The sequence below is a fragment of the Bufo gargarizans genome, chromosome 4 (assembly GCF_014858855.1).
Source record: "Bufo gargarizans isolate SCDJY-AF-19 chromosome 4, ASM1485885v1, whole genome shotgun sequence".
NCBI classification, from domain to species: domain Eukaryota; kingdom Metazoa; phylum Chordata; class Amphibia; order Anura; family Bufonidae; genus Bufo; species Bufo gargarizans.
This window is the reverse complement of record NC_058083.1, coordinates 355275570-355347658: the sequence shown is the minus strand read 5'-3', so window position 1 is coordinate 355347658 and position 72089 is coordinate 355275570.

The window sequence follows — 72089 nt, the reverse complement described above, 5'->3', positions numbered from 1 at the left end:
GAGGGGCAGGACCCTCGTATTTTCATACAAGACTGGTTGAGGGAACAACTGGGTCAGAATATTTCGGAATATAAAAGCTTTGTGGAGAGTGCCTACAGAGTGCCGGCAAAGATACCTCCTCCAGGTACAAAATCGAGAGTAATGATGTTGAATCTGCTCTCGGTTAGGGACAGGGATGAGATATTGTGCAGTGCAAGAAGGAAAGGGAGGTTGGACTATGAGGGTATAACAGTTATGATATTTCCTGACTACGCAAAAGAAACGAATGAAAGAAGCAGGTTTATGGATGTGAAAAAAATATTGCGTTCAAAGAGCATTAAATGCTCAATGATGTTTCCGGCCAAGTTGAGAATCGAATGGGAAGGCAAATCGTGTTTTTTTGAAACAGCAGAGGTGGCGGGAGAATAGGTTAAGGAAAAGATAAAGGATTTAGCGGGTGATGGGGATGTACGGGGGACTGTAAGGGGGAATGCTAGTTTAGAGAACCAGGACTTAGGTTTCCTGGATCAATAGGGAGGGATGGGTGTGGTTTATCAGTTGGCCCTTTTTTTTTTTTTTTTTCCCGTGCCCCATTGTCTCTCTCCTCTGCCCCTGCTGTGCTATCATCTTGTTTTACCAGCTCCAATATTTCCTATAATAAAGAGGGTCCTCCATACCCAGGTCATGGACAGGATTATGAATAAAAAACATGAGAATCATCTCATGGAATATTAGGGGGCTGAGTAGGAGTTCCAAGAGAGTAGCGGTCTTTGATGCAATACATAGAACTCTCCCCGCAATAGTTTGCTTGCAGGAAACACACCTGACGAGGGAGACTAGGGGGGGGATAGGTAGACCATGGATGCAACATGCCTTCCACTCAGTGTATTCAGCATACGCAAGAGGAGTAAGCATATTAATACATCGGGCTATAGATATAAAAATAGTGGAATCTATTGTAGATAAGGAGGGCCGTTATGTCCTGTTGGACTGTATACTGGAAGGTAGAGCGTGGCTAATAGCAAGTGTGTATATACCACCACCTTTTAAAATCGACATCCTATTAAAAATTTATGATATTGCACTTAAGGCCGGGGACAAATCACTGTTGGTGGTTGGGGATTTTAATAATGTTATGGACTCACAGGAGTCTATCATGGATAGATTTCGTTTTCACAAATGAGAAAGGCTCACTGGAAATTGAAGGGGTGAAATATGGAGTACGGGGTGTTTCGGATCATAATACAATTAATATAAATATTAAAACACAAAAAAAAGGGGAATTAATATAGGATGGATAAATATAATGGATACACAGGATAAGATTCTACGAGAGATAAGGGAATTCTTTGAAATGAATGATGGATCAACGACAGTCAATATGGTGTGGGAGGCTGCCAAGGCCTTTATTAGAGAGTTTATTGTAAAGTATACAGGGTTATATAAGAAAGGGATAAGGGAGAAAATAACACAATTAGAAAGTGAGGCAGAAAAAGAATGAAAAAAATCCTACAGATCAAAATTATAATTTATGGATAGAGAAGGCCTCGGCACTAAAGGATGAATTGTTTCTATTGGCAGAACAAAAAAAAGAAAACTATGTTAGGGATAACTATATTCATGCACATATCCAGGGAAAAAAACTAGCGGCCTTGGTAGCAACCCAAACAAAATAGAATAAGTATATCCATTGTATAATGGATGAAATGGGACAAAAAAATACTGAGCAAACTGCCAAAATAGAGCTTCTCCAAAAATACTTTGTTGATATATACAGAAGTTAGTTAAATAAAAATTCAAAGCAAATACAACAGTTTTTGGATCAAATTACTATCTCGAGGTTAACAACGGATCAATGTAAGTCTCTGGAAGCTCCCTTGGCCCTCTCGGAGGCGTATGAGATGCTAAAGGGGATGGTAAAGGACAAGGCTCCCGGCATAGATGGCATTCCGTTCGAGGTGTATGCTCAATACAAAGAAATATTAATTGCGAAACTGCTTATAGTCTTGGAGTCAGCAAAGCAGTTGTGAAAATTGACAGATTCTATGCGGGAAGCCTTGATCACACTTATCCTAAAGCCAGGGAAAGACCCGGCCCTGTTGGATTCGTATCGCCCCATTTCATTGGTCACTACAGATAACAAAATATTAGCTAAGATTTTGGCAAATAGACTTAGGAAGGTGATCCCGGGGCTTGTGCATGAGGACCAGGCGGGATTCATGTCGGGCAAGACTACCATAGAGATTATGAGATATTTTGTGAACACTCAGTTTAAACCCATAAATTGCGGAGAACGGATGATTGTAACCATAGATGCTACAAAGGCTTTTGACACTATAGAATGGCCCTTCCTATTTAATGCAATGAAAAAAATGTGATTTGGGGATAGATTTGTCACATGGGTAAAACTATTGTATACGGAAATCTCTGCAAGGGTGATTGTAAATGGAGAATATTCAGACAGCGTAGCGATTGGCAGGGGGGTTAGACAGGGATGTCCCCTGTCTTCCTTGCTTTTTTCTATAGCTATTAAACCGCTTGCAGATATGATTAGACAGGATCCGGGAATTGTGGGGTTTAGATATCGTACCCATGAAGAAAAAATTGCCCTGTATGCGGATGACATCATGCTATTTGTGGGTTCACATGGTTCACTAAACAGGATATTTCAGGTATTCGAACAATTTGGTGGTCATGCAGGACTCAGTATAAACTGGTCTAAATCGGCATGCATTCCGATTGACCCTCTGAACAATTTTAGACCGGGCCAGTTGGAAATCAAGATGATGCACAAACCCGTTAAATGCTTGGGAATTCAGATTACTTTGGACCCCAAGGACTATGTTGGACTGAATGTGATCCCGAAAATCCAGGAAAAAAAGAAGAAAATAGGGGTATGGAAAAAACTGCACATGTCGATGGCAGGACGCATCTCATTGGTTAAGATGTGTGTACTACCCTCCCTAACCTACATTTTGTGGAATACACCTGTGATAATTCCCCAAAAATATTTTAAAACTATAGCTAGCTTATTGTCTGATCTAATATGGCGAGGAAAAAGTATAAATATGTATGGGGTCCACATGGTGACATTATACTATATGGGGTCCACATGGTGGCATTGTACGGTATGGGGCCCACATGGTGGCATTGTACGGTATGGGGCCCACAGTATACAGTGAGTCGATGGCGGATAATGCAAAGTTGACATTATACTATAACATTATAAAGAAAAATTTATACTGCATGCTGTCACGCTGGTACACTAACATGTACTCACCACTTCTTCAATCCGACGGCGCCTTGTTGGCTGACGAGAGCGATCGCGGGATCTTGCCCCTTTGTGATATTCAGACATCTGTAGATAAATATTTCAAATATTTGTATTAATGTGAAATAACATAATTGACATATATAATCCCAATTTTTTTTACTTACTTTTTTAAAAATATTTTCAAGATCTTTTAATTTCTTTGGAAATTATTTGGAGTTGCTAAAAAAAAAATATATATATATATATATATATATATATATATATAATCAATTAAATACATACTAAATTTTTTTGATAGTTAAAATCTGTGATGTCTGCCCACCGCCATTGCCTGCATTGCCATCTACATCCACCTATACAATCTGCAACCATTCTGTGCGAGATTTGACACACCAAACATGTGCAATAATCTGTAACCTATACCCTAGGCCAGTGATAGGCAAACTGCAGCTGTCCAGCTGTTGCAGAACTACAACTCCCAGCATGCAAAAACTGCCTACAGCACGGCATGGTGGGAGTTGTAGTTTTGTGACAGCGGGAGAGCCACAGTTTGCCTATCAGTGCCCTAGGCAAAGTACTTTGGTCACACCCACATTTTCCATCAAACATAAATCCAAGATATCTCTAGCCGACCCCACACTCCATAAACTTGCAATAATCATAAACCATTCCAATAATTGAAAATCAATCACACTCATTCGCTCGTCTACAGCTGTAGTTTGTAGGCCCACTATCACTGAGATATTTGCTCCACAAGACACGTTCATTTATAGTGCCCCTATAGAATGACCAAACCAACGTGCGTCAACTTCTGACACAATTTGCCTCTTCAATACTGCTGAACTATCTGACCAAACAGCATCCACCTCGCCATGTGAAATTCTGACACCTATACATGACCACTGCTAAATTTACTAAACCACACGCACACAAAAAACCAAGCACATCATCTGCAACACTGTTCTTGAAAATGACCACTGACATCTTTCAGACCCATGCTCAATGAACAAAACCATCCGACATGCCATTGCAGCCACACCACTTCGCTGACATCTGCTAAAAAATGCCCATGGAAGTGCCTTTATATGCCCCCATGATAGAAAGATTCTAAGAAAATTGAAAGAAAAAAAGAAAGAAAAATAGAGAAACAGAGACAGAAGTTTCATGTACATACCTGCTCCTGAACTTGGGGATCCAAAATGGCCGCTGGGTGTGCAGGGGGAGGAGAAAGGCAGAAGGAGGAGAAATGCAGGGGTGGAGAAATGCAGGGGGAGGTTAAAATCATTCTGAGCATGCTCAACTAGTAAAATTTAAAGTGAACGGATGCGCTTCAGACAGAGCCATCACAGACCACCACAGACTGATCCGTCTCCATTGACTTCTATTGTTAGTTCAGACGGATCCGTTTGCCTCCGCACGGCCAGGCGGACACGAAAATGCTGCAAGCTGCGTTTGGGTGTCCGCCTGCTGAGCGGAGCGGAGGCTAAACGGTGCCAGACTGATGCATTCTGAGCGGATACGCATCCACTCAGAATGCATTGGGGATGAACGGATCCGTTCGGGGCCGCTTCTGAAAGCCTTCAAACGGATCTTTCAAGCGGAGCCCCGAACACTAGTCAGTTTTGGCCCTATAACTGCCCAAATAAGTGATGTGTGCAGTGATTCTAAGAGCAATGCCTGTCATGTGTGTGTCATACTGACTCACAGTATTGTTTCACTATCACAGCAGACTCCCTATTTGTGTTACTGCAAGGCATAATGTTCTACACCACTATACAATCTCTCTGCAGCCAGGAAATAGCTGGTTTTTAACACGATTAGCCAAGAATAAATTCAGATCGAATTGATTATTTTCTGAAAATTCTGCGTTTTTGAGAAATTTGCTTATCTCTAGTTTTATTAATAGCCATATATACAAAGTTTAAACAATTTACTTGATATTTAGCTCTCTGATTTTAGAAATGACAATTTATCTAACATCACATTTGCAGATTTTAAAAGAAGATCCTGCAGCTCTGCGTGTTTTGGGTTTGATTCTAGCAATTGGCAATTACATGAATGGAGGAAACAGGACACGAGGACAAGCTGATGGATTTGCATTAGACATTTTACCGAAACTAAAAGATGTAAAAAGCAATGTGAGTATATTTTTCAAGTGCAGTGCTACCTGAAAACAGTGTTGTCCATTTTAACTCATATCAAAATCAAACTGAACAGTGGTATTTTCTGATGATACATTTCTGCCTAAGTTTATATTTACCTCTTTGTGTCGTAAGCTGTTGGTAGTAAGCGACGACAGTATTGGTCAAACTCAAAAGTGACAGGTACCATGCCCCCTTTTCAGTCAGTGACACCAGTTCCCAGTGACCTGAGGGCAGGTCCTAAAATAGCTAGGATACTTTATGCACAGCTGTACAGAGCCACAGACGATCAGATGACTTTCTGTGATTTTCACAGAATCAACCATTCTTTTACAGATAACAGTAATATAACCAAGTTTTAACATGTTTAGAAATAAAATTATATATGATATCAAGCTTCTAGTAAACTTAAAATCAATACATAAAGCATCAGCGTCCTTACGCATAGATATTATATATTATTAAATAAAGCCTTCCTTAACGCGTACATAAATATTTATAATAAAATATCTTTTGTTTATATAAAAATATATAAAACAAATTTTAATAAAATAACAGCTATTTTATTTATTTTCCACTTATCTAGTCATCATAGTGTTATTTATCTATCTACTTATCTATCTAGCTATCTATCCATCTATCTACCATTTTATCTATCTATCTATTTATATTTATATCTACATATCTATTTATATCTACATATAGATCTATTTATCTCTATCTATCCTCATTTTATCTATGTATCTATTTATATTTATATCTACATATCTATTTATATCTACATATAGATCTATTTATCTCTATCTATCCTCATTTTATCTATGTATCATTCCATTTTATACAATTTTTATCTATCTTTCTACATTTTATCTATCTAACCATTTCTATATAACTATCTATTTATCCATTATGACAGACATGTCAGGGCATGTTCTAATATCTAGCATCTATCCATTTTTCTATGTATCTACCATTTTATCTATCAAAAGATAGATCTCCCAAACTATTCGTCAGTGAACAGTTCCCGGCAAACATCACTTGTTCGCGTTCGCCAGGGCAGGGCGAACATATGCGATGTTCGGTCCGCCCCCTATTGGTCATCATTGAGCAAACTTTGGCCTGTACATCAGTCATCAGACACATTCCAGCCAATCAGCAGCATACCCTCCCTCCCAGACCCTCCCTAGCAAAAAGCAAGGACAGCATCCATCTTGGATTCCTTCGGAAGCTTCAGTGTTAATGAAAGGAGGGACAGTTCTGCTGATGATGATTTAATATGGAAATCGATAGCTAGGCCAGTGTATACAGTGTCCACTCCAGTCCTGAAAGACTCTTCTGATCTGCTGTAAGGACAGCGTCCTGACAGCACCCCAAAAAGCCCTTTTTAGGGCTAGTACATCAGTCTGCTTTTTTTTCCTCTGTAATCAAATTGCAGTTGCCTGCCAGCATGTGTGTCAGGCCCACAGCGTATACTGTGCCCACTTGCCCAGTGCCACCACTCATATCTGGTGTTACAGTAGCTTGCATTTAATTTTTTTTTGGAGGGGACTGTAATATAATTGCAGTTAGTTGCCTGCAACCGTGTGTGTCAGGCCTACAGCATCAGCGTGTACTGTGCCAACTACTGCCAGTGCACAGTGACACCACTCATATCTGGTGTCAAAGTAGATTACATAAAAACAAAACAAAAAAACATCTTGAATGTAATATAATTGCAGTTAATTGGCTGCAAGCGTGTGTGTCAGGCCTACAGCGTCAGCGTGTACTGTGCCAACTACTGCCAGCGAACAGTGACACCACTCATATCTGGTGTCACAGTAGCTTGCACGCATAGTACAACTAATCTAAAAAAAATGACATGGCAGAGGCAGGCCACCCCGCAGGGGCCGTCGTGGTCATGGTGCTGTGATTTCCTTTGGCCCTAGAATAATGCCCAGTGTTCAGAGGTCACGTACCCTGAACTCAAAAAGTTCTGAGGACATAGTTGACTGGCGAACACAGGACACCCAATCTTCTACAGCTTCCGCTCGGAACCTTGATGCACCATCCTACTCCAGCTCAGCTTCGGGCACCTCTCAAGCTACCACTCGCCCGCCTGCTGCTGCCACCAACAATAGCACCACAGCTGCTTCACTTGATCTGTCAGAGGAGTTATTTACACATCAGTTGGAAGAAATGAGTGATGCGCAACCATTATTGCCAGAGGATGTAGATAACAGGGATGTCTCAGTCAGGCAGCATTACACACATGGACGTACAGTGTGATGATGATGATGTTGTACCCACTGCTGCTTCCTTTGCTGAGTTGTCATATACAAGTGAAGAAGTTGATTATGACGATGTGTCTGTGGATGTCACGTGGGTGCCTGCTCGAAGAGAAGAACAACAGGGGGAAAGTTCAGATGGGGAGACAGAGAGGAGGAGGAGGAGGAGACGAGTTGGAAGCAGGGGGAGCTCGCCGCAAAGAGCTAGTGACAGTCAGACAGCATGTATCGGCACCCGGGGTCAGCCAGACAGCACGCCAATCAACGCATGCTGTTGCCACCACCAGAATGCCATCATTGCAAAACTCAGCAGTGTGGCATTTTTTGAGTGTGTCTACCTCTGATAACAGCGATGCCATTTGCAACCTGTGCCAAAAGAAACGGAGTCGTGGAAAGTCCAACATCCACCTAGGTACAACTGCTTTGCAAACGTCTATGGGATCAACACATGATGAAGAGTACAAGCAGCACACAAACTCAAAGCCACCATCCTCCTCCTTGCCCAGCATCTTCACCCACGTCAACCACTGCTGTCCTCCTTGCCCCTCTCAACCACCCGCCACTCCGCCTCTCGCCTTGAGCAGTTCCTGCTCATCTGCCCACAGTCAGGTGTCTGTCAAGGACATGTTTGAGCATAAGAAGCCAATGTCACAGAGTCACCCCCTTGCCCGGCGTCTAACAGATGGCTTGTCAGAACTCTTAGCCCGCCAGCTTTTACCATACAAGCTGGTGGAGTCTGAGTGAGGCCTTCAAAACTTTTTTAGCTATTGGGACACCACAGTGGAAGGTACCCGGCCAAATTTTTTTTTTCAAAAAAGGCAATCCCAAACCTCTACTCTGTGATTGAACAGGAAGTCATGGCATCTCTGGCATACAGTGTTAAGGCAAGGGTCCATCTGACCACTGATATCTGGTCTGCAAAGCACGGTCAGGGCAGGTATATCACGTACACTGCACATTGGGTCAACCTGCTGACGGCTGCCAAGCATGGAATGCGTGGCTCTGCAGCGGAGTTGGTGACACCACCACGACTTGCAGGCAGGCCTACTGCCACCTCCTCTACTCCATCCTCTTCGATAACCTACTCAGCTGAGTCCTCTTCTGCTGCGGCATCTGGCTGCACATCAACTGAATCCCCCCAGCTCCCCAGGGGCTATTCCACATCCCGGATACGACAGTGTCACGCTGTCTTGGGGTTGACTTGCCTGAAAGCAGAGCGCCACACCGGACCAGCACTCCTGTCCGCCCTGAACGCACAGGTGGATCAGTGGCTGACCCCACACCAACTGGAGATCGGCAAAGTGGTGTGTGACAATGGAAGCAATTTGTTGGCGGCATTGAATTTGGCTAAGTTGTCACATGTGCCGTGCATGGCACATGTGTTGAAACTCATTGTGCAATGCTTTGTGTCTAAGTACCCAGGCTTACAGGACATCCTCAAGCAGGCTAGGAAGGTGTGTGGCCATTTCAGGAGTTCCTACATGGCCATGGCGCACTTTTCAGACATTCAGCGCCAAAACAACATGCCAGTGAGGCGCTTGATTTGCGACAGCCCGACACGTTGGAATTCAACACTCCTAATGTTCGACCGCCTGCTCCAACAATAAAAAGAGTATTTGTATGACCGGGGTGCTAGGACAGCCTCTGCGTAGCTGGGTATTTTTTTGCCACATTACTGGACGCTCATGCGCAATGCCTGTAGGCTCATGCGTCCTTTTGAGGAGGTGACAGACCTAGTCAGTCGCACAGAAGGCACCATCAGCATCATCATCCCATTTGTTTTCTTCCTGGAGCATGCCCTGCGAAGAGTGCTGGATTAGGCCATAGATGAGCGTAAAGAGGAACAGTTGTGGTCACCATCATCACCAGAAACAGCCTTATCAGCATCGCTTGCTGGACCTGCAGCAACGCAGGAAGAGGACTCTGAGGAAAAGGTGTCAGAGGAGGAATGTGGCTTTGAGGAGGAGGAAGACCAACCACAGCAGGCCTCCCAGGGTGGTCGCGTTGTCACCTATCTGGTACCCGTGGTGTTGTGCGTGGCTGGGAGGAAGAACAGACCTTCAGTGAGATCAGTGAGGACGAGAAATGGGACATGAGTAGTTCGGCATCCAACCTTGTGAAAATGGGGTCTTTCATGCTGTCGTGCCTGTTGAGGGACCCTCGTATAAAAATGCTGAAAGAGAACGACCTGTACTGGGTGGCCACGCTACTAGACCCCCGGTATAAGCAGAAAGTGGCTGAAATGTTACTGAATTACCGGAAGTCGGAAAGGATGCCTCAGTTCCAAAACAAGTAAAAAAAAAGTATGCTTTACACAGCTTATAAGGGTTATGTCACAGCACAACGGGAATCTGAAAGTAATCCTCCTCCTACCACGACCACGCCGGCAAGGACAGGACGCTTTACAGACGTGTTGTTGATGGAGGACATGCAGAGACAACACATCTGTAAAGCGTCCTGTCCTTGTCGGTGTGGTCGTAGTAGTAGGAGGATTACTTTCACCTCTTCCCCTGTCCTACGCATCGCCACAGCCCTTTGGGGTCCACCCTCAGAGAACGACTCGACCGACAGGTAGCAGACTACCTCGCCTTAACTGCAGATATCGACACTCTAAGGAGCGATGAACTTTGCGATAGAACTTCTGGCCTGCCCCGCTTCAAGTGTCTTGTCAGAAAGGACCTTCAGTGCAGCAGGAGGTATTGTCACTGAGAAGAGAATTTGCCTAGGTCAAAAAAGTCTAGCTTACCTAACCTTTATTAAGATGAATGAGGCATGGATCCCAAAGGGACTGACAGTGGGCGATACATTCGACTAAAAAAGGCCTGATGAGATGAGATGCCTTGGGCTAAAAATGGTCCACGCGCTGCTGTATTTTATCTCTGCATGCCGGATGACTTGCGTGACTTCTCCGCCACCAATTAGGGTTCAAGCCGCAATGTTTTAGGGCACTTTCTGCCTGGAAAACATCAATTTTTCCGGCCACTGCTATAGTAGCGGCTGCAACAATACAAAATTTTGGCCTTTGGTGCTGCACTGTGGCTGCAAAAACAAAACAAAAAAAGGCACATACATGTGTCAATTCCCCTTCGTGATTGCGACCTTGTTGTGGTGAAGGGGCTTGTGTATCACAATGAAGCGATCACCTCTGAGTGTGCTGGCAATAGCAATGTTGGCACACCCCAGATGATAAGGTCGTTGCTTCATTGTGAACAGACCAAAAGCGATCGGCTGGATTATTTTGCTTAGAAAAAACATAAATTTTCTTTGTGATCCTCTAAGGTGATCATTAAAGCCTACTAGGCCAACAATGGTCCCACACTGCAGAATCATTGTTTTCTGGGTCACTTAACTATCACTGAACTACCTCTGCTCGACCATAGGCTTTGAAAAACCGCCATCCCCTGCAATCTCCCAAACGTGCGCACGAGCACAGTCATCACTACACCAAGATTGACGCATAGATGAATAAAATTGGAAGTGCACCAAATTGGAAGTAGGAGGACCAACCAAACATCTTTTTCCATCTCCCTTGTTCCTAAAATCTATTCCATAGACCGGCCCCTGATAGGGGACGTAACAGGGATTAAACTGATAGGAATAGTACTACTAAACATACCACTGACCATTGCACGGCACACGCACAGTGCCCAAAATTGGAAGTAGCAGGACCAGCCAAGCATCTTTTTCCATCTCCCGGTTCTTAAAATCTATTCCATACACGTCCCCTGATAGGGGACATAACAGGGATTAAACTGATAGGAACAGTACTACTTAACATACCACTCATATTGGGATTGCACAGTACATTGCACGGCGCACGCGCAGTGCCCCAAATTGGAAGCAAGAAGCAAGAGGACCGACCAAGCATCTTTTTCCATCTCCCGGTTCCTAAAATCTATTCCATACATTTATTTAAAAAAAGAGACCAGCCTCTGCGAAGCTGCGTTTTCTTTGGCTGCGTTACTGAACGCTCATGCACAATGGCTGTAGGCTCATGCGTCCTTTTGCGGAGGTGACAAACCAGGTCAGTCAAACCCAAGGCAACATCTTCGACCTCATCCCATATGCGTTTTTTCTGGAGCGTGCCCTGCGAAGAGTGCTGGATCAGGCCGTAGATGAGCATGAAGAGGAAGAGTTTTGGTCACCATCACCACCAGAAGCAGCCTTGTCGTCGTCGATTGCTGGACCTGCAGCAACGCAGAGAGAGGAGTCTGAAGAAGAGGAGTCAGAGGAGGAATGTGGCTTTGAGGAGGTGGAAGACCAACCACAGCAGGCGTCCCAGAGGGCTTGTTGTCACCTTTTGGGGACCCTTGGTGTTGTACGTGGCTGGGTGGAGGAAGAGACCTTCAATGACATCAGTGAGGACAAGGAACGGGACATGGCTAGCTTGGTATCCAACCTTGTGCAAATGAGGAGTTTGAGGTTGTGCAAATGGACTGTTAGCGGTTGCTTGCGGTGCGTTAAACGGGGAGTTTGGTCTGTCAATGTGAAGCGGGTATAACCCTTACACTACCTGATCGATACAACATCATACCTGATGTTTTAAAGCACGTTATTCCAAACAATTTAGGAATGTTAGGTGATTTATGCCCTTTATGGATTAAAACCCGACTCTACGTAATTTTCCATGGGAGTTTTGCCATGGACCCCCCTTCCGGCATGCCGCAGTCCAGGTGTTAGTCCCCTTGAAACAACTTTTCCATCACTATTGTGGCCAGAAAGAGTCCCTGTGGGTTTTAAAATTCGCCTGCCTATTGAAGTCTATGGCAGTTTGCCCGATTCGCCCGTTCGCAAACATTTGTGAAAATTCGAGTTCACCACTCGCGAACGGACAATTTTATGCTCGCGACATCTCTATCTATCAATCTAAAAATTTCTATCTAACTATCTATTTATACTTGAGGATGCAGCACACTATGAAATGCGGGTGCAGATCAGGCCAATGTGAACCGGCACCTAGGTCCAATGCAATATAGATGTGAAAGAAGGCCAGCAGCACACCACGGAATTCAAACGGAAAGCGTGTAGTTTATTTACCCAGTGTCAGCAGCGACGTTTCAACAGCTTGTTGCTGTCTTTCTCAAGCTATGTGCACATGTGTTACAAGCATACAATATAAAGGTGCATCAATTGGAAATACAATTAAAACAATTTATCCAGACAAGGACAAAAATTCATAAGAACAATGGTTCATCTTAATAAACAAAATGCATAAATAGTGTCTCAAGAATTGCAGGATACAGTACATATGCTGAATTTCAAATTGAAGTACATAGTGATTACAATATAGGGCAAGTACTGTAATTACCCCTAATTAGTGCAAATGTGTACACATGATCCCAAAACATTAAAAACTCACGATCAGCCTATGGTCCGTACAGAGCCGGCATCGCGATCCCGGCGGCGTCCCTTGTTCAGTCTCTGCACATGCGCGAAAGAATCAAATTGCGCGATACTTCGTGCGCAGAGAGACTGACCAGCGACCACAACAAAGATGGCCACGCCTGTCTCCCGGTCAGTGTGCGCATGTCCATGTGCAAATATCGGCCTCCCAACTATAGTCACGTGAACTAAGTCACATGATCGGATATCAGCAGGTACACAGGCTGTATTAGGGAATCTGCATGTTAAGATATAGGTCTGGACTGCTGTATACCCGGGACTCCCACAAAGAAACAAAATATGGGAATCCAGGATCCAGTGCCCAGTCAATCTTATTACTGGCCATACTGTCACCCTGACGTGCACATATTAAACAGGGTTAGTGTCCGACGGCAGCGATTTTAATCGTTTCAGCGATCCAATCACTGTCGGACTGAGGAGGTGACGACGTCCCAATGGGCCACCTCACCCTCCAATCCGTGCACAGAGTGTAAATGCCAGAACTAAATAAGTTGGGGGTAAAAATAACAGCAACATTTCATAGGGAAAACTGTATACATATAATATGTGGGTAGGCTCCAAACTGTCATAGATCATACTCCACATCTTACCAGAGGAGCGGTCGGGTCATCATGTATGTGGACGGTGTCAAGAAAAACTGTGGGTAGCCAGCCGGATCAGCGATGTTCCATTCACCATACAGGGCATCAGTCATGACCATATAAATCTAAAAACAAAAGAGGAATTTTTAAAAAAATTCAAAATCAAACAACTTGACTATTATGTACACATGTACACTTAACCTACAATAGGGGGTGAGGACCCACACGTAACCCCATTGCCGTCCTACGCATCTGCACATACAAGTCGTCCTGAAACAGAAAATAATTTTTAGTTAGAACAAATCTCCATAATGTCAGCATGAAAGTTTGGCAAGCCTCAGTGTAATCAGATGTTTTAAGGCATGTTTCCACCGCCTGGAGGCCCAGCTCATGGTCAATCGACGTGTATAAACTACACACGTCGAATGAAACCAGAGCTGCGCCCACAGGAATGTCAAGAGCATTTATCTTGGATTAAAAAAATCACCTGTGTCTCTAATAAAAGACTTCGCAGAGATGGCATATTGGCGAAGCATTTTATCAAGGAAAATGGCCACATTACAGAATAGTGACCCCCTCCCGGAGATGATAGGGCGTCCGGGGGGGGGGGGGGGGGAGACCAGGCTTTTGTGGATTTTAGGCAAGGTGTACAAAATGGGCGCACATGGTTTATCACAGTATAAATGTGAAAAAAGTTTATCATTAATGATGCCTGCCTCCAGGGCTCGGTTCAGGATATCACGTAATTCTCTAAGTAAGCTAAATTTAGGATCCTGTGTAACCCGCTTGTACACCTGTGTATTATTTAGCTGATCATAGATCTCCCAGATGTACTCACTGGTGTCCATGACCACAACCCCACCACCCTTGTCAGCCGACTTGATGGTGAGGCTGTGGTTGGAGACCAGACAGTCCACCGCGGTGATCTCCTCTGATGTAATATCGCCATGTCTCAGGCAATTATCATGAGAAGCATGTTTCATCTTGTCAATATCTCTCTGTATTGCTAGAAAAAAAGCATCAACAGCCGGGTGATCAATTACGGGGTTAAAATTGCTCTTAGTATATAACCCTTTATTGCACAAGGATTATTCAGTTAATCTAGCCCCATCACATCTAGGGGTTTGGCATTGCGTGGAAAACCAAATTTTAAGTTTAATGTTATGTAGTCCAACTCCATGCTGAACCAATCCGTCTTGGACACCGGGCAAAAAGAAAGCCCCTTGTTTAATACGGATTGTTGTGCATCATTTAGAGGAATGGAAGAAATATTTACCACTGTGTCCTCTTTTTGTTTGATGCCTTCTGGGGTTGGGGTCTGTGGTTTTTGGTTTTGTCCTCCCCATTTGTGGTGGCGTTTACTGCCCCTCCTGGTTCTCCTGCATCTGGACCCAGTCCTAAAAAAGGCTTTGGGAGTGTTTCTTGAAGATCAGCCTCTCTTTGCTCCTGATTTTCATGGACTTTGGATCTCAATTGCATATTTTTTTTATCAACGGAAAAGTTCTGTCTCCTAGCTCCTCCTCTATTATTTTTGGGATCACGTTGCCACACATAGATAAATCCACATGTATAGTCCTCCATATCCCGTAACCATTTGTGTTGTTTCTTTTCCTGCAGGTCCGATTTCAATTTATCAAAGTGTGGTGCGCATGAAGCAATATATGCAGCATATTCCTCAGTTGACAGCAATTATTCCAATAGTGTGGTATTTTTTTTTGGATGTTTTTTTGTACCACCACTATCTCTTTTTGTAAGAACTCAACATTGAGTAATATCATATCAAAACCAAACTTATTGCATATTTGGCTAAATCTCGTGCAGAAATCAGCGTTATTGGGAATAAATCTGGTCTCAACTGTGACCTCATGCCACGTGGTATTCTGTGGTTCTGATGGTACTCACACAGAGTGAACAAATGGAGCTCCAAATTGATTAGGCGTCTGGATTCATATTCAAATTGTTTGTGTCCAACAATGACGGGGTGAATAAAAAAGTGGTGTCTCTCACCGTGTCACACAGGATCCTCAGTTCATCCTCCCTACTGTAGGTAAAGACATCTGGGTCACGGATATCAGATGGTGTAGCCATATTGTAGGTGCAGGCGTCCTCTGGTGCAAATAATATACTTTGGAAAAATGAGGATGCAGCACACTGTGAAATGCGGATGCAGATCAGGCCAATGTTAACCGGCACCTAGGTCCAATGCAATATAGAGGTGAAAGAAGGCCAGCAGCACACCACGGAATTCAACGGAAAGCAAGTAGTTTATTCACCCAGTGTCAGCAGCAACGTTTCAACAGCTTGTTGCTGTCTTTCTCAAGCTATGTGCATATGTGTTACAAGCATACAATATATGGCCTCATGCACACGACCGGTCCGCAAAAACGGGTTCTGTAGTTCCGTGATCCGTGGCCGTTTTTCCTTCCGTGGGTCTTCCTTGTTTTTTGGAGGATCCACAGACATGAAGGAAAAAGTCATTTTGGTGTCCACCTGGCCGTGCGGAGCCGAACGGATCCGTCCTGACTTATAATACAAGTCAATGGGGACGGATCCGTTTGACGTTGACACAATATGGTGCAATTGCAAACAGATCCGTCCCCCATTGACTTTCAATGTAAAGTCAGGAGTCCCTATTATACCATCGGTTTGGAGTTTTTTCTCCAATCCGATGGTATATTTTAACTTGAAGCATCCCCATCATAATGGGAACGCCTCTATGTTAGAATATACCATCGGATTTGAGTTACATCGTGAAAACTCATATCCGACAGTATATTCTAACACAGAGGCATTCCCATGGTGATGGGGACACTTCAAGTTAGAATATACTACGAACTGTGCACATGCCCCTTGCTGCTTGGCAGCACCCGATCTCTTACAGGGGGCTGTGATCTGCACAATTAACCCCTCAGGTTCCACACCTGAAGGGGCTAATTGTGCGTATCATAGCCCCCTGTAAGAGATCAGGGGCTGCCAGGCAGCAGGGGGCAGACCCCCCTCCCTCCCCAGTTTTAAAATCATTGGTGGCCAGTGTGCGCCCCCCCCTATTGTATTAATATCATTGCTGGCCAGTGTGCGCCCCCCCCCCCCGCCCTCCCTCTATTGTATTAATATCATTGGTGGCACAGTGTGCGGCCCCCCTCCCTCCCTCCCTCTATTGTATTATCATTGGTGGCACAGTATGCGGCCTCCCCCCAGCCCCCCCTCCCTCCCCATTGACTTGAATGGGTCCGTGAACAGTTGATAGGACAGGTCATATTCTTTTGACGGACAGGATACACGTATCACGGAGGCGGATGACAAACGGTGCATTTTACGAGTTTTCAACGGACCCATTGAAAGTCAATGGGTCCGCAGAAAATCACGGAAAACGGAACAACGGCCACGGGTGCACACAACGGTAGTATGCATGAGGCCTAAAGGTGCATCAATTGGAAATACAATAAAGACAATTTATCCAGACAAGGACAAAAATTCATAAGAACAATAGTTTATCTTAATAAACAAAATACATAAATAGTGTCTCAAGAATTGCAGGATACAGTACATATGCTGAATTTCAAATAGAAGTACATAGTGATTACAATATAGGGCAAGTGCTGTAATTACCCCTAATTAGTGCAAATGTGCACACATGATCCCAAAACATTAAAAACTCACAATCAGCTGATGGTCCGTACAGAGCTGGCATTGCGATCCCGGTGGCGTCCCTGTTCAGTCTCTGCGCATGCGCGAAAGAATCAAATCGCAGAGACTGAACAGGGACGCTGCCGGGATCGCGATGCCGGCTCTGTACGGACCATCAGCTGATCATGAATTTTTAATGTTTTGGTATCATGTGTACACATTTGCACTAATCAGGGGTGATTACAGTACTTGCCCTATATTGTAATCACTATGTACTTATATTTGAAATTCAGCATATGTACTGTATCCTGCAATTCTTGAGACACTATTTATGTATTTTGTTTATTAGGTTATGAACTATTGTTCTTATGAATTTTTGTCCTTGTCTGGATAAATTGTTTTAATTGTATTTCCAATTGATGCACCTTTATATTGTATGCTTGTAACACATGTGCACATATCTTGAGAAAGACAGCAACAAGCTGTTGAAACGTTGCTGCTGACACTGGGTAAATAAACTACACGCTTTCTGTTGAATTCCGTGGTGTGCTGCTGGCCTTCTTTCACCTCTATATTGCATTGGACCTAGGTACAGGTTCACATTGGCCTGATCTACACCCGCATTTCATAGTGTGCTGCATCCTCATTTTTCCAAAGTATATAATTTGCACCAGAGGACGCCTGCACCTACAATATGGCTACACCATCTGATATCCGTGACCCAGATGTCTTTACTTACAGCAGGGAGGATGAACTGAGGATCCTGTGTGACACGGTGAGAGACACCACTTTTTTATTCACCCCGTCATTGTTGGACACTAAGAAACAATTTGAATATGAATCCAGACGCCTAATCAATTTGGAGTTCCATTTGTATACTCTGTGTGAGTACCATCAGAACCACAGAATACCACGTGGCATGAGGTCACAGTTGAGACCAGATTTATTCCCCAATACGCTGATTTCGGCACGAGATTTAGCCAAATATGCAATCAGTTTGGTTTTTAATATGATATTACTCAATGTTGAGTTCTTACAAAAAGAGATAGTTGTGGTACAAGAAACCATCCAAAAAAATACCACACTATTGGAATAATTGCTGTCAACTGAGGAATATGCTGCATATATTGCTTCATGCGCACCACACTTTGATAAATTGAAATCGGACCTGCAGGAAAAGAAACAACACAAATTGTTACGGGATATGGAGGACTATACACGTGGATTTATCTATGTGTGGCAACGTGATCCCAAAAATAATAGAGGAGGAGCTAGGAGACAGAACTTTTCCGTTGATAAAAGAAATATGCGATTGAGATCCAAAGACCATGAAAATCAGGAGCAAAGAGAGGCTGATCTTCAAGAAACACTCCCAAAGCCTTCTTTAGGACTGGGTCCAGATGCAGGAGAACCATGAGGGGCGGTAAACGCCACCACAAACGGGGAGGACAAAACCAAAAACCACAGACCCCAACGCCAGAAGGCATCATACAAAAAGAGGACATAGTGGTAAATATTTCTTCCATTCCTCTGAGAATTAATTGCCTGAGACATGGCGATATTACATCAGAGGAGATCACCGCGGTGGACTCTCTGGTCTCCAACCACAGCCTCACCATCAAGTCGGCTGACAAGGGTGGTGGGGTTGTGGTCATGGACACCAGTGAGTACATCCGGGAGATCTATGATCAACTAAATGATACACAGGTGTACAAGCGAGTTACACAGGATCCTAAATTTAGCTTACTTAGAGAATTACGCGATATCCTGAACCGAGCCCTGGAGGCCAGCATCATTGATGATAAACTTTTTTCATATTTATACTGTGATAAACCGTGTACGCCCATTTTGTACACCTTGCCTAAAATCCACAAAAGCCTGGTCTCCCCCCTGGATGCCCTATAGTCTTCGGGAGGGGGTCACTATTCTGTAATGTGGCCATTTTCCTTGATAAAATGCTTCGCCAATATGTCATCTCTGCAAAGTCTTTTATTAGAGACACAGGTGATTATTATTTTTTATCCAAGATAAATGCTCTTGACATTCCTGTGGGCGCAGCTCTGGTTTCATTCGACGTGTGTAGTTTATACACGTCGATTGACCATGAGCTGGGCCTCTAGGCGGTGGAAACATGTCTTAAAACATCTGATTACACTGAGGCTTGCCAAACTTTCATGCTGACATTATTGTGATTTGTTCTAAGTAAAAATTATTTTCTGTTTCAAGATGACTTTTATGTGCAGATGCGTGGGACGGCGATGGGGTCCAACGTGGCGCCCGCTTATGCTAACATCTATATGGCCCACCTTGAGGAGTCGTCTATATATAGCAGCCACCACTTCAGACATGTTCTGGGGTGGTGGTGCTATATTGGCGATATCTTCCTGGTGTGGACGGGCGACACGTTGGGCCTCCTCGCGTTCCACACATTTCTCAACGAAGTCGATCCAACAGTTAAATTCACGGTGGTCCATTCAACCGATAAATTACAGTTCCTCGATACGGAGGTCCAGATCGTAGGACGGGGTTTGAGGACTGACCTTTTTGTGAAGCCTACCGATTAAAAATACTCTGCTGCGTTATGACAGCCACCATCCCCGCCCTATGATCCGGTAATTACCTTTCAGTCAGTTCCTCCGGGTACAGAGCATCGTGAAGGATGGACATACCAGAGATTTAAGATTCACAGAAATGGGTCAGAAATTAGCCACTCGTGGATACCCCAAAATCAGAGATAGCATTTTGCGAGTGGATAATAATGCCACTACAACCAGTCCCAAATTGGTCCCCAAAAAAACCAGTATTCCCTTCATCTCCCAGTTTTCCGCTGACAGTCTGCAAATTGCGGCTGTTATTCGGAAACATTGGAGGATGATAGGGAACAGTTTCCCTCAGGTTGAGGAGTTTGATACACCTCCTTTATTCTCCTATCGCAGAGGACGCAATTTGGGAGATAGATTGGTGAAATCCGATGTGGGTAGTGCCAAGACCAGTGTGAGAGCAATGTGTGGCTCCACACGGACTGGCTGCTACCCTTGTTATGATTGTATTAACTGCAACCTCATGATGAAAGAGAATACGTTCCTTAATCCGGCTACCAATAAAATGGTTAAAATCACCCAGTATTTGATGTGTGATTCGTCCTATGTGGTCTACCAACTGACCATGCCCCTGTGGGTCTCCTGTTGGGGAGACCACGTGGGACGTGAAGACACGGTTAAATCAACACCGGTACTCCATCAGAAAAGAAAAGATGGACCTGCCGGTGTCCAAACACTTTAAAGAGGCAGGACACACACAGAAAGATCTAAGGTTCCGCATATTGGGACAGATAGAATTGGGAAGGCGTGGGGGGGACAGACAAGCTCTCCTTAAAAAGCAGGAGCTATTCTGGATCTTTACTTTGAAAACCTTGAAGCCCAACGGGTTGAATGTCGACTTCAGGGTCGATTAGTGGTGTCTCTCTCCTGTTACGCGTGGGTCCTCACCCCCTATTGTAGGTTAAGTGTACATGTGTACATAATAGTCAAGTTTGATTTTAAATTTTTCTAAAAATTCGTTTTTTGTTTTTAGATTTATATGGTCATGACTGATGCCCTGTATGGTGAATGGAACATCGCTGATCCGGTTGGCTACCCACAGTTTTTCTTGACACCGTCCACATACATGATGACCCAACTGTTGCTCCGGTACAGATGTGGAGTATGATCCATGACAGTTCGGAGCCTACCCACATATTATATGCATACGGTTTTCCCTATGAAATATTGCTGTTATTTTTACCCTCAACTTATTTAGCTCTGGCATTTACACTCTGTGCACGGATTGGAGGGTGAGGTGGCCCATTGGAGAGGACGACGGTTCGCGGGGAGGCCCTTTGCGACGTCGTCACCTCCTCAGTCCGACAGTGATTGGATCGTGACAGTATGGCCAGTAATAAGGTTGACTGGGCACTGGATCCTGGATTCCCATATTTTGTTTCTTTGTGGGAGTCCCGGGTATACAGCAGTCCAGACCTATATCTTAACATGCAGATTCCCTAATACAGCCTGTGTACCTGCTGGTATCCGATCATGTGACTTAGTTCACGTGAATATTGTTGGGAGGCTGATATTTGCACATGGACATGCGCACACTCACCGGGAGACAGGCCTGGCCATCTTTGTTGTGGTCGCTGGTCAGTCTCTCTGCACACGAAGTATTGCGCAATTTGATTCTTTCGCGCATGCGCAGAGATTGAATAGGGACGCCGTCGGGATCGCGATGCCGGCTCTGTACGGACCATCAGCTGATCGTGAGTTTTTAATGTTTTCGGATCATGTGTACACATTTGCACTAATTAGGGGTAATTACAGTACTTGCCCTATATTGTAATCACTATGTACTTCAGTTTGAAATTCAGCATATGTACTGTATCCTGCAATTCTTGAGACACTATTTATGTATTTTGTTTATTAAGATGAACCATTGTTCTTATGAATTTTTGTCCTTGTCTGGACTAATAGTTTTAATTGTATTTCCAATTGATGCACCTTTATATTGTATGCTTGTAACACATGTGCACATAGCTTGAGAAAGACAGCAACAAGCTGTTGAAACGTCGCTGCTGACAATGGGTGAATAAACTACACGCTTTCCGTTGAATTCCGTGGTGTGCTGCTGGCCTTCTTTCACCTCTAACTATCTATTTATCTATCACCGCAGACATGTCAGGGCATGTTCTAATATCTAACATCTATCCATTTATCGATGTATCTACCATTTTATCTATCAATCTAACAATTTCTATCTAACTATCTATTTATATATCACCGCAGACATGTCAGGGCATGTTCTAATATCTAACATCTATCCATTTATCTATGTATCTATCCATTTTATCTATACACCATTTTATCTATCTACCATTTCATCTATCTTTCTACATTTTATCTATCTATCTGTCTATCTATTTATATTTATATCTACATATCTATCTATTTATCTGCCCCCCCCCCCCATTTATCTATGTAGCTATCCATTTTATACAATTTTTATCTATTTTTCTACATTGTATCTAACAATTTCTATCTAGTTATCTATGTACAGTTGCAAGAAAAAGTATGTGAACCCTTTGGAATGATATGGATTTCTGCACAAATTAATCATAAAGTGTGATCTGATCTTCATCTAAGTCACAACAATAGACAATTACAGTCTGTTTAAACTAATAACACACAAATAATTAAATTTTACCATGTTTTTATTGAACACACCATGTAAGCATTCACAGTGCAAGTGGAAAAAGTATGTGAACCCCTAGACTAATGACATTTTCAAGAGCTAATTGGAGTGAGGTGTCAGCCAACTGGAGTCCAATCAATGAAATGAGATTGGAGGTGTTGGTTACAGCTGCCCTGCCTTATAAAAAACACACACCAGTTCTGAGTTTGCTTTTCACAAGAAGCATTGCCTGATGTGAATGATTCCTCGCACAAAAGAGCTCTCAGAAGACCTATGATTAAAAATTGTTGACTTGCATAAAGCTGGAAAGGGTTATAAAAGTATCTCCAAAAGCCATGCTGTTCATCGGTCCATGGTAAGACAAATTGTCTATAAATTGAGAAAGTTCAGCACTGAAGCTACTCTCCCTAGGAGTAGCCGTCCTGTAAAGATGACTGCAAGAGCACAGCGCAGACTGCACAATGAGGTGAAGAAGAATCCTAGAGTGTCAGCTTAAGACTTACAAAAGTCTCTGGCATATGCTAGCAATCTACGTAAAACACTAAACAAGAATGGATTTCATGGGAGGATACCACAGAGGAAGCCACTGCTGTCCAAAAAAAAAACATTGCTGCACATTTACAGTTTGCACAAGAGCACCTGGATGTTCCACAGCAGTACTGGCAAAATATTCTGTGGACAGATGAAACCAAAGTTGAGTTGTTTGGAAGAAACACACAACACTATGTGTTTCGAAAAAGAGGCACAGCACACCAACATCAAAACCTCATCCCAACTGTGAAGTATAGTGGTGGGGGCATCATGGTTTGGGGCTGCTTTGCTGCATCAGGGCCTGGACGGATTGCTATGATTAAAGGAAAAATTAATTCCCAAGTTTATCAAGACATTTTGCAGGAGACTTAATGCCATCTGTCCACCAGCTGAAGCTCAACAGAAGATGGGTGTTGCAATAGGACAATGACCAAAGCATAGAATTAAATAAACAACAGAATGGCTTAAACAGAAGAAAATATGCCTTATGGAGTGGCCCAGTCAGAGTCCTGACCTCCACCCGATTGAGATGCTGTGGTATGACCTCAATAAAGAGATTCACACCAGACATCCCAAGAATATTGCTGAACTGAAACAGTTCTGTAAAGAGGAATGGTCAATAATTACTCCTGACCGTTGTGCACATCTGATCTGCAACTATAGGAAACGTTTGGTTGAAGTTATTGCTGCCAAAGGAGATTCAACCAGTTATTAAATCCAAGGGTTCACATACTTTTTCCACCTGCACTGTGAATGTTTACATGGTGTGTTCTATAAAAACATGGTAACACTTAATTCTTTGTGTGTTATTAGTTTAAGCAGACTGTGATTGTCTATTGTTGTGACTTAGATGAAGATCAGATCACATTTTATGATTAATTTGTGCAGAAATCCATATCATTCCAAAGGGTTCACATACTTTTTCTTGCAACTGTATCTATCAACGCAGACATGTCATGGTATGTTCTAATATCTAACGTCTATCCATTTTATCCATCCACCTTTTTATCTATCAATTATCTTTCTATCTATTTTATCTATTATCTAACAATTTCTATCTATCTTTCTTTCTATCAATTAGCTACTTTTCTGAATACATTTCTATCTATTTATCTATGTATGTATCTATCTATCTAGCTGTCTAGCTATCAATTTCTACAAACACCTACCAATTACATATGCCCTAGAGTTATATGTTTATATCTTAATTTTTAGGGTGAGTAACAGAGGAACAATATAGAGTTCTTTATTAATGTTCTACTTTAGGTTTAGATTGTATGATACACTCATTTTGTAGCATCGCAACCGATGTAACTGCAACAGAAATAACCGAATCAGGACAGCCGCAACAGGCGAATTTTTTTTTTGTTGCGTTAGGAAATTTGTTTTGATACATAATTATGTTTTAATAAAAATCGAAGGCATGAGTGATTTTAAGCAAAATATTTTTTCGCCGCATCTAGAGCAAATACATAACATTTATAATTGATTTGTCTAGCATCCTAAAACTAACAGACATTAACGCCTTTTGCACCGTCACAGCCGCTGCAGCAGCGACAGAAACAGAAACTGCGACATTCGTGACATTCGTTGCCTCGTTACATAATTATGTTTTAATAAAAAGGCGTACGTTTTTTTAAGCTAATGACTTGCTCGCCACATCTAGAGCAGATACTTAACATTTATAATTGATTCGAATAACATCCTAAAATCTAAATTATCGACGGCACACTACTTTTTTCCAGGTATGCCGATATCACCTAGCAGACATAGCGTCTTTTGTCCCACCGTCACAGCCGAGGCAGAGGCACCAGAAACAGAAGCTGCAACAGCTGTGGTAACCAACTTTCCCGGGGGTCAAATTCTGTCTTACCATTTTGTCCTGGTTCATAACCGCAGATATCACAGAAATTCAGCATAGCTATCCAGCTATCTTCTAATACGACAGCTACAAATCCAGGGCTGTCTTAGAAAAGATCACTGCACCGCAGAACTTTAACCGCCTCCGGACCGCCTAACGCAGATGTGCGGTCCGGAGGCGGCAGCCCTGCGCTCAACGACGCATATACGCGTCATCTCGCGAGGGCCGGGATTTCCTGCGCTCACAGGAACGGAAGGTAAGCGAGTGGATCTCCAGCCTGCCAGCAGCGATCGCTCGCTGGCAGGCTGGAGATCAGATTTTTATTAACCCCTAACAGGTATATTAGATGCTGTTTTGATAACAGCATCTAATATACCTGCTACCTGGTCCTCTGGTGGTCGCTTTTGTTAGGATCGACCACCAGAGGACACAGGCATCTCAGTACAGTCGCACCAAACACCACACTACACTACACCCCCCCCCGTCACGTATTAACCCCTTATAAACCCCTGATCACCCATGATCACCCCATATAAACTCCCTGATCACCCCCCTGTCATTGATCACCCCCCTGTCAGGCTCCGTTCAGACGTCCGTATGATTTTTACGGATCCACGGATACATGGATCGGATCCGCAAAACACATGCGGACGTCTGAATGGAGCCTTACAGGGGGGTGATCAATGACAGGCGGGTGATCACCCATATACACTCCCTGATCACCCCCTGTCATTGATCACCCCCCTGTAAGGCTCCATTCAGACGTCCGCATGTGTTTTGCGGATCCGATCCATGTATCCATGTATCTGTAAAAATCATACGGACGTCTGAATGGAGCCTTACAGGGGGGTGATCAATGACAGGGGGGTGATCACCCATATACACTCCCTGATCACCCCCTGTCATTGATCACCCCCCTGTAAGGCTCCATTCAGACGTCCGTATGATTTTTACGGATCCATGGATTGGATCCGCAAAACACATGCGGACGTCTGAATGGAGCCTTACAGGGGGGTGATCAATGACAGGCGGGTGATCACCCATATACACTCCCTGGTCACCCCCTGTCATTGATCACCCCCCTGTCATTGATCACCCCCCTGTAAGGCTCCATTCAGACGTCCGCATGTGTTTTGCGGATCCAATCCATGTATCCATGGATCCGTAAAAATCATACGGACGTCTGAATGGAGCCTTACAGGGGGGGTGATCAATGACAGGGGTGTGATCACCCTGATCACCCCCTGTCATTGATCACCCCCCTGTAAGGCTCCATTCAGACGTCCGCATGTGTTTCGCGGATCCGATCCATGTATCCATGGATCCGTAAAAATCATACGGACGTCTGAATGGAGCCTTACAGGGAGGGTGATCAATGACAGGGGGGTGATCACCCTGATCACCCCCTGTCATTAATCACCCCCCTGTAAGGCTCCATTCAGACGTCCGCATGTGTTTTGCGGATCCGATCCATGTATCAGTGGATCCGTAAAAATCATACGGACGTCTGAATGGAGCCTTACCAGGGGGGTGATCAGTGACAGGGGGTGATCAGGGAGTCTATATGGGTGATCACCCCCCCCCCTGTCATTGATCACCCCCCTGTCATTGATCACCCCCCCTGTAAGGCTCCATTCAGACATTTTTTTGGCCCAAGTTAGCTGAAATATATATATTTTTTTTGTTTGTTTTTTCTTACAAAGTCTCATATTCCACTAACTTGAGTCAAAAAATAAAATCTCACATGAACTCACCATACCCCTCACGGAATCCAAATAAATAAACATTTTTAGACATTTATATTCCAGACTTCTTCTCACGCTTTAGGGCCCCTAAAAAGACAGGGCAGTATAAATACCCCACATGTGACCCCATTTTGGAAAGAAGACACCCCAAGGTATTCGCTGAGGGGCATATTGAGAAGAAAGATTGAAATTTTTGTCCTAAGTTAGCGGAAAGTGAGACTTTGTGAGAAAAAAAACAAAAAAAAATCAATTTCCGCTAACTTATGCAAAAACAAAAAATATATATGAACTCGCCATGCCCCTCATTGAATACCTTGGGGTGTCTTCTTTCCAAAGTGCGGTCACGTGTGGGGTATTTATACTGCCCTGGCTTTTTAGGGGCCCTAAAGCGTGAGAAGAAGTCTGGGATCCAAATGTCTAAAAATGCCCTCCTAAAAGGAATTTGGGCACCTTTGCGCATCTAGGCTGCAAAAAAGTGTCACACATCTGGTATCGCCGTACTCAGGAGAAGTTGGGCAATGTGTTTTGGGGTGTCATTTTACATATACCCATGCTGGGTGAGAAAAATATCTTGGTCAAATGCCAACTTTGTATAAAAATGGGAAAAGTTATCTTTTGCCAAGATATTTCTCTCACCCAGCATGGGTATATGTAAAATGACACCCCAAAACACATTCCCCAACTTCTCCTGAGTACGGCGATACCAGATGTGTGACACTTTTTTGCAGCCAAGGTGGGCAAAGGGGCACATATTCCAAAGAGCACCTTTCGGATTTCACAGGCCATTTTTTACAGATTTTGATTGCAAGGTACTTCTCACACATTTGGGCCCCTAAATTGCCAGGGCAGTATAACTACCCCACAATGACCCCATTTTGGAAAGAAGACACCCCAAGGTATTCCGTGAGGGGCCTGGCGAGTTCCTAGAATTTTTTTTTTTTTAAGTTAGTGGAATATGAGACTTTGTAAGAAAAAAAAAATTAAAATAAAAATCATCATTTTCCGATAACTTGTGACAAAAAATAAAAAGTTCTATGAACTCACTATGCCCATCAGCGAATACCTTAGGGTGTCTACTTTCTGAAATGGGGTCATTTGTGGGGTTTTTCTACTGTCTGGGCATTGTAGAACCTCAGCAAACATGACAGGTGCTCAGAAAGTCAGAGCTGCTTCAAAAAGCAGAAATTCACATTTTTGTACCATAGTTTGTAAACGCTTTTGTAAACTTTTACCCAAAGCATTTTTTTTTTTTGCCCAAACATTTTTTATTTATTTTTTTATCAAAGACATGTAGAACAATAAATTTAGCGAAAAATTTATATATGGATGTCGGGTTTTTTTGCAAAATTTTACAGCTGAAAGTGAAAAATGACTTTTTTTTTGCAAAAAAATCGTTACATTTCGATTAATATCAAAAAAAGTAAAAATGTCAGCAGCAATAAAATACCACCAAATGAAAGCTCTATTAGTGAGAAGAAAAGGAGGTAAAATTCATTTGGGTGGTAAGTTGCATGACCGAGCGATAAACGGTGAAAGTAGTGTAGTGCCGAAGTGTAAAAAGTGCTCTGGTCATGAAGGGGGTTTTAGCTAGCGGGGCTGAAGTGGTTAATTAGGCCCAAAATATTTTCTACTTTTACACAATATGTTTTTCAACAGAGAAGTACAACACTGGACGGAGAATATATATTTATTTTGCCAGTAATACACTGAAAACAGTGCTTCACAATAGATCACTGCACCACAGAACGTCACTTAGGCCCAAATTTTGTTCTACTTTTACACAATAGGCTTTTCAGCAGAGAAGTAAAACGCTGGATGGAGAATATATTTTTATTTTGATAGTAATAAGTATTCACACAACCGGGATGTGTACCAGTCAAAAATGTGTCGTATTATAGATCAAAAACTATGAAAATCACATGAAGTACTGAGGTTACCTTGAAAATTTACTTTTAATAGTGAAACCTAATATTATAGGTCAATAAACAATAATCAAGTTAAAACATGCATGCATCAGTGACCATGCAACACCAAATGGTGAAAGTATAGGCAAATGTTGGATGTTCGCAAATGCTATGAGGGCGAGTTAGAAAAATAGGGATATAAATCAAGAGACCGATGCTGGGTCTCTTCCCCTATATTTCCCTATATTCTTACTCTCATTCAAACCCTCTCTGTATGTCCCTGGGTGTCTTTTTTAAATTGCGGCAAAAAGCTGCCCAGCTTCGTCAGGGAAGAACACACAACAGAGGTACACACATATAAATATCAAAAACACTCTGCCCGACGCGTTTCAATGGCCAAGTCATAGGCCAAATCATCAGGGGACAGATAAATCCATAGGTAATCACAATAGCCAAACAGTTCTGGTACCTTAAAAGTTCACTAGAACAACCAAACAAATAATGGCAGTATTAAATTGCTTTCAGCAGATACTTTGCCCGCCATGTATAGATGTCCATGGCCCAGCTATGATCCTCTCCTGCGTATGGCAGTGATGACGGTAGATGCCCGTACTGAAGTTATTTAAAGCCAGTGCAGGGTCTTTATCTGTCCGCCCACCAATGTCAGATGATCTGTCACGTGGGGTGTGACGTAGTTGGTCACATGATACCCGCGTCCCTGGAACCACGTGATCGGCAACATCCTGCGTGATCTACACCAACCACGTGATCACTCAGACCACATGATCGGCAGCAACCTGTACAGCAGCTACCTCCCACACTCAAAGGGGGAAGAGACCAGCCGGGCGGTGTAAAGGGGCGGAGCTGGGGGACAAAAGGAGAGATAGAGATGGGCCGCTCCCAAAAATAATTAAGACAAAAATAATTAAGTCTAGTCATAATAAAGTGCGTAAGTTCTGAGTTGTCAGAAAAAGCGCTACTAGGGTTTTTAAGTAGCAGATTAAACAAGCGATAAACCGATGAGAAAGTAATCCAGATGTATAATTAGCCATGGCGGGGCATTAATAAACCCCAAGTCACAGTCTAAAAAGACAATCGCCTAAATCAAGAGGTTATATTATTGTTGTTGATTTTATCTAAAGTCCAGGGTATTGTTAAGCCATCCAATTAAACATGTAACTATATATGTAGCACCATGTTAAGGTGGGAATTTATTGCTCATATGTCCTAGAGGATAGCACATCTTAAAAGGGGGGATTTATTATCATCATACGTCCTAGGGGATAATTGTAGCTTAAGAGGGTTTGAGCTACCACCGGAAGGACTTTGTTTCTTCAATGTAGCAACTAAATGATAGTTGCTCATTGAGACCCATTGGTTGAACAGTCCTGTATAATGCAGCCTCTCTGGTAAGTGATCTGTGGGTTTGCTGCAATGGCTTGTCAGGTGTATAGAGTATTAGCGTTGGCGTGCCTCAAAACAACCTCCTATATACCCAGTAACTGCCCCCTTCTTACCACTCACAGCCAATCCGCTGTGAGTGGTTGCGGCATTACATCACATGCTGGCTAGTACTGATAGGAGCGTGGAATGTCCCGCCCCCTTTGATGTCTCACATCAGACACCGGTCTATTGCTGTACAAAATAGTAATACAATCAAAACAGTGCTTCACAATAGATCACTGCACAGCAAAACGTGAATTAGGCCCAAATTGATTTCTACTTTTACAAAACAGTGTTTTCAACAGAGAAGTACAACGCTCGACAGAGAATATATTTTTATTTCGATAGTAATACAATGAAAATGGAGCTACAGTATAGATCACTGCTCCGCAGAACTTCAATCAGGCCCAAATTATTTTCTACATTTGCACAACATGTTTTCAACAGAGAAATACAAAGCTGGAAGGAGAATATATATTTATTTCGCCAGTAATACACTGAAAACAGGGATTTAGAATAGATCACTGAAACGCAGATCGTTAATTTTGCCCAAATTTCTTTCTACTTTGACACAACAGGCTTTTCAACAGAGAAGTACAATGCTGGACGGAGAATACATTTTAATTTTGCCATTAATACACTAAAAACAGGGCTTCAGAATAGATCACTGCACCACAGAACGTCAGTTAGGCCCAAATTATTTTCTAATTTAATACAACAGGCTTTTCAATAGAGAACTACAACGCTGGACGGAGAATGTATTTTGCCAGCAAAACACAGAAAGCAGGTCTTCACAATAGATTACTGCAATGCAGAACGTCAATTTGGCCCAAATTATTTTCTAATTTTATACAACAGGCTTTTCAACAGAGAAGTACAATGATGGAAGGAGAATATATTTTGCCACTAATACACAGAAGAGAGGGCTTTAGATTAGATCACTGCAATGCAGAACATCAGCTAGTCTACTTTTACACAACAGGCTTTACAACAGAGAAGTAAAACGCTGTACTGAGAATATATTTTTATTTTGCCAGTAATGCAATGATAACAGGGCTTCACAATAGATCACTGCACCGCAGAACGTCAATTAGGCCCAAATTATTTTCTACTTTTACACAACAGGCTTTTCAACAGAGAAGTACAACACTGGATGAAGAATATATTGCACCAGTAATACACAGAAAAGAGGGCTTTAGGGTAGATCACTACACAGCAGAACGTCAACTAGGCCAAAATTATTTTCTACTTTCACACAACAGGCTTTTCAGCAAATAAGTACAATGCTAGACGGAGAATATATTTTTATTTCGCCAGTGATAAACTAAAAACATAGCTTCACAATAGATCACTGCTCCGCAGAACGTCAATTAGGCCCAAATTATTTTCAACTTTTACACAACAGGCTTATCAACAGAAATGTACAATGCTGGATGGAGAATATATTTTTATTTTGCCAGTAATACACTAAAAACAGGGCTTCAGAATAGATCACTGCACAGCAGAACGTGAATTTTCTACTTTTACACAACAGGCTTTTCAACAAAGAAGTACAAAAGTATTGAAAATTATGGAAAAAATATAGTAGTTTTCAGTTATAGTTCTCCAATCTTTGGCCCTGACACACAGAAGGTATAATACGGATGTCACTAATCACCTTAGACACCCTCTATTAAAAAAAAGCATTGGAAATGATGGTAAAAATATAGCAATTTTCAGTTATATTTCTCCAATCTCTGGCACTGACACACAGAAGGTATTGGATAGTTCTCTCTAGTCATTGCAGACACCCTCTATAAAAAAAAAGTATTGAAAATGATCAAAAAATATAGTCATTTTCAGTTACATTTCTCCAATCTCTGGCCCTGACACACAGACGGTATAATACATATATCTCTAGTCACTGCAGACACCCTCTGTATAAAAAGTATTGAAAATGATGGTAAAAATATATAAATTTTCAGTTATATTTCTCAAATCTCTGGCCCTAACACAGAGAAGGTATAATACAGATGTCACTAGTCACTGCAGACACCCTCTATATAAAACATATTGAAAATGATGCTAAAAATATTGTCATTTTCAGCTGTATTTCTCCAATCTCTGGCCCTAACACAGAGAAGGTATAATACATATGTCACTATTATCTGCAGACACCCTCTATATAAAACATATTGAAAATGATGCTAAAAATATTGTCATTTTCAGCTGTATTTCTCCAATCTCTGGCCCTAACACAGAGAAGGTATAATACAGATGTCACTAGTCACTGCAGACAACCTCTATATAAAACATATTGAAAATGATGCTAAAAATATTGTCATTTTCAGCTGTATTTCTCCAATCTCTGGCCCTAACACAGAGAAGGTATAATACAGATGTCACTAGTCACTGCAGACACCCTCTATATAAAACATATTGAAAATGATGCTAAAAATATTGTCATTTTCAGCTGTATTTCTCCAATCTCTGGCCCTAACACAGAGAAGGTATAATACATATGTCACTATTATCTGCAGACACCCTCTATATAAAATGTACTAAAAATAATGGAAAAGGCCTCATGCACACGACCGTTGTGTGCACCCATGGCCGTTGTTCCGTTTTCTGTGATTTTCTGCAGACTGCTAAATAACCATGGCAACCAGGACTGCCGTAGCGTGCTGGGTGCCATGGTTACCGATCGGAGCCCCAGCGATTAAACTGGGACTCCGATCGGAACTCTCCGCTGCCACCAATGATGGGGGGGGGGAAGAGGGGAGGCCGCACACTGGCCACCAATGATAATACAATAAAGGGAGGGAGGGGGGCCGCACAGTGGCCACCAATGATAATACAATAGAGGGAGGGAGGGGGGCCGGGGGGGCCGCACACTGGCTACCAATGATATTCAAACTGGGGAGGGAGGGGGGTCAGCCCCTTGCTGCCTGGCAACCCCTGATCTCTTACAGGGGGCAATGATGCACACAATTAACCCCTTCAGGGGCAGTCATGTACACAGTTCGTAGTATATTCTAACTTGAAGCGTCCCCATCACCATAGGAACGCCTCTGTTAGAATATACTGTCGGATATAAGTTTTCACAATGTAACTCAAATCCGATGGTATATTCTAATATAGAGGCGTTCATGTCCGTGGATCCTCCAAAAATCAAGGAAGACCCACGGAAGGAAAAACGGACACGGATCACGGAACCCGTTTTTGCGGACCGCAAAAAAAAACGGTTGTGTGCATGAGGCTAAACATATAGTATTTTTAAGTTATATTTCTCCAATCTCTGTCACTGACACATAGAGGTTATTGTACAGATGTCTCTGGTCATTGCAGACACCTTCTATATAAAAAGTATTGAAAATGTTGAAAAAAATATAGTCATTTTCAGTTATATTTCTCCAATCTCTGGCCCTGACACACTGAATGTATTGGACAGATGTTTCTAGTCACTGCAGACAGCCTATTAAAAAAAAGTATTGGAAATTATGGAAAAAAAATATTGTAATTTTCAGTTATAATGCTCCAATCTCTGGCCCTGACACATATAAGGTATTGGACAGATGTCTCTATTCACTGCAGACACCCTCTACAGAAAAATTATTGAAAATTATGGAAAAAATATTGTAATTTTCATTTCTATTTCTCCAATCTCTGGCCCTGACACACAGAAGGTATAATACAGATGTCACTAGTCACTGAAGACACCTTCTCTATAAAAAGTATTGAAAATGATGGAAAAAATATAGTAATTTTCAGTTATATTTCTCCAATCTCTGGCCCTGACACACAGAAGGTATTGGATAGTTTTCTCTAGTCATTGCAGACACCCTCTAGAAAAAAAAAAGTTTTGAAAATGATCAAAAAATATATTAATTTTCAGTTACATTTCTCCAATCTCTGGTCCTGACACACAGACGGTATAATACAGATGCCTCTAGTCACTGCAGACACCCTCTGTATAAAAAGTATTGAAAATGATGGTAAAAAAATATACATTTTCTGTTATATTTCATATACATTATACCCTCTACCAAAAAATTATTGAAAATGATAGAAAAAATATAGTAATTTTCCTTTCTATTTCTCCAATCTCTGGCCCTGACACACAGAAGGTATAATATATATGTCACTAGTCAGTGAAGACACCCTCTCTATAAAAAGTATTGAAAATGATGGAAAAATATAGTAATTTTCAGTTAGAGTTCTCCAATATTTTCCTCTGACACACAGAAGGTATAATACAGATGTTACTAGTCACTGCAGATACCCTCTAGTTGTAGACAGTCTGGGCATGCTGGGAGTTGTAGTTTTGCAACAGCTGGAGAGCCGCTGGTTGGCCAGCCCTGCTCTATAGAATAAGTCTTGAAAATGATTTTCAGTTATATTTCTCCAATCTCTAGCCCTGACACACGGAAGGTATAATACACGGGTCACTAGTTACCACAGACACAGTCTATAGAATAAGTATTGAAAATTATGTAATTTTTTATTTTATTTTCAGTTATATTTCCCCAATCTCTGGCACTGACAACAGAAGGTATTAGAGAGATGTCTCTAGTCACTGCAGACACCCTCTATAGAATAAGTATTGAAAATGATGGAAAAAATATAGTAATTTTCAGTTCTATTTCTCCAATCTCTGGCCCTGACACACATAAGGTATAATACAGATGTCACTAGTCACTGCAGACAACCTATATATACAAATGATTGAATATGATGGAAACATTTTGTAATTTTCAGTTATATTTCTCCAATCTCTGGCACTGACACACAGAATGTATTGCACAGATGTCTCTAGTCACTGCAGACACCCTCTATAGATTTTTTTTTTTTAAATGATGGAAACAATATATAAATGTTTAGTCATATTTCTCCAATCTCTGGCTCTGACACACAGAAGGTATAATACAGATGTCACTAGTCACTGCAGACACCCTCTGTAGAATAAGTATTGAAAATGCTGGAAAAAAATAATTTGTACTTGCCAGCCTGCTCCCACACACAATATTCCTTAAAAGGACTTTTGATTCTCTGAAACTTTTTTTTTTTACTGAATTGATCACAATAAGACTACCTACAATCTCTGTTCTTTCCCAAGCCCTGCTCTCCCTGACTACAAATGAGCCGAACATGCTATATAGCACCGGGTGACTTGTTCCGGTCAGCCAATTACTACAGTGAGGGCAGTACTTACCTGCACGTTTATTGGCTGCATAGCAGCCGCGATACGTGCGGGGAGCAGACTCGAGCATGGCACATGCAGTACTCGGCCAAGTACCGCCATGAACCGAGCATAGCGATGTTAGAGCCGATCAGCAGTTCGGCCGAGCATGCTCGCTCAACACTAGTTAATAGGCTTGGAATTTGAAAATCAATTTTTAAATGTTCTAGAAAATTTCCAAAACAGGACCATAAATGTCAACCATTTTAGAAACTATACCCCACAAGTTCTAAAATTTCCCTTTTTTCTTGCATAATTTCCATTTTAATCAATTTTCCTGAAACACATCAAAGGTTAACAGCAACACAAACCGCAATATTTTTTGCCCTGATTCTGCAACTTTCTGCAACACCTATTATATAGTCCTAAACTGATGTATGGGCATACAGCAGGGCACAGAAAGAAAGAAGCTCCATATGGTTTTTGGAGGGCTGATTTGGCTGGACCAATTTTTGTCACCATGTTGCATTTGAAGAGACTCTGAGGTACTCCTACAGTGGAAACCCTAAAAAGTGACCCCATTTTGGAAACTGCACCCCACAAAAAAATTACATAGCTATTTCCTTTTTATTATTGTCTCACTATGGAGGTCTGATCCCTTTTCCAATGCAGTACAATACATTCTCTATTGTACTGCATTTACCTGTCAGTTTTACACTGACAGTACTCTATAGGCCTCCGTAACTGGCAGGCCTTGAGCTTGTGTGAAGCCTCGGACTGCCTTAGAATCTATTGGCCACCTATAACAGCAAGGTTGGCTGATGGGGTCAGAGAACAAGCCCCGTCCGTCTGAAAGCCCCTTATATGCAGCGGTCTGCATTAACTGCAGCCTAAGAGGGGTTAATCTGCCAGCATCAGCGTTTCCAGCAATGTCAGAAGATACATTAAAAACCTGGCTGATCACATGTCCGAAACTCCTTGCTGGCTATTATGTACATATATGTAGATGGTTCATAAGGGGTTAAGCTAAGTCAGGATAAACTAGTACAGACACCTTTAGCAAAACACTGGGTTGCTTTCTTTAGTTGACATACCTGTTTTTCTAAAATCTTGTTTTGAGCATCCCCAGTGCTATAGCTATTCAGTATACATCGAGAGCTGATGAGTTCTCGTATTCACAAGGATTTCTGGTGCCTTGAACTCTTTATGTCTAAAATCACGCTTAGAGCTCACGCACACGACTGTAATCAGCCAAGGAAACATATGTCATGTTTGTGTCAGGGGCCCTTTGTGAAAAATTATATTCATGTTTCTAAAGCAATAATGTATATTTTTTTTCTTTTTGTCTTAGGATAACAGCAAGAACTTGCTTTCATACATTGTTTCATACTACTTACGCCACGTTGATTGTGTAAGTTTGCTTAATTTACAACTTTTTATATTTAACTCAGTAATTACACAAATAGCAAATAGGCCAGCACTACTCACTATTATTGTAACAATTCCAATTCATGGTGGTGCCTGCAGCGATAAATCCTGGTCCTAGGATTCCCGTAGTAGACAATATAGAATAAGCCACGGCACTCCAGAGGGATTCCAATCAATTTCTTTATTACACCTTGTGCAGCAACGTTTCAACCTAATGGTCTTTATCAAGCTCCCAATACACAGATAACACAGTGAACATTAAATACAATCTCATGGCCCCGCATTGGTTACTGCTAAGCCCTACCCATTAACCCCCTCATTGCTTCCTAAAAACATATTGCCTGCTCCATAATCGATCCCAAATGACATACCGCATCGCCATGCTGTAGGAGATTCCGTCCCGCCTTCTTTACTCAGGTACATGTCGATGTTCTCTCGCTGTTCCATGAGGCCTCGGCGTCCCTGCGTACAATCTGCGCATGCGCGACTTCATCACTTCCGCCCTTCCATGCGCACTTCCGCCAGGCTATGCCCCACTTTCAGATCGCGTGACCCTGTCGCCGTAGTGAAGCGTTGTCACATGATCGTACATCGATCTAATCAGTCTCCTATCTTATGCCATTAGGCGCTAAGGCTCAGTTATACTAGATATTTAGACATATCAAGCAAAACTACAAGTCGGAACCCATGATTAGATGATGTGGGCTGCCTGGTGCACACCATATACGAACCGATATTTTATCGAACCATTAATTATATCATTCTAATACGCTAACTACTGTAAGGAAGCTTCAGCTATCAGGTCCATCATTACATCCTTTTACATGGATATTTTCTATTACATCTCTAAAACTTCAGAGTGAATAGCATGGTGTTTTATTCATAGGTTGTTCATGCAGGTTTTCCATCATTCATCCAGTGGCTGGTATATAGGGTAAGTGTTCCAGGGGTAGTTAGCCCTCAGTCCACTAGCCCATCCAGTCCCATACTGACATTCATTCTACAGGGGAGTTCAAATGGGAGCATGTAGGGTAGCTCTTCCTTACGGGGAGTCACCCTCACTCTCTCACGACTTCCTAGTGTTTTATGGCTAATCCTGCTACATCATTATTCACACCTAACACCATTTCACTCTATTGTTTTTTTTTTTAATAATTTTTTCAAGCTATATAGAGTATCAAAAAGCTGGACCCTTCTAGCTACAGTGTCCATATATTGTGCACATCACATAAAAATTATATTATATATGGTGCAGACCTTGACAGCCCTACATCACCTTCAGGAGATCCATATAGCAGGTTCCCCTATTTTCTTATCAATGAAGGTCAAAAGACTGTTCTCCCACAGCATGTATGTTTACGCCATCTAGGGACAAAAGAAAAAAAGATTTCTTAAGTAAACTGCTACCATAAAAATGGAGATAAAGGCAAAAAAAAAGGAGTTAAATATTATATATATATATATATATATATATATATATATGTTAAAAAACCGGCTACTTAGCCTAATGTTTGAACCATTACGCACAACATGATCGAGAGTCAGAAAAAGGGAACCAACCTTAAATTCCCTGTTCAAGCCCTTTGGCTCCATTGTCTCCAACTCGTAGATCCATCTTAGCTCTTTTTGTTTTAGCAGCTTCTCCCTATCTCCACCCCTCCTCAAAATTGGAACATTATCAATAATTCTATATCTCAATTGAGAGACATTATGTCTGTGTTTCCACAAGTGCTCAGGCACTGGTAACACAGCCTCATCGTTACAATCTTGGTTTTGCTGATTTTTTCTTTTTCTTTTTTGGCTAATAACTTACGTATAGTGTACCGATGTTGATTTATCCTGTTTTTACAGGGCTGTGTCGTATCTCCAATATAGAGAAGGCCACACGGGCACTGCAGGCTATAAATAGCAAAGTCTGTGTTACACGTATAGTGTCCTCTAATGCCATATTTCTTCCCCGTTCTAGGATGGCAGAAGGAGTCACCCTTGATTAGGCTGCCGCAATACAGCAGCCCAAGCAAGGGTAACACCCCCTTCTACCAACCTCTTTTTTCTTAATTTTGACATCAGCTGATGTCAGGCTATCCTTAAGATTTCTCGGTCTCTTATATGACATCAGCGGGGGGGATTGAAATTCAATTACTTTAGGGAAGGAATGTGTCAGTATATGCAAGTTATGTCTCAATATGCCTAAGATGCTATTGCTCATTTTACTATAGGTTGATACAAATGTAAAAACAGGATAAATCAACATCGGTACACTATACGTAAATTATTAGCCAAAAAATAAAAATAAAAAAATCAGCAAAACCAAGATTGTAACGATGAGGCTGAGTTACCAGTGCCTGAGCACTTTTGGAAACACAGACATAATGTCTCTCAATTGAGATATAGGATTATTGAGAATTTTGAGGAGGGGTGGAGATAGGGAGAAGCTGCTAAAACAAAAAGAGCTAAGATGGATCTACGAGTTGGAGACAATGGAGCCGAAGGGCTTGAACAGGGAATTTAAGGTTGGTTCCCTTTTCTGACTCTCGATCAGGTTGTGCGTAATGGTTCAAACATTAGGCTAAGTAGCCGGTTTTTTAACATATGTATATATATATGTATAATATTTAACTCCTTTTTTTTGCCTTTATCTCCATTTTTATGGTATCAGTTTACTTAAGAAATCTTTTTTTCTTTTGTCCCTAGATGACTTAAACATACATGCTGTGGGAGTACCGTCTTTTGACCTTCATGATGCCTTTAAATGAAAGGCCCACAGTTGATAAGAAAATAGGGGAACCTGCTATATAGATCTCCTGAAGGTGATGTAGGGCTGTCAAGGTCTGCACCATATATAATATAATTTTTATGTGATGTGCACAATATATGGACACTGTAGCTAGAAGGGTCCAGCTTTTTGATACTCTATATAGCTTGAAAAAATTATTTTTTTTAAAAACAATAGAGTGGAATGGTGTTAGAGGTGAATGATGTAGCAGGATTAGCCATAAAACACTAGGAAGTCGTGAGAGAGTGAGGGTGACTCCCCGTAAGGAAGAGCTACCCTACATGCTCCCATTTGAACTCCCCTGTAGAATGAATGTCAGTATGGGACTGGATGGGCTAGTGGACTGAGGGCTAACTACCCCTGGAACACTTACCCTATATACCAGCCACTGGATGATTGATGGAAAACGTGCATGAACAACCTATAAATAAAACACCATGCTATTCACTCTGAAGTTTTAGAGATGTAATAGAAAATATCCATGTAAAAGGATGTAATGATGGACCTGATAGCTGAAGCTTCCTTACAGTAGTTAGCGTATTAGAATGATATAATTAATGGTTCGATAAAATATCGGTTCATATATGGTGTGCACCAGGCAGCCCACATCATCTAATCATGGGTCCCGACTTGTAGTTTTGCTTTTTGCTCTAAATATCTAGTATAACTGAGCCTTAGCGCCTAATGGCATAAGATAGGAGACTGATTAGATCGATGTACGATCATGTGACAACGCTTCACTACGGCGACAGGGTCACGCGATATGAAAGTGGGGCATAGCCTGGCGGAAGTGCGCATGGAAGGGCGGAAGTGATGAAGTCGCGCATGCGCAGATTGTACGCAGGGACGCCGAGGCCTCATGGAACAGCGAGAGAACATCGACATGTACCTGAGTAAAGAAGGCGGGACGGAATCTCCTACAGCATGGTGATGTGGCAGACAAAAGTATGTCATTTGGGATCGATTATGGAGCAGGCAATATGTGAATGTTTTTAGGAAGCAATGAGGGGGTTAATGGGTAGGGCTTAGCAGTAACCAATGCGGGGCCATGAGATTGTATTTAATGTTCACTGTGTTATCTGTGTATTGGGAGCTTGATAAAGACCATTAGGATGAAACGTTGCTGCACAAGGTGTAATAAAGAAATTGATTGGAATCCCTCTGGAGTGCCGTGGCTTATTCTATATTGTCTAACTCAGTAATTATATATAATCCTTTTTATTAAAGTTTTACAATACACAAGACATTCTAACATATAGTGCTAGAACAACCACAATATCAAATGATATGCATAAAGTACAAGTTGAGGTAACACATTTTCAGGAGAAAATAAAACTAAATTAAGGCATGTATTCATGCAGATGAAACAGCCATGAGACCCAATAACCCTAGCATATACAGTACATTAAAATCAGTTCAGAAGAAAAAGTTATACCAAAAAACAAGTACAAATAATAATATAAACGTAATACACTCAAAAAGAGGAGGATAAGGGAAAAACTGCTAGGAGAAGAAAGAAAAGAGAAAGAAAAACGTGGAGAGGGAGAAGTGGGACGAAAGGAGCTTCCAGTGGTTAAAATAAATTTAGCTCACTCAAAGATCTCAAAATGAAATTGTCCTAGCAAGACAGATGCTCAGCAAGGAGCAATTTCATCTGCATTTTTCTGCATGGCTCTAGGGCTCACTAGAGTACAGTGGGCGTAGCTATTAAGTGAAAATGAATCATAGTGGTGAGGGATCAGAGCATGAGCGTCATGATAGCACTGTTTAGAGATATTGTTGATGCAAACTCTACAAATTCATTGATGGAATATATATATATATATATATATATATATACAGGTCCTTTTCAAAAAATTAGCATATTGTGATAAAGTTCATTATTTTCTGTAATGTACTGATAAACATTAGACTTTCATATATTTTAGATTCATTACACACCAACTGAAGTAGTTCAAGCCTTTTATTGTTTTAATATTGATGATTTTGGCATACAGCTCATGAAAACCCAAATTTCCTATCTAAAAAAATTAGCATATTTCATCCGACCAATAAAATAAAAGTATTTTTAATACCAAAAAAAAGTCAACCTTCAAATAATTATGTTCAGCTATGCACTCAATACTTGGTCGGGAATCCTTTTGCAGAAATGACTGCTTCAATGCGGCGTGGCATGGAGGCAATCAGCCTGTGGCACTGCTGAGGTGTTATGGAGGCCCAGGATGCTTCGATAGCGGCCTTAAGCTCATCCAGAGTGTTGGGTCTTGCGTCTCTCAACTTTCTCTTCCCAATATCCCACAGATTCTCTATGGGGTTCAGATCAGAAGAGTTGGCAGGCCAATTGAGCACAGTAATTCCATGGTCAGTAAACCATTTACCAGTGGTTTTTGCAATGTGAGCAAGTGCCAGGTCGTGCTGAAAAATATAATCTTCATCTCCATAAAGCTTTTCAGCAGATGGAAGCATGAAGTGCTCCAAAATCTCCTGATAGCTAGCTGCATTGACCCTGCCCTTGATAAAACACAGTGGACCAACACCAGCAGCTGACATGGCACCCCAGACCATCACTGACTGTGGGGACTTGACACTGGACTTCAGGCATTTTGGCATTTCCCTCTCCCCAGTCTTCCTCCAGACTCTGGCACCTTGATTTCCGAATGACATGCAAGAGTCCAGTGCTGCTTCTCTGTAGCCCAGGTCAGGCGCTTCTGCCGCTGTTTCTGGTTCAAAAGTGGCTTGACCTGGGGAATGTGGCACCTGTAGCCCATTTCCTTCACACGCCTGTACACGGTGGCTCTGGATGTTTCTACTCCAGACTCAGTCCACTGCTTCCGCAGGTCCCCCAAGGTCTGGAATCGGTCCTTCTCCACAATCTTCCTCAGGGTCCAGTCACCTCTTCTCGTTGTGCAGCGTTTTCTGCCACACTTTTTCTTTTCCACAGACTTCCCACTGAGGTGCCTTGATACAGCACTCTGGGAACAGCCTATTCATTCAGAAATGTCTTTCTGTGTCTTACCCTCTTGTTCGAGGGTGCCAATGATGGCCTTCTGGACAGCAGTCAGGTCGGCAGTCTTACCCATGATTGCCGTTTGGAGTAATGAACCAGGCTGGGAGTTTTTAAAAGCCTCAGGAATCTTTTGCAGGTGTTTAGAGTTAATTAGTTGATTCAGATGATTAGGTTAATAGCTCGTTTAGAGAACCTTTTCATGATATGCTAATTTTTTGAGATAGGATTTTTGGGTTTTCATGAACTGTATGCCAAAATCATCAATATTAAAACAATAAAAGGCTTGAACTACTTCAGTTGGTGTGTAATGAATCTAAAATATATGAAAGTCTAATGTTTATGAGTACATTTCAGAAAATAATGAACTTTATCACAATATGCTAATTTTTTTAGAAGGACCTGTATATATATATATATCTATATATATATATATTAATGGATTGCTCTCTCTCAGGGGGTCGCAATCCGTGCAGGAGTTGTGGCGGGGTATTGAACAACAGACCGACGAGTGGTTGCTGCCGGTGAGCCTCAAGCCCAGCCTGGTGGTGTGCGATAATGGGAGAAATCTCGTTGCAGCTCTGGGACTAGCCGGTTTGACGCACATCCCTTACCTGTTGCATGTGCTGAATTTGGTGGTGCAGAAGTTCATTTACAACTACCCCGACATGTCAGAGCTGCTGCATAAAGTGTGGGCCGTCTGTGCGCGCTTCCGGTGTTCACATCCTGCCGCCGCTCGCCTGTCTACGCTACAGAGTAACTTCGGCCTTCCCGCTCACCGCCCCATATGCGATGTGCCCACCAGGTGGAACTCCACCTTGCACATGCTGGACAGACTGTGCGAGCAGAAGCAGGCCATAGTGGAGCTTCAGCTGCAGCACGCACGGGTCAGTCGCACTGTGGAACAGCACCACTTTACCACCAATAACTGGGCCTCCATGCGAGACCTGTGTGCCCTGTTGTGCTGTTTCGAGTACTCCACCAACATGGCTAGTGGCAATGACGCTGTTATCAGCGTTACAATACCACTTCTATGTCTCCTTGAGAAAACACTTAGGGCGATGAAGGAAGAGGAGGTGGCCCAGGAGGAGGAGGAGGAGAAAGAGGGGTCATTTTTAGCACTTTCAGGCCAGTCTCTTAGAAGTGACTCAGAGGGAGGTTTTTTTGCAACAGCAGAGGCTAGGTACAAATGTGGACAGGGCCCACTACTGGAGGAACGAGGATGAGGAGGAGGTGGAGGAGGATAAGGATGAAGCATATTCACAGCGGGGTGGCATCCAATGCAGCTCGGGCCCATCACTTGGTGCGTGGCTGGGGGGAAACGGAGGACGATGACAGCTTGTCCTTACCTCTGGGCAGCCTGGCACACATGAGCGACTACATGGTGCAGTGCCTGCGCAACGACAGCAGAGTTGCCCACATTTTAACATGTGCGGACTACTGGGTTGCCACCCTGCTGGATCCCCGGTACAAAGACAATGTGCCCACCTTACTTCCTGCACTGGAGCGTGATAGGAAGATGCGCGAGTACAAGCGCACGTTGGTAGACGCGCTACTGAGAGCATTCCCAAACGTCACAGGGGAACAAGTGGAAGCCCAAGGCCAAGGCAGAGGAGGAGCAAGAGGTCGCCAACGCAGCTGTGTCACGGCCAGCTCCTCTGAGGGCAGGATTAGCATGGCAGAGATGTGGAAAAGTTTTGTCAACACGCCACAGCTAACTGCACCACCATCTGATACGGAACGTGTTAGCAGGAGGCAACATTTCACTAACATGGTGGAACAGTACGTGTGCACACACCTCCACGTACTGACTGATGGTTCGGCCCCATTCAACTTCTGGGTCTCCAAATTGTCCACGTGGCCAAAGCTAGCCTTTTATGCCTTGGAGGTGCTGGCCTGCCCGGCGGCCAGCGTTTTGTCTGAATGTGTATTCAGCACGGCAGGGGGCGTCATTACAGACAAACGCAGCCGCCTGTCTACAGCCAATGTAGACAAGCTGACGTTCATAAAAATGAACTAGGCATGGATCCCACAGGACCTGTCCATTCCTTGTGCAGATTAGACATTTATAACTACCTCCCCTTAACCATATATTATTTTACTCCAGGAGACTTCCTCATTCAATCCTCTTTTTATTTTCATTTTACCATTATATTGCGGGGAAATCCAAAGTTGAATCAACCTCTCCTCTATCTGGGTGCCGGGGCCCAAAAATATCTGACAGTGGCCTGTTCCAGTGTTGGATGACGTGAAGCCTGATTCTCTGCTATGACATGAAGCCTGATTCTCTGCTATGGGACCTCTCTCCTCTGTCTGGATGCTGGGGCCTAAAAATATCTTACAGTGGCCTGTTTCAGTGTTGGGTGACATGAAGCATGATTCTCTGCTATGACATGAAACCTGATTCTCTGCTACGGGACCTCTCTCATCTGTCTGGATGCCGGGGAATATAAATATCTGCCAGTGGCCTGTTCCAGTGTTGGGTGACATGAAGCCTGATTCTCTGCTATGACATGAAGCCTGAATCTCTGATATGGGACCTCTCTCCTCTGTCTGGGTGCCGGGGTCTAAAAATATCTGACAATGGCCTGTTTGTCACGGCGGGCGTGCACTCAGACTCACAGATAACCCACCAACCGGGCTCTGGGCGAGAGACAGGGAAGGGTCACCTTCTAGCTAATCCCTGACCTCTTTCCCTGCACTTCTCAGCCCACATGCAGACCTTAATGGTAGGTATGATGTGTCCCCGTGCCTGGGCTGAATTCACCCTAAATTCCCTGAGATGGAGAAGAGGGGAAATAGGAGCAGCCTGCTCGCACAGAACCTGGATGGGAGAGATAACACAAAACAACCAAACTAGAAATCACACTTATCTTTCAGAGCTGGAATAGACCACCTTCCTTCCTAGCTTTCAAGACCACAATTATTCCTATAATCCGCTCAGAGCACTGGGCTGGTGTGCTATTTAAACTAATGACCCCACCCAGTGCACCTGATGAGAGGCGGATAGCGCACGGCTCCAAAACAAATACTAAACTCGTGCTGCTATCCTGGCCGACCATCCGCACATCGTCAGAGGGGGGCATGACAGTACCCCCCCTTCTACGGGTGACCTCCGGACACCCCGGACCATCCTTATCCGGATGGGACCTATGAAATGCCCTCACCAGTCGGCTGGCGTTGACATCCAACGCCGGAACCCACATTCTCTCCTCAGGGCCGTATCCCCTCCAGTGCACCAGGTACTGAAGGGAACCTCGAAGAATTCTCGAGTCGAGAATCCTGGAGATCTCAAACTCCAAGTTTCCCTTGACTAGAACAGGAGGAGGAGGCAATGGCGATGGTTCCACCGGTCTCACGTATCTTTTTAGTAAAGACCCGTGGAACACATCATGGATCCTCCAAGTCTGTGGAAGATCCAGCCGAAACGCCACAGGAATGATCACCGCAGAAATTTTATACGGACCAACAAATCTTGGACCCAGTTTCCAAGATGGCACTCTTAATTTGATATTCTTAGTGGACAACAACACCAGATCATCCACACACAGGTCCGGACCAGTCACACGTCTCTTGTCAGCCATTCGTTTATACCTCTAACCCATCTTCTCCAAATTCCGTTGAATCCTCCGCCAGATGGAGGATAAGGCAGAAGAGAATCTCTCCTCCTCTGGCATCCCAGAGGAACCAGTCCCAGAAAAAGTACCAAACTGAGGATGGAAACAGTATGCACCAAAAAATGGCGACTTACCCGTGGACTCCTGCCTACAGTTATTGAACGCAAATTCTGCTAAGGACAAGAATAAGGACAAGTCCTCCTGATTCTCCACCACAAAGCACCTCAAGTAGGTCTCCAGGTTTTGATTAGTACGCTCCGTCTGACCATTCGACTGCGGATGAAAAGCCGAAGAGAATGAAAGTTGAATGCCAAGCCGAGAGCAGAACGCCCTCCAAAACCTGGAGACAAACTGCGTGCCCACAGCCAAAGGAATACCATGCTTTTTTCACAATATTATCCACAAAAATCTGCGCAAGAGTCTTAGCGTTAGGCAGACTAGTTAGTGGTATAAAGTGAGCCATTTTACTGAAACGGTCAACTACCACCAAAATCACTCCCAGAGGAACTCGGCAGATCCGTAAAAGTCAATCGACAAATGAGTCCAAGGACGAGATGGAATAGACAATGGAAGAAGTGAACCAGCCGGTCGAGTATGAGCAACCTTTGACCGAGCGCAGGTTTCACAAGCTGTCACGTAATTCTCAATGCTCTTACCTCCGGGATACTAGATCGCAGATGGACTTACCACCAGGATGTCCAGCGAGGACAGTATCGTGATGTTCCTTGAACACCTTGTATCGCAGGCCCTCAGGAACAAACAACCTCCCTGGGTGACAAGAACCAGGAGCCCCCTCCTGGGCTCCCAACACCTCCATCTCCAATTCAGGGTACAGAGCGGAGACCACCACCCCATCTGCCAAAATCGGCGCAGGATCCTCTGAATCCCCTCCCCCAGGAAAGCTGCAAGACAAGGCATCTGCCTTGATGTTCTTGACCCCTGGCGAAAGGTAACCACAAAATTGAACCTGGTAAAAAAACAGTGACCATCTGGCCTGCCTAGGGTTCAGACGCTTGGCAGATTGCAGGTAAGTAAAAATTTTCTATAATAATTCGTAAAACCCCAAGAACCGCATCAAAGCTTTCTGATTCTCTTGTCCGGTCACACTCCAGAACCACCTGGACCTTTTCGGGGTCCATGCGAAAACCAGAATCAGAAAGCATGTATCCCAAGAACGGAAGCTCTTGCACCGCAAACAAACATTTCTCCAATTTGGCGTATAATTTATTCTCCCGAAGGATCGTCAAAACCTGTCTCACATGATCCTGATGGGTCTTCAGATCAGGAGAATAAATTAAAATGTCATCCAGGTAAACTACTATGAACCTCCCCACCAAGTGATGAAAAATGTCATTGACGAATCGCTGAAATACTGCTGGCGCGTTCGTCAACCCAAAAGGCATAACCAGGTTCTCAAAATGACCCTTGTGCGTATTGAAGGCCGTTTTCCACTCATCCCCCTCCTTGATTCTGATCAGATTGTAGGCCCCTCTCATATCCAACTTGGAGAACACCTTGGCTCCAACAATCTGATCAAAAAGATCAGAGATCAAAGGCAGGGGATATGGATCCCGGACTGTAATACGGTTCAATTCCCGGAAATCCAAACACTGTCTCAGTGATCCATCCTTTTTCTTCACAAAGAACAAACCTACTGCCACTGGAGACTTAGATGGTCTAATATAGCCCTTTGCCAAACTCTCGGCGACATACTTTCGCATGACCTCTCTTTCGGGTTGAGAGAGGTTGTAAAGCCGAGACTTTTGCAACTTAGCTCCCTGAATAAGATTAACTGGACAATCATAGTCTCAATGAGGGGGAAATTCCTGAGCCCCACCCTCCGAAAAGACATCTGCAAAATCCGAGAGATACTGAGGTAAAGCCGTAACGGACACACCAGAGACAGATGTGCCAAGACAATTATCCGAACAAAACTCACTCCAACCAATGATTTGTCTCGCTTGCCAGTCTATAATTGGGTTATGTCTAGTCAACCATGGCAACCCCAAAACTATAGGAGCTGGCAAATCCTTCATGACAAAACAAGAAATAATTTCAACATGTGAATCGCCCACCCTTAAGTGAATACCATGAACAATGTGAGTAAGGCTCCTTTGAGAAAGAGGGGAAGAATCAATTGCAAAAACACAAATCTCGTTCTCTAAAGTGCAAGTACTTAGTTCTAGGTTTTGAAGGAAAAGAAAGTCAATTAGTATTACCCCAGCACCACAATCAAGGAATAAATCAACAATTTTTTTTTTGACTCTAGCGCCACCATAGCTGGAAGGAGAAAACGGGAACTGCAGGGAGCTTGCATACCTGCCTGCTCCACCACACCATTCATACTACTAAGTGTCAGGGAATTTTTTTTTTTCTTTTTTCTTTTTCTCTTCCACCTGTGGTTTAACATAAGGGCAAGCAAAAATAAAATGACCCCTCTTTCCACAATAGTAACATTGTGCACTTTCCTAAAGTCTCTACTATCAGAATGGCAAGAAACCTGACCCAACTGCATGGGCTCCTCCGCTACCCCAGAGTTACCTGTAACATTACCCGGGATGGCAGTAGAGACGAATCCACTCACAGAAGGGATACCTTGCGCGGAGGGAGCCCTATACCTCTCTCTGATAAGTTTGTCTAGCCGTACTGCTAAAGACATGGTGTTCTCCAAAGAGTCTGGGTATTCGTGAAAAGCAAGGGCATCCTTCAATCTTTCAGATAACCCCTGACAAAACTGACTGCGTAACGCGGGATCATTCCACTCTGATTCAGTAGCCCACCTCCTAAACTCAACACAGTAAGCCTCTGCAGTATGTTGCCCCTGAAACAAATTACGCAATCTTGACTCTGCCATCGAGGCCCGATCTGGGTCATCGTAGATTAATCCCAGAGCCTTAAAAAATTCCTCCACCGACCGGAGGGCCCAAGAACCGGGTGGCAGAGAAAAGGCCCAGGATTGCGTGTCCCCTTTAAGCAGAGAAATAACTATACTTATCCTCTGACTCTCATCACCTGATGACGATGGACGCAGCCGAAAGTACAATTTGCAGGATTCTCTAAAACGGATGAAGTCATCAGTACCTCCTGAAAATCGATCAGGAAGAGCCACTTTAGGCTCCACACAAAATTTGACCTGCACCAGCTGCCAGAGCATTCTGACAACGTGTGACCAAACCACGTAGCTCCCTAACCTCTAGAGATAGCCCTTGCAAGCGGTCAACCAGTGCTTCAATTGACGCCATCAAAAAAACGTTGAGTAATGGCAGTCACAGTATGGCGGATTATAATTTCACAGCGGGCGTGCACTCAGACTCACAGATTACCCACCAACCAGGCTCTGGGCGAGAGACAGGGGAAGGGTCACCTCCTAGCTAATCCCTGACCTCTTTCCCTGCACTCCTCAGCCCACATGCAGACCTTAATGGTAGGTATGATGTGTCCCCGTGCCTGGGCTGAATTCACCCTAAATTCCCTGAGATGGAAAAGAGGGGAAATAGGAGCAGCCTGCTCGCACAGAACCTGGATGGGAGAGAACACAAAACAACCCAACTAGAAATCACACTTATCTTTCAGAGCTGGAACAGACAACCTTCCTTCCTAGCTTCCAAAACCACAATGATTCCTATAATCCGCTCAGAGCACTGGGCTGGTGTGCTATTTAAACTAATGAACCCACCCAGTGCACCTGATGAGAGGCGGATCCAGCACAGCTCCAAAACAAATACTAAACTCTTGCTGCTATCCTGGCCGACCTCCGCACATCGTCAGAGGGGGGCATGACACTGTTCCAGTGGTGGGTGACATGAAGCCTTATTCTCTGCTATGACATGAAGCCTGATTCTCTGCTATGAGACCTCTCTCCTCTGTCTGGGTGACGGGGCCTAAATATCTGACAGTGGCCTGTTCCAGTGGTGGGTGACATGAAGCCTGTTTCTCTGCTATGGGACCTCTCTCCAATTGATATTGATTAATTTATATTTATTTTATTTTTTTATTTTTATTCATTTCCCTATCTACATTTGTTTGCAGGGGATTTACCTACATTTTGCTGCCCTTTCCTGGGCTGTTTTACAGCCTTTTTAGTGCCGAAAAGTTCGGGTCCCCATTGACTTAAATGGGGATTCAGGGCAAAGTTCGGTCGAGTTCGGATCCCGAACATTTCCGGGAAGTTCGGCCGAACTTCTCGAACCCGAACATCCAGGTGTTCGCTCAACTCTAGTGATGAGGAGAGTGGCATGGAAGCTGGTGTTGTGAGCGGTCAGGCTCCTGACCTAGACACCATTGAGGAGGACATCAGTGATGTGACAGTACTCGATGATGATGTAGCTGATCACACTTGGGAGCTGGGTGAATTAGGGGCTTCATAATCATCAGGAAAAGAGGGTGGCAGCTTGCTCTTGAGGAAGCAGCTGAGCCAGCAAGGTGGTAGTGTGGCCGGGAGTCAGCAGGGTGGCAGCAGTGGGAGGTCGGGATCCAAACGTGCCCAGGGTAAACCATCCACTTCTCAGGAGAGTACCTTCTCTGGAAGATTCTCGAGGTACTGGTACAGTGCCAAGTGATTGGCGCAAGGCAAACATGGTGCCCATGTTCAAAAAAAGATCAAGGTCCTCCACGGGTAATTATAGACCTATAGGCTTGGAAAGTATAGTTTGGAATTGGATTGAAAACTGGCTGAAGGACCGTGTCCAGAGAGTTGTGGTCAATGATTCCTATTCAGAATGATCCCAGGTTATAAGTGGTGTACCCCAAGGTTCAGTGCTGGGCCCTTTATTATTTAATTTATTTATTCATGATATTGAGGACGGGATTAATAGCACCATATCTATTTTTGCAGATGACACTAAGCTGTGTAGAACTGTACAGTCTATAGAAGATGTCCATAAGCTACAAGCTGACTTGAACACTCTGAGTGATTGGTATCAATTTGAGGTTCAATGTGGACAAATGTAAAGTTAATGGTAGTCAGTCAGACTACAATATCTTGAGGTGTCCTATGCTTGGTTTTCGACTGTGCCATAGCTCGTATTGAGTTTTGGTCGTTGCCTTGGAGTGTAATCTGTTTTGTAAGTAGGTGGCCGTTTGTGCTGCTTCTCCCCAATATTTTTCAGGGAGTCCAGAATCAATCTGCTACCCCGTTCTGCTCTGGAGTATATGGGACAGTCTTTTTATGTTCTATTCCTAGTTCCATGTATTCTCTACTTGAAACCCGGTGTACTCGCCACCATTATCACTTCTGAGTACTAATGGTTTTCTGTGAAATGTATTGCTTACTTTGGTAACATAGTCCTTCAGCTTGTCGAATACTTCTGACTTGTTCTTCATTAGGTATGTCACTGTAAACCTTGAGTAGTCGTCTATAAAAGTTAATATGTATTTATTTCCTCCTGGGGTGGTTGTTCTCATAGGCCCGCATACATCTGTGTGTATTAGGTCGAACGGTCTTGTTGCTCTGCTTTCACTTGCCTTTGGTGGGGTTACTCTGGTGGCTTTGGCCTTGATGCAGCATTCACACCTTAGCGTGTTTGGGCAGCCTGTTAACTTGAAGCCTTTCGTTAAATCCCGCCTGGCCAGCTCCTGTATGCTGTCAGAGTGCATGTGGCCCAGACGTCTGTGCCATAAATGAATACAGTTCTTGTGCTTATGTGTGCAGAGCTTTGTTTCTTGCACAACAACATCAAGTTCATAAAGGTGCTTACCCGCTTTAGCTGTTGCTATCACTCTTTCCCCATCTTGGATAGTGCATTGGTCACCTTTAAACATTGTGGTTAGTCCTTTGCTTGCCAGTCGCCTGACTGATATAAGGCCGCCATTTAGCCCGGGAACATACAATACATCCGTCATTGGTATTTTTAACACTTGTCCAGCCTCATTTTTACAAGTGACTATTCCATATCCTGTTCCTTCAGCAGTTGTGCAACTCCCGTCTGCAAGATATATGGTTTCTTTCTTGTCTGGATTGAGCTCTACAAAGAATTCTCTATCGTTAGTCATGTGACTTGTTGCTCCAGAATCTATATACCATTTATGGTTGGTGACAGCATCTGTCACTTTAAAAGTTCCGTGCCACGCTGCTTGGTCGCTGTTTTTCATCATGGTTATTAGTGCCTGATTGGGATCTTTTTCCCTCTGCTCATTCCTCCACAATGGACAGTCGCGCTTGAAATGCCCATCCCTGTTACACCGGAAACATAGTTTGGCCTTCCAGTTTGGCATCTTAGTGTCTGTTGCTTTAAGAGCTGCTCCTGTATCGCTCTCTTGCCTGTGAGAAGTTTGCTCCTTTCTGCGCTTGTATTCATCTGAAAGTCGAGATTTCACCAACTGTAATGTGAGTTCTGCTTCAGATCTTATCTCTAATGCATTAATCAGAGGGTTGTATGACTCTGGCAGGCTGCATAAAAGTATTGCTATCACATGGTTATCTTTGATCTCCTCTCCGAGGTCCCTGAGTTGTGCAACAATCTCCAGCACGCTTCTTATATGTTCTTGCATATCCCCTTCTGGAGTTAGTTTTGACTGATACAGCTTCCTTAGTAAATATAACTTGTTGTTTAAGCTAGAGCTCTCATGTAATCTACGGAGTGCATTCCACATACCTTTGGCAGTATCTTCCCCTTTTATGTGGATAAGCTGTTCATCTTCTACCAGTAGGGCTATTGTGGCTCTTGCCTGTCTGTTTTTCTTATCCCACTCCTGGTTGTCTACATCCGGCCTGTCTATGGTGAGGACATCCCATGTGTCATCTTTGCTCAGCAACATCTCCATCTTGAACTTCCACATCTGGTAGTTGTCACTATTTAGCTTAGTGATCCCCAGTTTAAGATCCCCGCTGCTAGCCATGTTTAATGTACCTTGCTCGTATTCCAAGCGCCTGGATACCTCAGAGCAGATTTTCTCCGCAGCTTGATCAAAGATGGTGTGCAGATGAAGATTAGGCCTCTGTTCCGACTGTCTGATGATTCACGTTGTCTGGGCCCATAACCTTTGTTGGCTGGTGCAGATGATGCAGAGAATAATCAGACATATATGGATGGCTGTAGTTTACTAGGATTCATTTGTATTGAAGAGACATACAGCAGAGAGCATGGTGCTCATGTTAGCACAGGAGATATAGAAGAACAACAACCATAGATAACAGGAAAATGCAATAACAGATAGTCAACACATAGAACATTATGATAGAGTATTTGTGTATAGTGACATCTAGTGGTCAGACTCAATACTTTAAATACATAGGCATACAGGGAAATAAACCAAGCAATGTATAACATAGCATGAAACAATGTTCAGTCTCCAACAGGTGCACCTCATCTGGAATATGCAGTTCAGTTCTGGGCACCAGTACATAGAAAGGACGCACTCCAGCTGTAAAACATACAGAGGAGAGCAACTAAACTGATAAGTTATGAAGAAAGAATAAAAGAATTACATTTATTTAGTCTTAAGAAGATACGTCTAAGGGGTGGTTAACCTATACAAATATATAAATGGGCCATACAAAAAATAAAGGTGAAAAGCTGTTCCATGTAAAATGTGCTCAAAAGACAAGGGGGCACGGCCTCCGATTGGAGAGGAAAAAGTTCAGTCTCTGGAAGCGTCAAAGCTTCTTTACTGTAAGAACTGTGAAGCTGTGGAATAGACTTATTCAGGACGTGGTCAAGGCAGGAACAGTAGACAGTTTCAAAAAGGGTTTAGACGAATTCTTTAAAGTTAAAAACATTAATGCTTATGAAAACATGTAGAAATCTGAGTCTCAATTCCCTTTGGGATTAGCATCCCCGCCTATCCCTTGGTTGAACTTGATAGACGTATGTCTTTGTTCAACGTATTAACTATGTAACTATGTAAGTTGTGGTGCAGGGGTTCACAGAGGCAGTGGTAGCAGGCAGGCAGTGCGGAGTGTTGGGAGGAAAATGCCATACTCGGCGGTGTGGTAATATTTTGTTGGGCTGCCGGAGGAGGTGAACAGGACCATTTGCCGAATTTGTGGTCAGAAGGTGAAGTGTGGCCAAGGTGTCAATGTTGGCACCACGGCCCTGCGTCAACATATGCAGCATGACTATAAAGTGGCCTGGGAGAACCGTGGCTCTGATGTGGTGGTCCAGCCTGCCGCATCACCCACTGGTACGCAACCAATTTCATGCAGTCAAAGCTCCACCACCTCAGCTGAAGGGAGCTGTCTGTCCTTCCCATCATCTGCTGGTTGTGATGGTCCTGTTCCTCCTCCTCCTACTCCTCCTCAGTCATTGTGTCAGCAATCGATCACCGAAGTGATTGCCAAGAGACAACAGTATATGTTCACTCATCCAACAGTGCGTAGTGAAAGCCGAACTGTGACCATTTGGCAGAGGGATGACTTCTGGCTTTCCACCATGTTAGACCCTTGCTACTGGTCAAAAATAAGGGCTTTTTTTTTTTTACACCAACTGAGAGGGAGGACAAATTGAACTACTATGGAGACATCCTATGTAGTCAGTTGGCCGCTACCTACAGTATGTGTGTGATCTCCCATCCTCACGCAGGTCTGACCGGGTGGCCCTCTGAGTAGTACCACCTCCATCAGCAGCAACTTAAGGCTAGAGTCGCTGATGAGCAGTTTTCTTCACCCGCCTACTAAAGAAACTACTCACCAGCAGTAGCAGCTAGACAGAGCAGGACCTGAACCAGCAGGTTGTGGCATACTTGGAGTGCACCCTGCCACCCCACATAGAAGATCCCCTGAACTAATGGGTAGCCAAAATCAATTTGTGGAGAAACTGACCTATGTCAGTTTCGCCAAAATCTAGAGACATTGACCTTTGTGAAGATGAATCAAGCTTGGATCAGCCAGGATTTTCAAACATCATGGCCTGATGCATCAGACTAGATCATCCATGGTGCCACACCAACACCTTGACAAAAGAGACCTGTTTCCTTCTGGCTACCTGCTTTAGCTACTATTCTGATGCTGCCACCCGCCTGATGCCACACCTACTGCCAGGTGTTCCTACTGCCAGCCACCATCTTAAGCTGGTACTGTTATTACCCCCCACCTCCCCACTCTGTAACTGGGCAACTCTGTGGTCTCCTCATGCTGCTGCCACCTCTCCACTATGTCACTGGGCAACTCTGTGGACTCTTCATGCTGCTGCTACTTCAACACTATTTCACTAGGCCACTCTTTAGTCTCCTCATGCTCTTGCCACCTTACCAATATGTGGTCTCCTCATACTGCAGCCACATCACCACTCTGTGGTCTCCTCAGGCTACTGCTACCTCAACACTCTGTCACTGGGCCACTCTGTGGTCTCCTTGTGCTGCTGCCACATCAACACTATGTGGTCTCCTCAAGCTTCTGCCACCTCACCACTCTGTGGTCTCCTCATGCTGCTGCCACATCAACACTGTGGTCTCCTCATGCTGATGCCACATCAACACTATGTGGTCTCCTCAAGCTTCTGCCACCTCACACTCTGTGGTCTTCTCATGCTGCTGCCACCTCACCACTCTGTGGTCACCTCATGCTGCTGCCACCTCACCACTCTGTGGTCTCCTCATGCTGCTGCCACCTCACCACTCTGTGGTCTCCTCATGCTGCTGCCACCTCACCACTCTGTGGTCTCCTCATGCTGCTGCCACCTCACCACTCTGTGGTCTCCTCATGCTGCTGCCACATCACCACTCTGTGGTCTCCTCATGCTGCTGCCACATCAACACTATGTGGTCTCCTCATGCTGCTACTACCTCAAAACTGTGTCACTCAACCACTCTGTGGTGTCTTCATGCTGCTGTCACCTCACCACTCTGTGGTGTCCTCATGCTGCTGTCACCTCACCACTCTGTGGTGTCCTCATGCTGCTGTCACCTCACCACTCTGTGGTCTCCTCATTCTGCTGCCACATCACCACTCTGTGGTCTCCTCATGCTTCTGCCATCTCACCACTCTGTTGTCTTCTCATTCTGCTGCCACATCAACACTATGTGGTATCCTCATGCTGCTGCCACCTCACCACTCTGTGGTCTCTTCATGCTTCTGCTACTTCAACACTCTGTCACTGGGCCACTCTGTGGTCTCCACATGCTGCTGCCACCTCTCCACTATGTAACTTGGCCACTCTACTGTCTTTTCATGCTACTGCCACCTTACCACTCTGTGGTCTACTCATTCTGCTGCCACCTTACCACTCTGTGGTCTCCTCATGCTACTGCCACATCACCACTCTGTGGTCTCCTTATGCTGCTGCCACCTCACCACTATGTCACTTGGCCACGCTGTGGTCTCCTTATGCTGCTTCCACCTCACCACTCTGTGGTCTACTCATGCTGCCACCTCACCACTATGTCACTGGGCCACTCTGTGGTCTCCTCATGCTGCTTCCACCTCCCAACTCTGTTACTGGGCCACTCTGTGGTCTCCTTATGCTGCTGTCTCCTCACCACTCTGTGGTCTCTTCATGCTGCTTCCACCTCAACTCTGTCATTAGCCCACTCTGTGGTCTCCTCATGCTTCTGCCACATCAACACTTTGTGGTTTCCTCATGCTGCTTCCACATCACCACTATGTCACTGGGCCACTCTGTGGTCTACTCATGCTGCTGCCACCTTACCAATATGTGGTATCCTCATGCTGCTGCTACATAACCACTCTGTGGTCTCCTCAGGCTACTGCTACCTCAACACCATGTCATTTGGCCACTCTGTGGTCTACTCATACTGCTGCCCCATCACCACTATTTTACTGGGCAAGTCTGTTGTCTTCTCATGCTGCTTCCACCTCACCACTATGTCACCGTTCCACTTTGTGGTCTCCTCATTCTGATTCCACCTCAACTCTCTGTCACTGGCCCACTATGTGGTTTCCTCATGCTGCTTTCACCTCACCACTATGTCACTGGGCCACTCTGTGGTCTCCTCATGCTGCTGCCACCTCACCACTCTGTGGTATCCTCATGCTGCTGCTACATCACCACTATGTCACTTGGCCACTCTGCGGTCTTCTCATTCTGCTGCCACATCAACACTCTGTGGTCTCCTTATGCCGCTCCTTAGTTAGGTGGGCGGTGGCGGCTATATTATGCAAGCTCAGTGCACCAGCCCTGCATCTGTGCTTTTGTGACATTCAAATCCATGTCTGGAATACTGCAATAATAATTTGTCTTTTAAAAAACACCAATTTTTGTCAATATCCAACATCTGGTGTCTTTGCAGCATTAGTCAGTGTGTAATTTAAAGGGGTTCTGCACTTTCATTTAACTGATGATCTATCCTCTGGATAGATCATCAGCTTCTGATCGGCCGGGGTCCGACACCCGGGACCCCCGTCGATAAGCTGTTTGAGAAGGCAGCGGCGCTTCAGCAGCGCTATGGCTTTCTCACTGTGTCTCGCGAGATGACGCGCCAAAGCGTGAAGGAGGAATGAATCGACCGCCTCCGGAACGCAATCCTGCGTTAGGCGATCCGGAGGCAGTTAATAACAGAATATGACAGCAGTATAGAACCCTTGATTTTCACACGTGCAGATGCAGCAAGGGCTGTAAAATTGTGTATTTTGCCCAAAAAGGTATTTTTAAAAACCCAGAAAATTATAGCTTTATTTCGAGCTTAAAGGGGTTCTGCACTTTCATTTAACTGATGATCTATCCTCTGGATAGATCATCAGCTTCTGATCGGTGGGGGTCCGACACCCGGGACCCCCGCTGATCAGCTGTTTGAGAAGGCAGTGGAGCTCCAGCAGCGCCTTGGCCTTCTCACGGTTTACCGCTGGGCCGCCCGCCCACTGACGTCACGACTTGTATAAACTAGAGTGGGCGCTGCTAAGCTCCATTCAAGTGAACAGAGCTTAGCCGCGAGCCACTCTAGTTGATACTAGTCGTGACGTCAGTGGGCCGGCGGCCCAGCGGTAAACAGTGAGTCCCTGATACATTTTACCGGGTGCCTTGGCTTCAAACAATACATCCGAAGCAAGCGCGCCCGGTATGTAGTCAAATTGTATAAGCTTTGTGAAAGGGCCACAGGCTATACACACAAATTTCGAGTCTGAGGGTAAAGATCAGACCCTGGAGCCGGTCGGTTGCTCTGACTACCAGTGGAGCAGTGGGAAAACAGTCTGGGACTTGGTGTCACCCTTATTTGGCAAGGGGTACCATCTTTATGTGGACAATTTCTACACAAGAGTGCCCCTCTTCAGGCATTTGTTTATAGAACAGATTAGCTGCTGTGGCACCGCGCGACCTAGTTGCCGGGGCTTCCCCCAACGGCTCGTTACCACCTGTCTTGCAAGGGGGGAGAGGGCTGCCTTGTGTAACGAAGAACTGCTCGTGGTGAAATGGAGAGACAATCGTGGCGTTTACATGCTCTCCTTCATTCACGCAGACACGACAATCCAAATAGAACGAGCAACCGGTGTCATTGAAAAGCCCCTCTCGGTCCACGACTGTAATTTGCTCATGAGAGGGGTGGACTTCAATGACCAGATGTTGGCTCCTTATTTAGTGTCCCGCCACACCAGACGCTGGTATAAGAAGGTGTCTGTATATTTAATTCAATTGGCTATGTACAATAGTTTTGTTCTCTACAGTAAGGCTGGGAGAACAGGATCCTTCCTCAAATTTCAGGAAGAGATCATCGAGAACCTTCTGTATCCAGGAGGTTCCGTGGCCCCATCCACCAGTGTAGTGAGCCGTCTACACGAGCGACATTTCCCCACTGTCGTTGCTGGTACCTCAACCCAAGCGCCACCCCGAAAAATATGTTTTGTCTGTAGCAGGAGTGGAATAAGGCGTGACACCCGCTATTTCTGTCCTGACTGTCCTGACCACCCTGCCCTATGCTTAGGGGAGTGTTTCCGGAAGTACCACACACAGGTACACTATTAGCATAGGGATTGTGTGACACAGGACAGGCACACAGGGCACTTAGGGCCCTTTCACTCACAGCTGCTGCAAACCTCTCCTTTCACCTGGGACAAAGTGCATAATGTATTGTATATTAATTTATACTGCCATTTTAGGGCCCCTAAAGCATGAGAAGAAGTCTGGAATCCAAATGTCTAAAAATGCCCCCCTAAAAGGAATTTGGGCCCCTTTGCACACCTAGGGTGCAAAAAAGTGTCACACATGTGGTATCGCTGTTGGGCAATGTGTTTTGGGGTGTCTTTTTACATATACCCATGCTGGGTGAGAGAAATATCTCTTGAAAATGACAACTTTGTATAAAAAAATGGGAAAAGGTGACTTTTACCCTGGGTTTACACCTGAGCGTTCTGAAAGGAGTGCTCTGTATGCGCAATTGTACCGGCGACAAGCGAATGCCCATTGTCGCGCGTTGCCGAAAGTCTACGTACGGGAACGCGCGACAAAACTCCCCAAAGAAGTTCAAGAACTTTTTTGAGCGTAGGGCGTTTTACAACACGTTCAAACGTGCTGTAAAATGCTCAAGTTTGAACCAGGGCCATAGGAAAGCATTGGTTTTCATGTGTTGAGCGCGCTGTAAAACGCTCAGGTGCGAACCCAGCGTTAGAGAGATATTTCTCTCACCCAGCATGGATATATGAAAAAATGCACCCCAAAACACATTGCCCTACTTCTTCTGAGTACGGCGATACCACATGTTTGACACTTTTTTGCAGCCTAGGTGGGCAAAGGGGCCCAAATTCTAAAGAGCACCTTTAAGATTTCACAGGGAATTTTTTACACATTTGGATTTCAAACTACTTCTCACGCATTAGGGTCCCTAAAATGCCAGGGCAGTATAAATACCCCACAAGTGACCCCATTTTGGAAAAAAGACACCCCAAAGTATTTTGTGAGGGGCATGGCGAGTTCATGTAAAAAAAATTTTTTGTCACAAGTTAGTGGAATATGAGACTTTGCAAGAAAAAAAAAAATCATTTTCCGCTAACTTGTGACAAAAAATAAAAACTTCTATGAACTCACTATGCCCATCAGCAAATAACTTAGGGTGTCTACTTTCTGAAATGGGGTCATTTGTGGGGTGTTTCTACTGTCTGGGCATTGTAGAACCTCAGGAAACATGACAGGTGCTCAGAAAGTCAGAGCTGCTTCAAAATGCAGAAATTCACATTTTTGTACCATAGTTTGTAAACGCTATACCTTTTGCACAAACCAATAAATATACACTTATTGCATTTTTTTTTAAATCAAAGACATGTACATTTAGAGAAAAAATTATATAGAAATGTAGTTGTATTTGAAAAAATTTACAACTGAAAGTGAAAAAGTCATTTTTTTGCAAAAAAATCGATAAATTTTGATTACCAAAAAAAAATGTAAAAATGTCAGCAGCAATTAAATACCACCAAATGAAAGCTCTATTAGTGAGAAGAAAAGGAGGTAAAATTAATTTGGGTGGTAAGTTGTATGACCGAGCAATAAACCGTGAAAGTAGTGTAGTGCAGAATTGTAAAAAGTGGTCTGGTCATTAAGGGGGTTTAAGCTAGGGGAGCTTCGGTAGTTAATTGGCACAAAGACGTCTCCATCAATAACAACCAAGACTCTAAACTGGATTCCCTTCTGATGGTAACCAAACATACTATATGTGCCAGTCATCTAGAAAACATATTCAAGTTACTACATAACTGGTATCTTACCCCCAACAAACTATCTAGTATCTCTAGACATCACTCCAACAACTGCTGGAAATGTCGGTATATAAATGTATCTCGTTATCGCATCTGGTGGGATTGTGTAACATCCCAGAGTGGTGTTACCACTTCTACACCCTGCTACGGTCTTTATTGGTCTAACCTAAATGTCAACTTGTGTATTTATTATCTGTTTGTAACTGTTTATTGCATGTAATGCGCCTGGTTCACCAGCAGGTGGCAGAAAACACGACATAGCTACAGTTAGATAGAATGAAATGTTCCATTCCATTTTAATCCCCCTCTGTGGAGAAGTGGGCTAGTCCCACTTCCTGCAGGAAGGGTGGGGACCAGTTAGTTCCAGTCTAGCTTACCCCCTGCTAGGGGACAGGTGTGCAGGGGGGCACGTATCTGCTAGACGTGCCATGCCAGCCAGAACACCTTAAGCTCTGCCGGCCATGGAGGCCAAAGCTTGAAGCCTCAGGAGCCGGGAGGAAAGTTCCCTGGCATAACGATAAGTCCGACCAAAGAGAGAAGTGCAGCATGCAGAAGTAACAGAATATTAAGCAAGCCTTTCACTACAGCAGCGAGAGAGAGAAAGCAAGCAGAGATGTACAACTACTTCCATTCACCCTTGCTTCTGGGGTGAATTTGTGGCCTGATACAACCAGTTTTGGGGTGTATTTATTTAATATAACTACTTTCATTCATCCTTGCTTCTGCGTGAAATTGCAGTAGGATAGTATTGCTCTTTTTCCCTTGCAATGTGTAAAAAACTGCACTGTGAAATCCTAAAGGTGCTCTTTAGAATTTGGGCCCCTTTGCCCACCTAGGCTGCAGAAAAGTGTCACACATGTGGTATCGCCGTACTCAGGAGAAGTAGGGCAATGTGTTTTGGGGTGTCTTTTTACATATACCCATGTTGGGTGAGAGAAATATCTCTCTAAAAGACAACTTTTCCCATTTTTTTAATACAAAGTTGGCATTTGACAGAGATATTTCTCTCACCCAGCATGGGTATATATAAAAAGACACCCCAAAACACATTGCCCTACTTCTCCTGAGTATGGCAATACCACATGTGTGACACTTTTTTGCAGCATAGGTGGGCAAATGGGCCCAAATTCTAAAGAGCACCTTTAGGATTTCACAGGACATTTTTTGCACATTTGGATTTCAAACTACTTTTCACGCATTAGGGCCCCTAAAATGCCAGGGCAGTATAAATACCCCACAAGTGATCCCATTTTGGAAAGAAGACCCCCCAAGGAATTTTGTAATAGGCATAGTAAGTTCATGGAAGTTTTTATTTTTTGTCGCAAGTTAGTGGAAAATGAGACTTTGTAAGAAAAAAATTAAATAAAATCATTTTCCGCTAACTCACTATGCCCATCAGCGAATACCTTAGGGTGTATGCTTTCTGAAATGGGGTCATTTGTGGGGTGTTTCTACTGTCTGGGCATTGTAGAATCTCAGGAATCATGACAGGTGCTCAGAAAGTCAGAGCTGCTTAAAAATGCAGAAATTTAAATTTGTGTACCATAGTTTGTAAACGCCATAACTTTTGCACAAACCGATAAATATACACTTATTGCATTTTTTTTATCAAAGACATGTAGAACAATAAATTTAGATTAAGCAAGCCTTTCACTACAGCAGCGAGAGAGAGAGAAAGCAAGCAGAGATGTACAACTACTTCCATTCACCCTTGCTTCTATACTGAATATGTGGTCTGATACAACCAGTTTTGGGGTGTATTTAGTTGATATATAACTACTTCCATTCACCCTTGCTTCTGGGGTGAATTTCTGGCCTGATACAACCTGTTTTGGGGTGTATTTATTTAATATATGTAACTACTTTCATTCACCCTTGCTTCTGCGTGAAATTCCAGTAGGATAGTATTGCTCTTTTTCCCTTGCAATGTGTAAAAAGCTGCCCTGTGAAATCCTAAAGGTGCTCTTTAGAATTTGGGCCCCTTTGCCCACCTAGGCTGCAGAAAATTTACAGTTTCTTTTAATTTACAGTATGTCGGACAGACATGTGACCTTCTAAGGCAGGGCTGGCCAACCTGCGGCTCTCCAGCTGTTGCAAAACTACAACTCCCACCATGCCCTGCTGTAGGCTGATAGCTGTAGGCAGTGTGGGCATGCTGGGAATTGTAGTTTTGCAACAGCTGGAGAGCCTCAGGTTGGCCAGCCCTGTTCTAAGGGAACGGGCAGTGGTTCAAATGTTTATAGAGCAGGCAGAACTAGCAGCAGAATAAACGGTGGCAGTAACAGTCACAACAACAGGCCTGAGCTGCTAGTGTCATTTAGCGGTTGTGTCTTGACAGCAAGCCCACTGTCCTTAAATGGTTGACTGTCTTCTACTTTCTTGCAAGAGTCAGTGGGTTCCTCTGACATGACACTTAGTTGGCATGGCCCGGGAACAAGCTCTATGCCCCCACCTGTTCTTAACCTGCCTCTGCATTTTCTGTTCCCTCAGATTGAGAAGTATGGTATGCCCTCGGCTCAGCTACACATTTTAGCGAGGACTATATTCTATATGACAGTCAGCAGCTACTGCCCAGCCAAGATCTGCAGGACAGATCCACCGCTTCCTCTGGTAGCTAGGCAAGTAGTGGTGATGAGAGTGGCATGGGAGCTGGTGTTGCGAGTGGTCAGGCACTTGGCAATGAGACTGGTGAGGGTGACATGCAGACAGTAGTGGACGATGATTTGGTTGATCACACGTGGGAGCCAGGTGTAGAGGGGGCTTCATCATCATCAGGAGAAGAGGGTGGTAGCTTGCACGTGAATCCGTAGGGTGGCAGCAGTGGGAAGTCGGGAGCCAAACATGCCTGGGGTAGACTGTCCGCTATGCAGGAGCCTACCTGTCCCGAAAGAAGTAGTGGTGCAGGGGTTCATGGAGGCAGCGGTAGCAGACAGTCATACTCGGTGGCATGACAATTTTTCATTAAGTCACTGAAGGACATCATCATGGCCATTTGCAGAATCTGTGGGCAGAAGGTGAAGCGTGGCCAGGGTGCCAATGAAGTCACCATGGCACTGCGTCACCATCAAATGGCCTGAGAAAATAGTGGCACTAATGTAGTGGTACAGCCTGAGGCAGCAACTTTTCAGAAATAAATGCTAAATGACATTTAAATACACTGACTTGAGCATCGCGCTCGAGCACGCGCAGTGTTCGGCTGAATCCTGCGATGTGCTGAGCATAGCGATGCTCGAGCCGAACTGGTGTTTGGCCAAGCATGCTCTATGAACACTACTGGTCACTCATTTGTCAGCAATCTATCACGGAGGTGATTGCAAAAAGACAACAGTATGCGTGCACTCTTTGAACGGTGCAGAAGCTGAACGTGCTGCTGGCCAGGTTAATGGTACTACTGTCTATCCCTTTACATGTGGTGGACTCTGCACCTTAAAGAGAACTGATTGTATGTGCTGAGCCAAGGTGGAAATTAACAAGTCGTCATTACTTCTCCAGAAAGGCAGTACCAGCTCTGCACACCTATGTTGTACAGAAGGTGGACCAAAACTTGAGCCTTGAGCCTGTCATTGTCTGCTAAAGTTCATGGCAGCGCTGATGTGTGGAGCTGTAACTACGGTCAAGGACAATATATATACACCTTACGGCCCACTGGGTAAATGTGGTTCCTGCCCAGCCACACCAGCAACTTGGCCAGGTGACGGCACTGTCGCCTCCATGGTCTCAAGCTGTGTGTCCTGAGCCAATTTCCTTCGGTGCCTCTTAATCCTCGACCTTGTCATCAGCCTCCACTGCAGGCACAATTTGGAGTGCTCTTCTAGCATACAACATGTGCAGGGCATGGCAGGGTCACGCTGTTCTGAACCTAATTCGCATGGTTGAATGGAGTCACACAGGGGAGGAACTGCTCCGCATTTTCCATCAACAAATAGATTTCTAGCTGTCTCCTCGCCAAGTTAAGGTTGGAACCATGGGAAGAACATTTACTTCAAGGAGGACTGAGCTATGGGCCCTGCAAGGCACAAGAGGTTAATCTGGTTGTAAAGCGGTTCCTGAAATCTTCCACCCATCTGCAAGACATCCTAAAAATGGCCAGGAAACTGTGCATGCGCCTCAGCCACTCTTACACTGCAAAGCACACCCCTTTGGAGCTGCAAAGGCAAAATGGCATTTCCCAACATCGCCTCATATGCAACATTTCCAGTTGTTGGAACTCCACCCTCCACATGTTGAACCAACTGTATGAGCAGAGGAAGGCCATAAACGATTTCTTGATGATGCAGGCAGACACGAGCACTCCCCTGTGTAACTTTGATGTTAGCCAGTGGCAGATCAGGTGTTACACCTGCCGTTTACTCAGGAATTTTGAGGAGTCCACTTTGTCAGTTGCCAGGATTACTGGATGAACAACGTCATTCCACTGCTTCATGTCCTGGAACTATTACTGCTAAATCTGGCTGGCCAGGGGACAGGAAACTCGTTGCCTACATCTCAGGGCCACCTGAGCCCTCTGGGGGCTGAACTGGAGGAGGAGGAGGACATTCACACACAAGTGAAAAAGTGACAGGAGAGGAGGAGCATAAAGAACTAGAGAGTGATAAGGAAGCCCAGGCAGATGACCCCAAGACACAGTGGAAGTATGCAGTGGAGACAGAGGCAGGGAGTCCTTCCGAGTTCTTTGCGCAAATGGCCCGATGCATGCTCAGTTGTTTGCGTAGTGACAGACGAATTGTCACATTTCAGCAGAGAGATGACTACTGGCTCTCCATCATGTTAGACCCTCGCTACCACTCCAAAATGGGGGCATTTTTTACACCCGCTGAGAGAAAAGATAAACTGAATTATTATCGAGACATACTTTGTAGTCAGTTGACCACTGCCTATGTGTGCCATTGCCAATCCTCGCAAAGGTCTGATCGTGGGGGCCCTCTGCACTCACGTTCCACTGTCATGGCTGCTGGAGGGGTGGGGGGGGGTCTCAGGAGCAGTACCAGCTACATCAGCAGCAACTTAAAGTGGACCTTTCACCACTCCTGACAGGTTTGTTTTCATAGCTTCATGCATTCCCCATGTAATAACAATTCTGGAGCATCTATTCTTATGGCTCTATGACGTGTCATTCCTTTATTATTTCTACTAGAAGTTATAATTGAATTGCTATTAGCCTTTAGTAAGGGTACAGAGGGGAGGTAACAAGTTGGGGGTGTGTAAATGGCAGCACTGATTGGATAGAGTGAGTCTGTGCAGGGACACCCCCCCCCCCCCAACTGGTTACCTCCCCTCTGTACCCTTACTGAAGGCTAATAGAAATTAATTCATAACTTCTATCAGGAATAATAAAGGAATGGCACAACATACAGACATAAAAATAGATGCTCCGGAATTGTTATTATATGAGCAGAACCTGAACCAGCAGGTGGTGGCATACTTGGAGTGCACCCTGCCACCCCACTTTGAAGATCCCCTGGACTACTAGGTAGCCAAACTCTATTTGTGGCCGCAACTGGTCGAGTTTGCCCTGGACAAGCTTTCCTGCCCGGCCAGAAGTGTGGCATAAGAGTGGGTGTTTAGTGTGGCGGGGGGCATAGTTACCCCAAGGAGAACTCGCCTGTCCACCCAAAATGTGGAGAAACTGACCTTTGTGAAGATTAGGTGTGGATTAGCCAGGATTTCCACACGCCAGTGCCTGGTGCATCAGACTAGATCATTCTAGGTGCCACACCCATACTTTGTGAAAAGAGACCTGTTTCTTCTGGCCACCTGCTTCAGCCACTATTCGGATGTTGCCAACCGCCTGATGCCACACACCTTCTACAATGTGCTCCTACTGCCACCCACCATCTTATGTTGTTACTGCCACTGATTTTACCCCCCACCTCATCACTCTGTGACTGAGCCACTGTGTTGACTTCTCATGCTGTTGCTTCTTCACCACTGTTATGACCAGCAGGTGAGAACCCGCTGTCCCACGTGACCAACTCCCTCTGAGGGCTATGTCTAAGCATATTCATCATTCTTTAACACAATACCTCTGGTAGTGAGGAGAGACTTTCCAGAGGGGTGTACCAGGTGACCCCACTGCACTGATCTCCAGGAGGCACAATACACCCAGTCGATGCTGGGGGTCCAGAAGCTGATCAGACAAAAGCATACTAAGGGTACAAAGACAGAAGTCAGGGTAGCCTGGCAGTCAAAGTCCATAAATGCAGATCAAGGTCAGGGCAGGCCGTAATGAGTTTAGTCCATAAAACGTAATCTGAAGTCAGATACACAGAATGACAAAAGACCAACAGAATACCTTCGCTAAAACAGGAAACTAGATAAGCTAGGAACCTAAGTTGCTCAGGCACCTTCCTGTAGAAGGAGGCAACCCTAAATACCTCCTGCAGGCCAGCCATAGGCTGGGGAAGATGTGAGGCGTGCGTAGGCTGCTTCACATAAGGAAGAGAGACATAACCTCACAGAACCCTAAATACACACAGAGTGGAAGCTCTGCTCAGATCCAGAAGGGAGATGCTGGTTGCAGAAACATAGGTTGCCACCTCACCACTATGCCATATATGCCACATAGGTTGCCACCTCACCACTATGCCATATATGCCACTATGTTGACTCCTCGTGCTATTGCCACCTAACCACTTTATGATGTGGCTGCTATTGTCCGTCTTTGGCCTTGTTGACATCACTATTTATTTTACCCTTATTCTAATCTGTCAGAAGGATGGACAAATGAGAAACACAACGGAACCTGTCTTTCGAGCTTGGCCTGTATCCCATGGTCCCTATTTTTCATCAGGATTCGATTGGGATTTGGGATCCAAAAGCAGGAGGGGGTACAAAACAAGACATGCAAATATTCCATTCACATGTCATCTCTGTTTTGGATCCACTTTTTGGCCTTAGCAATACTGATGGATTACTGACCAAATGCTGACCATGTGAAAGAGGTTGCTCAAAAGACAGGATCAGTTTTTTTTGGTTGTTCTTATGATGGATGAGAAGAAGAACCATATAAACAGTGAAGTCAACAAAAACTTACTGCTAACACCCTCTCCACTCTGTCAGGAGGCCAACTACTTGTCTCACTATGTAACTGTTCTTTATATTGACATTGACTTGTAAGGCTGAGTTCACACATTTTGGCCCTGTAACTGACTAAATAAGTGAAGTTTGAAGTGATTCTAAGGTGACGCCTGTCATCTGCATGTCATGATAACTCACAGTACTGTTTCACTAGCACAGCGGATTCCCTATGCATGTTTCTGCAATATACTGTGTTCTACACAGGCTCTCAGCAGCCAGGAAATAGCTGTTTTTTTTATAACTCGATTCATCACAAAATAAATTCAAATTGGATCAAATTGAATCTTTTGGGGAAATTTGGAGAACCATCCGAATCAAATTTTGAGACATTTGCTCATCTCTAGTCATCAATATCAGATCGGTGGGGAGGTCAACTCCCTGAACCCTTGCCGATCAGTGAAAAGTGCTGCACTCTTTTCACTGTTTACCTGCTCGTCATCACAACTGCAGCAGTGAGCAGGTGCAATTACAGCTCTTTTATATTCGCTTGAACAGGAAGGAGCCTTTTCATTGAATTGAATAGGGATGGCAAAGTTGCAATTACACCTGCTCGCTGCTGCAGTTGCGACAGTGAGCAGGTAAACTGTGAAGAGAAAGCAACAATCATAATAAAAAAAAAGTGGAAAAACCCTTGAATTGCATATAACACTGTATCACCATGGCTTTATGAGGGAATGGTCCTGTCAAACTAATTTAATCAGTTTCTAATAGAAGGTAAATTCTAGACTTTACCAGGGTGAGTCAATGGATATTGTGTTTCTTGACTTCTCTAAAGCCTGTACCACATAAAAGGTTGGTATATAAAATGAGAATGCTTGGATTGGGAGAAAATGTGTGTGTATGTGGGTAAATAACTTGCTCAGTGATAGAACAGATGGTGGTTATTAACGGTACACACTCAGATTGGGTCACTGTCACCAGTGGGGTACCTCAGGGGTCAGTATTGGGCCCTATTCTCCTCATTATATTTATTAATAACACAGTAAAATATCAATCTTTTCAGATGACACTAAACTGTGGATAGATCTGAGGCTTGGGCAGAGAAGTGGCAGATGAGGTTCAACACTGACAAGTCACCGGTGGGAAGGAATAATGTTAGTCACCATTACATATTGTGGTAATGTGAACAGTGCTGGAAGGTGTGTTGTCCCACTTCAGGTACCTCAGATGGCTAAGACAGATAAAATCCAGAGAGTGGCAGTAGTCTCAGCAAAGCATAGTTTGCTGAGACTTTTCTTTATACATTTTCTGGGCTGGATTTTACTTGGACTGGTGGCTAGGCTTGGGAGAGTTCCCAGTCCACACCCTTCAAGTATGGGTTTTCCTTTCTACCTGAGGTGATCACAGGTGAGGCCTGCTGTAATCAGGCTTGCATAAAGCCCCTCAGGGTAGGTCAGTCTGAGGAGGGAGAGTGAGACTGTTTTGTGAAGCAGAGGCTCTGTGTGTGGTCTCAGTCAGGAGGACTGAGGGGCCACAAGGCTTTGAATAGCCTGAGGTTTGGAGGACCTAGCGACACCTAGAGAACGAGGGTTGCACGCCCAGCGTCTGGAGGACTACTGGGCCACACTCCCCCAAAAGGTACTGGAGTTGCCACAGCCTTGAGGCTGCAGTATTGATGTTGGCTGAGGAAAGCTGCATATGTTGTCCATGTGTGAACTGAGCTCTGAGTGAGGTAGGGACATATTTTGTTTAGGTAACGCCTAGACGGGTAGGAGTTTATTTGTGTTTTAAGTGTTGGCCGTGCGGGAACCTCACCCCACCCAGTGATGTATAACTGGACTATCCTTTATAAGATGCACAGTTTGGACATGAAAATCCATTTTCTGGTGAGATATCTGTGAGTGTGACCCCCTAAAAAGAGACGATCCCTTACGTATGGTGTCGGCTGTGGGCACGTTGTCCATGAGAGAAGAACAACAGCTGGTTGCTAGGGGCAACAACAAGAGAAAGCAGGTGCTGCTGAATCCTGCTATGCTGGAGTTTAAAGGGCTGGAAGCCTGTTTATTCGGTGGAGCAAGGGCTGCTCATGCTATTGAGGACTATTTTTGCTGTGGTGCAGAGATTTAAATGGCCAGAAGACCAGAAAAGAGACTGGCCTGTTTGGAAAAAAAAATAAAGATTCCCCCCCCCCTTTTGCTGAGTTGCTAGAGAGGACTATCTGTTGCTATGGGGTGGATGAAGGATTTCACCAAGCAGCTGATGCGGGCCAATCTGGAGGCTAGCAAATGATGTGGCAACAGGAGCAGGAAAAGCTCATGTGCGGGTTGGACAAACCAAGACGTTTCCCATGGTAACCGCTGTGCGGCGGAACTGGGCAGTGACCTCGTGACCAGGACCCAAGAACTGCAGGTTCTCAGGATGCGGTTGGATACAGAGGTAGTGTATGCTGTTGCCAAGAACAACCGACGGGAAGAGAGTGAGATGGAGAGCAGTGCGGCTCTCAAGAGTTCAAGTGTTTTCTGCCAAGGTGTACAGAGTCCTAGAGAGAATGTGCAAAGATGCCGTAATGCTGTTGCTAAGAGCAACCAACCTTGACAGCATGCAGCGGTCCGGCAACAGAGAGAGTGCTGTTGGAGATGTCGCCAAGTGGGAAGGTGTGCACCTGGTTGTCCTATGACCAGGAATCCAATATGGGAGGTTCCCAACATCCTGGAAAAGGATGTCAACTGTGGAGATGGACGTATCGCATGTCAGAGGGACTAACCCGAGGCGACAATGGGTAAGATCGTTCCTGTAATTGCTGGTGTAGCAGACCACGTGACAGTGAGCACGGCTTTGGAGGTTGGGCATGTGACTGACCGGGGCCCTGGTACCTCAGAGACTGTGAACTGTGGTGTGAGCCGGCAGCAGTTGCTATATGCTGGACCAGGAGGTGTTGAGACACTGGGACTAGAGACTGCGCCGAAAATGTGCAACATTGTGTTGAATGGCAGTTCAGTCCAGGAGTTGTTGGACGCAAAGTGCCAGGTAAGCCTGGTACATGCCAGCTTGGTAGCTGGGGACTATGTGCGGAACAATCATTCGGATAGTAGGGACTATCTAGTAGGGTCTGGTGGCTCTCACTGAGTGTGAGACTCCAGTGGGAACTTGGACTTATACGTTTGGGGTTGCAAACAAGCTTGCGCATGATTAAGTTTTGGGCTGTGATTTCCCCTTGTTTTGGGAGTTGTGGAGTAATGGAGACACTTCTTCAGAGAGTGCAGAAACTCCTGCAGAACTTGTACCTGTCCCTTTTAAGTGAACGTGTAAGGGAAATGACCATTGAAAACAGTGATGTAGTTGAAGTGAAAAATGAAAATGTGAAGTATATGATGACATGCCTTTTCCCTTTCAGGATGTGATCATAAGAGAAGTGCCCCTTCCTGGTAAAAATATGTGATAAAAAATGCTGGTTAATGTTGTGAGCCCAGAGGGTGTACCACACGTACAAGAGGTGGATATGCAGTATCCATGGGGTTTTATGGTTGCTGGGGAAGTGTCCAATGTGGGGATTAGCGCATCGGTGCCCCTAGAGGTCAGAACTGATAATGATGACGCAAGTAATATAGGTGACGCATGTGCCGTGGCCGATAGCAACTCAGAGAAAGAAGCTACCCGGTCAAGGTCTTGCGAAATTAAAGTAGTTGCTAGTAGTGACCAGACAATAGTTATACCTTAGGTGAAGAGAGTTAAGTGGGGAGACGTCAGCCTAGTGTCTGAGACCTATACCCAGGCAGTGGTAGATGACCAGACGTGTCAGTACAGCTGCAATCAGAAAGAGATGAATGATCTGAAGGATCTACTGCCTGATATCCAGGTGAAGATTAAGGCCCCTCTCACACGGGTGAGTTTTCCGTGCGGGTGCGATGCGTGAGGTGAACGTATTGCACCCGCACTGAATCCTGACCCATTCATTTCTATGGGGCTGTGCACATAAGCGGTGATTTTCACGCATCACTTGTGCGTTGAGTGAAAATCACAGCATGCTCTATATTGTGCGATTATTTTTTATTAATTTTTTTATTTTTTCACACGACGCAGGCCCCATAGAAGTGAATGGGGCTGCGTGAAAAACGCAATGCATCCGGATACCATGCGTTGCATTTTTCACGCAAGTAACTTAGCAACACTCCTGGGATATATAATACAGGCATTAGACGTTTTTTCTCTCTGTGTCTGTCTGCGTGTGGTTTGTGGCAGCACACGAGGGAGAAGTTGTCTGCTGCTTTTTCAAGCCCTCGCGGAGCCAAATATCGTCAACATGCCAAAAACTCCACGTTCCATGGATGTAGAAAAACTTATTGTCCTGGTGCAGGATAGGCCCTGCCTCTGGGATCTTCGGTCTTCAGAATACCAGGACAGATATAAGAAGGACACTGCCTAGGTGGAGGTTACCCAGGATCTGTTTGCAGCCATATGGGAAACGTCCAAAGGCTAAAGTCGCAAGAATTTAAGTAAGTAAACAATGTATACATGTTTGATCCATGTTGTCCTCCCTA